The 62,655-nt window shown below is 48.2% G+C and overlaps 1 protein-coding gene and 1 pseudogene across 1 annotated transcript; both read right to left on the bottom strand.

Annotated features, from left to right (window-relative positions):
• Positions 1-20,945: 20,945 nt before the first annotated feature.
• LOC103246587 (translationally-controlled tumor protein-like) lies at positions 20,946-22,301 on the bottom strand (annotated as a pseudogene).
• Positions 22,302-33,256: 10,955 nt separating this feature from the next.
• Positions 33,257-47,381, bottom strand: KCTD7 (potassium channel tetramerization domain containing 7). The gene is made up of 5 exons (XM_008018267.3): positions 46,797-47,381; positions 42,852-43,021; positions 37,857-38,035; positions 37,060-37,432; positions 33,257-36,635 (listed from the first exon to the last, which is right to left on the bottom strand). Exons 1-5 carry the CDS (start codon positions 46,938-46,940, stop codon positions 36,623-36,625), a joined length of 879 nt encoding a protein of 292 aa, XP_008016458.1. The 5' UTR covers positions 46,941-47,381; the 3' UTR covers positions 33,257-36,622.
• Positions 47,382-62,655: the final 15,274 nt, after the last annotated feature.

Here is a 62,655-nt window from a genome sequence, read left to right as displayed (position 1 = left end):
CAGCCACGCCAGCTTTTCTCAGCACCTTCTCATTGGCATTTAAGCATTCCATGAGCAAAATAAAAGAACCCCTCCTTGAACCCTACGCCCACCTCTGGCTGCCTCCATCTCTCACCTCTCTGTCACAGCCAAACTGCAAAGAGCTGTCTGCACACGTGTTTCCATTTCTCACCTGCTGCTCACTCCTTGGCCGACTCCTGCCTGACTGTGGCCCCCACCCACCACCCAAACACTCTCACCCAGGTCAACAGTGACCTCCAGGAAAAGGAAGAGTGGGTTGGGGGTGCCAGGGATACCCCACCAGCAGGGAAGACGTTCACAGCATCATGGCACAGAGAGGTGCCTTTCCTTTGACAAAGAGAATCTGAGGCCCAGAGAGGGTTGGCAGCTTGCCCAGACACACACAGTGGCCGGGGTTAGAGCTGGACACTGGAACCAGGACCCCAACCTTGGGACATGGGCTCAGCATCACCAGGAGACTATGCCACTCTTGGCACTGAAACGACCTCCAGACAGATTATAAAGTTAAAACTTACATAAATAAGTAATAAAATTCTAGACTAGCTAGTAGGAAATAAATCTAATTCTTCTTACCCTCTGGAAAAGCATTTATAACTTTTCCTTAACTTCTTTAATGTTCCTGAAACTTCCTAAGGAGTTTTATAAATGTTCTAGCAAAAGAAGAAATCACATGGAAAAAGACAAACCTGTTTGGCCATGTGGTGAGTGGTGTTGTGGGGTGATGAGGGGGGTCCCCGGGAGCACCACTACAGCGGACATATGCAGGAGTGACCGACCATGCAGGAAGAAGCCACAGCAGCCAGCAGTGTCCATCATTTTTGAAGACCGAGAAGTGACACCAATATCATGTACCCATTGGTCTCCCACAAAAGTGCTCCTTTGGGGCCGGGCATGGTGGCTCACGCCTGTAAACCCAGCACTTTGGGAGGCGGAGGTGGATGGATCACTTGAGGTCAGGAGTTCGAGACCAACCTGGCCAACATGGTGAAATCCCATCTCTACTAAAAAAATTACAAAAATTAGCCAGGCATGGTGGCTCATGCCTGTAATCTCAGCACTTTGGGAGGCCGACATGGGCAGATCACTTGAGGTCAGGCATTCAAGACCAGCCTAGCCAACATAGCAAAACCCCATCTCTACTAAAAAAAAACAAACAAAAATCAGCCAGGCATGGTGGGACATGCTTGTAATCCTAGCTACTTGGGGGACTGAGGCAGGAGAATCGCTTGAACCTGGGGAGCAGAGGTTGCAGTGAGCTGGGATCGCATCACTGCACTCCAGTCTGGGCCACAGAGCTGAAAAAAAAAAAAAAGAAAGGAAAAAAAGTCATTGATTGTAAGGTGCATCCGTTGCAAGGTTTCCCATCCCTCTGCAGAGGCCCACACTGCAGCCATGCCAAGTACCTGCCCTTCTCCCTTGGCCCTTGCATCTCTTTGCCTGACCTGTAACCTACACACGACACCGTGTCCAGCTGCACACCCACAACAAGGCAGAGACCTCTGAAGAGTGGCCAGTGTCAGGAGACGATTCTACCCGACGCTGCTGCCCCTGATACCCGGCTGGGCTGCGTGTCCCCAAACCAGATGGCTAGGCTGCTCCCTCACCCAGGGTCCCCTGTGACCAGGGACAAAGCTTCAAGCCAGGTTCAGGCCTTTTCTGGGCTTCAAATGCACTGGCCCTTCCAGGGACTTCCCCTGCAAGACTCTGATTTCATGGGCGCTTTCCCCTGCTGGGACTGGACAAGGAGCCAGCCCTCGGGCACAGGCCTCATTGCCGCCCACCTCTAAGTCTTCGTGGAGGGCAGAACATGTTTTTTAAAGCACAAAAAACCCATCCTGTCTGAACCGAACATGTTTCCCTGCTTGTTGAACAACCCCATTTACATTCCTAGGCCGGTCGGTGGCCAAGATATTTATAGCCCCGCCCTGGCACTGCCTAATTGGTGTGGCCTGATGGGGCCCCTATCCGTCATGGTAAGTGGGCCTCTTACCAGCCTCCAGCAGGCCCTCTGCCAGCCCAGACGTTTCCGGGCCTGGGTGGGGTAGGTGGCCCTCACTCCGTCTGAGGCCCAGGCCTCTCTCCAGGGGGTTTGGTCATGCCAGGGAGGCGTCCAAGAACAAACAACTGGCCCAGGCCACCTGGACCGTCCGGTCTAAGGGTGGACAGGGATCACTGACGGCATCTACCCAGACATTCCCAGGCATCCATGCTGCCCTCAGCCTCCCTGTCACCCTCACTCCATCCCCCGAGCTTACAGAGGAAGCCCTCTCACTCCGCTGCCTGATGTCCTCACAATCCCCTGTCCTGCAGGATGCAGCCTCAGCTCCTTTGTGGGCTCTGGAAGGACCATCACTGTCAGTCTAGTGACAGCCCTGCCACTTCTCGCTCTCTGTCCCAACCACAAGGAGGGACATGATGTTTCCCAGCAAGGGAAGATGGGCTCCAGGCTTTTTTTTTTTTTTTTGGAGACAGAATCTCACTCTGTGGCCCAGGCTGGAGTACAGTGGCATGACCTCGACTTACTGCAATCTCTGCCTCCCAGGTTCAAGAGACTCTCCTGCCTCAGCCTCCTGAGTAGCTGGGATTACAGGTGCATGCCACTACACCGGGCTAATTTTTGTACTTTTAGTAGAGATGAGGTTTCACCATGTTGGCCAGGCTGGTCTCGAACTCCTGACCTCAAGTGATCCTGCCGCCCCCCACCCCGTCTTGGCCTCCCAAAGTGCTGGGAATATAGGTGTGAGCCACCACACCCGACCAGCCAACCCATCTTCTGAGGCTCAGTTTCCACATCTGAAAAATGGGAAGCACCAATACTCCCTGCCTCATAGGGTGGTTGAGTTAGATCCAGTAGGAGAAGCACTACATAAGTGCTAGCTGCTTGCAAAAATGTTTTTCATTTAGAGACACGGTCTAATGCTGTTATTATTACATTACCTCATTACGCTTTCACACTGATACTTCAGTTGCAAACTCATTTAGCAGATGTGAGTGCCTCCCGGGGGCACAGCAGTGAGTGAGACACATAAGGCTCCTGCCCTCATGGCTCTTATAGTTTGATGGCAGAGACAAAAGGTGAACATGACGTTATAAATTAAGGTAAATTCCCATGAAGAAGACACACAAGGGGCTCTCAGGGAAAAGACTGAGGGAAACCTAGTTTGGGTTGCTGAAGAAAGTAAGCTCTGGCTAGGTGCGGTGGCTCATGCCCATAATCCCAGCACTTTGGGAGGCCGAGATGGGCAGATCACTTGAGGTCAGGAGTTCGAGACCAGCCTGACCAACATGGTGAAACCCCGTCTCTGCTAAAAGTACAAAAATTAGCCGGATGTGGTGGTGGGCGACCGTAATCCCAGCTACTCGGGAGTCTGAGGCAAGAGAATCGCTTGAACCCGGGAGGCAGAGGTTGCAATGAGGCAAGGTCATGCCACTGCACTCCAGCCTGGGTGACAGAGCGAGACTCCGTCTCAAAAAAAAAAAAAAAAAGTAAGTAAGCTCCCAGCTGAGACCTAAAGTATGAGAAGGGACCAGTGGGGAAAGAATTGCAGGGAAGAGCATCCAGGCAGAGGGAACAGCATATGCAAACACACAGATTCCAGGGGAAAAGAATTGGGGGAAGTGAAATTGGGAGAGGTGAGGCAACATCAGGTCATGGTGAATCTGAGAGCCATTTGGGGTTGGGGGGGGTGTCAGTTTTGGTACAAATGCAATAGGAAGCCCTTGGGGAACGGGGCGGTTTAAGCAGGAGAATGAGATAGGGCCTGATTTACATTTTCCACAGGTTATTCTGGCTGGAGGGGGTGGAGAGGAGGCAGGGAGGCGGGGAGGAGGCTGTGCTGGCCTCCAGGGCCAAGATGGTGGTGGCTTAACACAGGGGTGTCAGCGAGAACAGAGGGAAGTGGATGTGGGATTTATTTTGGAGGTAGAATTGATGAGTCTTGGCGGTGGCCAGGGTGTGGGTGGTGAGGGCGGGACGATCCAAAGATGCCTCCCAGTTTTCTGGCCGAAACCACCAGGCAGATGATGATGGTGCCATTTCCCGAGATGTGGAAGTCACAGGGAGGGGCAGGCTGGGGAAGGAACCAAGAGTTGACTTTTGGACGCATTATGTTCTAGCTGTTATTTGTCCTGCCCGGTTAGTGACTGACAGAGCTCCGTGGGCCTCAGAGTTACAGAAGTCGCCCCTGTTCCCCTGTGTTCCTGCTCATGTGTGGCCCCATGAGGTGTTTCAAGGCACTGCAATTATTCGAGCATCCTCTAGCCCCACTTCTTGGGGCCACCACTACCTTCCCAGTGGCAGAAGACCTCTTCATTGCCCCAACCTCTTCATTCTCTTTTTTTTTTTTTTTTTTTTTTTTTTTGAGACAAAGTTTCACTCTTGTTGCCCAGGCTAGAGTGCAATGGCGCAATCTCGGCTCACCACAACTTCTGCCTCCTGGGTTTAAGCGATTCTCCTGCCTCAGCCTCCTGAGCAGCTGGAATTACAGGCATGCACCACCACCATGCCTGGCTAATTTTGCATTTTCAGTAGAGACGGGGTTTCTCCATGTTGGTCAGGCTGGTCTCAAACTCCCAACCTCAGGTGATCTGCCTGCCTCAGCCTCCCAAAATGCTGGGATTACAGGTGAGAGCTACTGCGCCTGGCCCCAATCACTTCATTCTGAAGCAATGAAAGACCTCAGCCTTGTCCCACAGGCTCAGTGGGAAGGTGTCCATGTCTCTGTTGGGATCCCCTGACTGCTGTGAGCTCCAGGCCTTGGGCCTGCCCCCTTCCGTGTCCCCTTAGTTCAGTCCCCACCCCCTGGATCCACTCTGCAAAAAAAAATGAAGAGATCCACTCTTCATTAGTTTTTTAGAGACAGGGTCTCTCTCACCTGGGCTGGAGTGCAGTGGTGGGATCACAGCTCTCGGCATCCTCGAACTTCTGGGCTCAAGCCATCCTCCAACTTCAGTCTTCTAAGTAGCTGGGATCACAGGCATACGCCACCATGCCTGGCTATTACATTTTTATAGACACAGGATCTTGCTATGTTGCCCAGGCTGGTGGTGAACTGGCCTCAAGCAGTCCTCCCACCTCAGCCTCCCAAAGCTGGGATTACAGGCACATGTTACCATGCCCAGCTAAGTTTTAAATTTGTATAGAGACGGGGTCTTGCTATGTTGCCTAGGCTGGTCTCCAACTCCTGGCCTCCAGCGATCCTCCAGCCCCAGCCTCCCAAAGTGTTGGGATTACAGGCATGAGCCACTACACCTAGCCCTGCAGAACTCTTTAGAACCACATAGACTCCAGTTTGAACCCCGCCTCTGCCATCCATATCTACTAGTTATGTGAGTGTTCTGCATCTGTGGAATGGGGTATCAAACGACGTTCCCTTAGGGGTGTGGTGGGTATTCATTGAGATAATGCTTATAAAGGTTTCATGCCAAAGCTACTGAAAAGCAAGTGTGAAATTTGTTGGTTTTATTATTTAGTATTGCCTGATCTCCCACCCAAGCCCACCATAAAGGTCTGATTATAAAATCCACAAGCCAGAGGCCCCGACCACCTTCTTGTCTTTTGCTGCCTCCCCCCTACCCATACCATAGCAACCTTACAAAGCTCTGATGGTGGGATTCCAGGCATCATCAACCAATGGGAAGCGGGGGGGCAGTGAGTCACCCCATATTGGCGCGTGGCAGCCTCTGGGGGCTGTGGGCAGGGCTGGCCTCGTCTGGTGACTGGGGAGGGAGCTGGCAGAAGGCTGGGGAAGGGGGACAATGGGCCTTTGACTTTGCCGAGGTTTCTCCATCCAAGATGCTCCAGCCCCTAGACAAACATGACCTCATTCCTCTTCCAGGCTCCAGGACCCAGAGCAGAGACAGGCTTGGAGTTGGACACACCTACCCCATTTCACAGACTGGAAAACCAAGTCGCACAAGGAAAGAAGACAAGAGGACACCGAGGCTCCAGCCCTTGGACACAGCCAGAAGTTATGCCCTCCTGGGTTGCTGAGCCCAGGGAGGGGACTCACAAGAGGACCTTCTAGGCAGCAAAGGTCTAGCTATTCCGCAAGCTCCTGGGACAGACAGGTTGCGCTTGGATCTGCTACTCACAGCTATGTGGCTATAAGCAGCTTACTCACCTTCTCTGGGCCCTGGTTTCTGCATTTGATGCAGGCCTGGCAGCCTCTTTCTTGCAAGGTTACGGTGCCCTTGGAGATCACTGCTAAGAATTCAGACAGGCCTGCTTTAAGCCGTAGCACCTGCGCCCACTGCTCTGCCTTTAATGGGGTGATCTTCCACGGAAGACAGTGGGGATTAAGGCCCATCCCACGCAAGCCTCCAGGGTCCACAAATGTCCCTCTCTTGCCAGGGGCTCTGCAGTGACAAGGCCTGGTAGGAGTCTGGCATATCTTTCTGGTAGCTTCCTAAGTGACATTCTCCCACACTGGCCCTGCTGGGCTTTCACCCCCTGCCCACAGCAGCCCTCACTTCCTATGCTGATCCCCCTTCCCCAGAGGGTCTTCTCCAGCCTGGTCTCCATCCCCACAGCCATCTGGGGACACCCCTGCACCTGAAACCTCAGCAATTCAAGTTGCAAGATGCCAGCTAAAGGGACTCCCAGCCATTCTCTCAGTCTCATGTCTAAAATGGGATAATGGAGCTGGGCATGGTGGCTCATAGCTGTAATCCCAATGCTTTGGGAGGCTGAGGGAGGATGGCTGGAGACCAGGAGTTTGAGATCAGACTGGGCAACATAGCCAGACCCCATTTCTACAAAAAAAATTTAAAAAATTAGCCAGGCATGGTGGTGTACGGTCCCAGCTACTCGGTTGGCTGAGGCAGGAGGATTGCTTAAGTCCAGGAGTTCAAGGCTGCAGTGAGTTATGTTTGCACCACTGTACTCCAGCCTGGGTGACAGAGCAAAACCCTGTCTCTAAAAATAAATAAGTAAAATGGGACCGGGTGCGGTGGCTCATGCCTGTAATCACAGCACTTTGGGAGGCCGAGGCGGGTGGAGAAGTTCGAGACCAGCCTGCCCAACATGGCAAAACCCCGTCTCTACTAAAAATACAAAAATTAGCCGGGCGTGGTGGCGGGTGCTTGTAATTCCAGCTACTAGGGAGGCTGAGGCAGGAGATCGCTTGAATCTCGTTCTGTTGCCCAGGCTGGAATGCAGTGGCACAATCACGGCTCACTGCAACCTCAACCTCCTGGGCTCAAGGAGTTTGAGGCTAATCCTCCCACCTCAGCCTCCAGAGTAGCTGGGACTACAGGCGCACTCCACTACCCCTGACTAATTAAAAACAAAAAAGAAACTTTTGTAGAGATGAGGTATTTCTATATTGCCCAGACTGGTCTTGAACCCCTGACCTCAAGTAATCTGCCAGCCTCGGCCTCCCGAAGTACTGGGATTACAGGTCACTGCACCCAGCCCAAAGTAATGTTAAGAGTTGCCTGTGTTCACTGTTTACACATTTCACTTACTACTTTCCTCCTTCATGCCCTCCAACCTGGTTTCTGTCACCCCTATTCCACCAAAACTCTTCAAGTTCACCAATGACCTTTCTGTGGATCAATCTTGTGAACTCTTTTCACTCCTTATTTTACTCAAAATTGCTGCAGCACTTCATCTTAGCTTTTTTTTTCTTTTTCTTTTTTCTTTTTGAGATGGAGTCTCACTCTGTTGCTCAGGCTCAAGTGCAGTAGCACAGTCTCGGCTCACTGCAACCTCCACCTCCCAGGTTCAGGCGATTCTCCCACCTCAGTCTCCTGAGTAGCTGGGACTACAGGTGTGCGCCACCACGCCTGGCTAATTTTTGTAGTTTTAGTAGAGATGGGGTTTCACCATGTTGCCCAGGCTGGTTTTGAAGTCCTGCCCTTAAGTGATCCACTTGCCGTAGCCTCCCAAAGTGCTGGGATTACAGGCGTGAGCGACCACGCCCGGCCATTCACACTAGTTTTATTTATTTATTTTTTGTGAAACGGAGTTTCGCTTTGTCGCCAGGCTGGAGTGCAGTGGCACGATCTCGGCTCACTTCAACCTCCACCTCCCAGGTTCAAGTGATTCTCCTGCCTCAGCCTCCCTAGTGGCAGGGATTACAGGCACCCGCCACCACGCCCAGCTAATTATTGTATTTTTAGTAGAGATGGGGTTTCACTGTGTTGGCCAGGCTGGTCTCGATCTCTTGACTGTGCATACACACTAGTTTTAACTTCTCCCTTCGTGAATCCACTTTCTCTTTTCCTCTGTGACCTGCATTTTGATTTTCCTCCCATCTTTTTCAGCTACTTCTTCCCCAGCTACTGCGATCTCTCGCTACTCTCCCTTTTCCAGCCCTTAAAGTTGGGGCTCTTCAAGGCTCAGTCCTGGGTCCTCCTCTCTTTTCACTCCCCACACCCTTCTCAGGGGTGCGGTTCACCTTGTTCCCTTTCTTCAATTACCAGCTATGGTCAGTATCAATTAGGCTACAGGCTGGAATCTCCTGGGGGAGTATTGAGAAAAGTCCAGTGCCAAGCAGAATCCTCGGCCGTTCTATTGGTCTGGGGGTGGAGCCCAGGCATCATTATTTTTTTTTATTTTTTATTTTTTTTGAGGCAGAGTCTTGCTCTGTCGCCCAGGCTGGAGTGCAGTGGCACTATCTCGGCTCACTGCAAGCTCCGCCTCCTGGGTTCACGCCATTCTCCTGCCTCAGCCTCCCGAGTAGCTGGGACTACAGGCACCTGCCACCACGCCCGGCTAATTTTTTTGTATTTTTAGTAGAGATGGGGTTTCACCGTGTTAGCCAGGATGGTCTCGATCTCCTGACCTCGTGATCCACCCACCTCGGCCTCCCAAAGTGCTGGGATTACAGGCTTGAGCCACCGCGCCCGGCGCATCATTATTTTTAAAACCTTTCCAGCTCTCATTCTAATCTCCAGCCAAAGTTGAGAACCACAAGAAGAGATGCTGCTAACTCCCAAATCCTTCACGCCTATCCCCAAAGGACCCCTGATGTGCTTTGCTGGCACTATAGATTAGCCTGCAATTTCCAGAATCTTACATACTTTCTTATTGCCTGGCTTTTTTCATTCACGATGATGATTTTGAGATGCATCCATGTTGCGGCATGTATCAATAGTTTTGTTTTTTGTTTTTGTGTGTGTGTGTGTGTTTTGTTTGTTTGTTTGTTTGTTTGTTTTTGAGACGGAGTCTTGTGCTGTCTCCCAGTCTGGAGTACAGTGGCGCGATCTCGGCTCACTGCAAGCTCCGCCTCCCAGGTTCATGCCATTCTCCTGCCTTAGCCTCCCGAATAGCTGGGACTACAGGCGCCAGCCACCATACCTGGCTAATTTTTTGTATTTTTTAGTGGAGACGGGGTTTCACCGTGTTAGCCAGGATGGTTTCGATCTCCTGACCTTGTGATCCGCCCACATCGGCCTCCCAAAGTGCTAGGATTATAGGCATGAGCCACCGCACCTGGCCAGTTTCGTTCTTTTTTTTTTTTTTTTAAATTGCTGTAGCATTTCATTGTATGCTTATAGCTGGATTTGTTTATCCTTTTACCCACTGATGGATATTTGGGTTGTTTTTAGTTTTTGGCTTTTGCAAATACACTGCTATGAATATTCATGTATAATATGTGCAAAAACGTCTTTATGTCGCTTGGGAAATATCTACAGGTGGAGTGGCTGGGTCTTATGGTAGGTGTGTTATTAGCATTTTAAGAAACTGCCAAAATGTTTCCAAAAGTGGCTGTGTTTTTTTCCACACCCACCAGTCCTGAACGAGAGTTCCAGGTTTTGCCCATTTTTAAATTGGGTTGTTTGTCTTCCTAACATTGAGTTGTCTAAATACAACTGAAAAAAAAATTTCAATCCGTGGCGCATATCTTTATCATTTCCTTCCTTCCTTCCTTCCTCCCTTCCTTCCTTCCTTTCTTCCTTCCTTCCTTCCTTCCCTCCCTCCTTCCTTTCTCCCTCCCTCCCTTCCTTCCCTTCCTCCCTCCCTCCCTCCTTCTTTTGTTCCTCTCTTCCTTCCTACCTCCCTCCCTCTTCCTTCCTGCCTTTCTACCTTCTTTAACTTCCTCCCTCCCTCGTTGGTCCTCCCTCACTCCCTTCCTTCTTCCTTTTCTTTCTCTTTCTTTCTCTCTCTCTCTTTCTTTCAACAAGGTCTCACTCTTGTCACCTAGGCTGGAGTACAGTGGTGCAATCACAGCTGACTGCAGCCTCGAACTCCTGGTCTCGAGTTATCCTCCTGCCTCAGCCTCCCAAGTAGTTGAGACTACAGGTGCATGCCACTGATTTAAATTAGCCATGCCTGGCTAATTTTTTTTTTTTTTTTTTTTTTTTTTTTGAGGCGGAGTCTTCACTCTGTCGCCCAGGCTGGAGTGCAGTGGCACCATCTCGGCTCACTGCAAGCTCCGCTCCCGGGTTCGTGCCATTCTCCTGCCTCAGCCTCCCGAGTAGCTGGGACTACAGGCGCCCGCCCCCGTGCCCGGCTAATTTTTTTGTATTTTAGTAGAGACGGGGTTTCACCGTGTTAGCCAGGATGGTCTCGATCTCCTGACCTCGTGATCCGCCCGCCTCGGCCTCCCAAAGTGCAGGGATTACAGGCGTGAGCCACCGGCGCCTGGCCTTGCCTGGCTAATTTAAAAAAAAAATTTTTTCTAGAGACAGGGTCTCATTAAGTTACCCAGACTGGTCTCAAACTCCTGGCCTCAAGTGATCCGCCCACCTTGGCCTCCCAAAGTGCTGGGATCCTAGGTGTGAGTCACGGCGCCTGGCCTTTACCATTTTCTTAATAGTGTCTTTGAAGAGCTAAAGTTTTTCATTTGAGTGAAGTTCAATTTATTGATTTGTTTTCTTGTATTCTTTGTCCTTTCTGTATTGTATTTCCGAAGTATTTACCAAGCCCAAGGTAACTAAAATTCTTTTTCCCCTCAGTTTTCTCCTAGAAATTTTTTTAAATCATTTTAGCTTTTACAAATAGTTACGTGACCTATTTAGAATTAATTTTGGTGTATGGTATGTGGTAGGGGAAAGCTTCTTCCCCAATCAGCTTTCCTCATTGAAAAATGGTTTTGCTATGACTCGAATCTTTTTTTTTTTTTCTTGAGATAGGGTCTTGCTCTGTTGCCCAGGCTGGAGTGCAGTGGTGCGATCGCAGCTCACTGAAACCTCCACCTCCTGGGTTCAAGTAATTCTCGTGCCTCAGCCTCCCAAGTAGCTGGGATTACAGGCATAAGCCACCATGCCCGGCTAATTTTTTTTTTTTTTTCTTTTTTTTGAGACGGAGTCTCGCTCTGTCGCCCAGGCTGGAGTGCAGTGGCTGGATCTCAGCTCACTGCAAGCTCCGCCTCCCGGGTTTACGCCATTCTCCTGCCTCAGCCTCCCGAGTAGCTGGGACTACAGGCGCCCGCCACCTCGCCCGGCTAGTTTTTTGTATTTTTAGTAGAGACGGGGTTTCACCGTGTTAGCCAGGATGGTCTCGATCTCCTGACCTCGTGATCCGCCCGCCTCGGCCTCCCAAAGTGCTGGGATTATAGGCTTGAGCCACCGCGCCCCGCCAACCCGGCTAATTTTTGTATTTTTAGTGGAGATGGGGTTTCACCATGTCGGACAGGCTAGTCTCAAACTCCTGACCTCAAGTGATCTACCCACTTTGGCCTCCCAAAGTGCTGGGATTATAGGCTGAGCCACCATGCCCAGCCTACAACTCGAATCTTATCATGTCACTCCCCTGCTTACACTATTGTCCCCAGGCAAACCTCAGCTCCTCTAGCCCAGCTCTGTAGATGACAACTGGCAGAAGTCCATGTCTCCAGTTTTCATCTCCCTGTTCTGTGGATGCTAAACCCATTTGTCAAACATATGAAATGTCTCTCTCTTGCCCGTGGGCTTTCTTATGCTGCTGGTTCTGTCTGGAAGTACCATGCATCATCCATCTCCTCTGTCACTACAACCTTTTTTTTTTTTTTTTTTTTGAGACGGAGTCTCGCTCTGTCACCCGGGATGGAGTGCAGTGGCGCAATCTCAGCTCACTGCAATCTCCACCTCCCACGCCCAAGCAATCCTCTTGTCTCAGCCTCCTGAGTAGTTGGGATTACAGGCACTCACCAAGACACCCGGCTTATTTTTGTATTTTTAGTAGAGACGAGGTTTCATCATGTTGACCAGGCTAGTCTCCAATTCCTGACTCAAGTGATCTGCCTGCCTCGGCCTCCCAAAGTCCTGGGATTACTACAGGTGAGCCACCACGCCCGCCATACAGCCTTTTGGGGTGTGTTATAGGTCTTTCAGGAGTTAACTTAGAAGCTGTCCCCTCATCCCACCCCAAGAGCCTTGGATAGGGCTGATGACTCCTCCAAGCCCCAAAGTCCTGCTGAACACTACTGAACACTGGAATTGATTGATCCATTCATTTATTTAATCTGGAGGCAAAGTCTTGCTCTGTCACCCAGGCTTGAGTGCAGTGGCACAATCCTGGCTCCCTGCAAACTCCCCCTCCTGGGCTTAAGTGATTCTCCTGCCTCAGCCTCCCAAGTAGCTGGGACTATAGGCAGGCACTACCACACCCAGCTAATTTTTTGTATTTTGAATAGAGATGGGGTCTCATCATGTTTCCCAGGCTGTTCTCAAACTCCTGAGCTCAGGCAATCCGCCCACCTCGGCTGCCCAAAGAGCTGGGATTACAGGCTTGCACCACGATGCCCCTTAACACTGGACTTAGAATGCTCTAGTATTGTCTGCCTGCTTCTGCCTCTTGACTGTGGGCTCCCTCCTGGCAAAGGCAGGTGTTCTTTCATTCTGAATGTCCATCAAGATATTTAACCACCTGTACCACCCTTCCAAGCCATACCAGCAATAACCAGTCCCACCACTTGGTGGCAGCATGCGGCCTGACACAGATGAGGCTGGGGCCTGGCAGTGGAGTGAACGACCCTGGGCATGACACCTTTGCACACTTTGCCCTGCATCAACCACATGGCTGTTTCCCTTGGGAGCTCTTAGTGGGAGGAGGAGCTAAGGCTGGCAAGGGAAGCAGAAGCTGAGGTTTTGGCAAAGTCGGGGAAAAATGAGCGCAGCAGCTCAGGATGGATGGGGTGCAGGGTGTGAGTTGGGACACAGAGGGGCAGCCCCAGGTCAGGGTTTGTGCCCCCCAAGGAGCTCCCACACGCATGCTTGCACCCACATGCCTGCACACGCACACCTGCACACGTACACCTGCACACACATGCCTGCACACGCACACCTGCACACACATGCCTGCACACACATGCCTGCACACATACACCTGCACACACATGCCTGCACACACACCTGTACATATACACCTGCACACGCACACCTGCACACGTACACCTGCACACACACGCCTGCACACTCAAACTCTTCCTGGCACCAGATTTTGCCACAGGGAGGAACAAGGAGCAGGGTTCTCTAGAATGATCCCTCCCTCCAGCCTGTCTCTTGAGGATCAGTTGATTTGTGGGGTCAGGGTCTCCTGACCCATTGGGAAGCCTCCCTGCCTGTCTCTAGCTTCCAGCACAGTCCGGGAGATCCGTGGGGTTGATGTCAGCTCCTCAGACGCCCTCAGCTGGTATGGGACAGGTGGAAGTTTCTCAGGGTCTGAAGCAGCCAGGTGAGGGGAACAGGGAGAGAGGATTATCCAGCCTGATCACCCCAGGCTCTGAAGGTCTCTCGGGGGAGCCCCCTGCCAGCTTAGGTCTGTGAAAAGGGGTTAGAAAGGGTCAGAAAGCGCCGGAGATGGGTGCCCCGTGTCCACATCCTGGGCACCATGTCCTTGGGGCAACACTTCTCCCTTTTCAGCCACAACTGTCCCATCTGTCATTTCTTCAGCCAGCCCCAGAGGGCTCCGGGCTGTTCTCCAGTGTGCAGATTCCAGGACCTGGTGCAAAGGGAGATGCCCTGGGGGGCCACAGAGGCTGCAGCTCTCAACAGGGCTGGGGGTACCCCGGGAATTCAGCCCCCGCCTGCACAGGGAGGAGTCCTGGGCAGGTGGCCCTGTGAATCCATGTCTTCCAGGAGTTTGCAAACCTTCTGGCCCCACTTTCAGGAGCCCCAGGAGGTAGTCATCTGACTGCCATGGCCAGTCTTTAGAACTCCAGTAGCAAGGGACAGAGATGGGCTTAGAAAGTGTTCTGCAGCTCTGCCTGGCTGTCAGCACACCATAAAGAATGAGTAAGCAGAGCCCTGCCATCTTGCACACGCACTGTGGGGGTGGAGGCGTCCTCCTGCACACAGTCCCCACGCTCCGCCCCTCAGCCCTAGAGTTCGAATCCCCTCCAACAGTGGTCTCTTCTCTATACCTCAAGCAGGGGACCAGGGTGGATGCCTCAGCCCAGGATTGCTCAGCAACAACATGACCACTCCAGTCCCAAATTTCTAGAGCTGGGTACCCTCCTTTTCCATCAAACCATCCAGGGTCAACGTGCGACCTCGGGTCACCCTCCCTGGCTAGGACTACCTAGCCCCTCCATGGCCTCTGGCTGAGAACCGCCTTTGACTTTGTTTCCTGGAGATGGTCCTGAGGGGCAGCCCTGGGTCTCTTGATTCTTGCTGGGAACATCAGGGCGAGTGCCACCCCTCTGCATTTGCTACAGAAGGTTCTGGGCCTCCTGAGGACTTTTCTGTCCAGCTCCATAAAGCGGGGTTTTGTTTTTGTTTTCTTGAGACAGGGTCTTGCTCTGTCACCCAGGCTGGAGTGCAGCGGTGCAATCTCAGCTCACTGCCGCCTCCACCTCCCAGGTTCAAGTGATTCTCCTGCCTCAGCCTCCCAAGTAGCTGGGATTACAGGCATGTGCCACTATGCCTGGCTAAGTTTTGTATTTTTAGTAAAGACGGGGTTTCACTATGTTGGCCGGGCTTGTCTCAAACTCTTGAGCGCAGGTGATCTGCCTGCCATGACCTCCCAAATTGTTGGGACTACAGGCGTGAGTCACTGCGCCTGTCCCATAAAGCAGGTTTTTAACTAGAAGATTCATGGAGGGACTTTGGGGAACTTACTGAATTTTGCATGTATCTGTACAGGTGTTTTTTTTTTTTTTTTTTTTTTTTTTTTTTTTTTTTTTTTTTTTTTTTTTTTTCTTATTTCCCTGGGAAGAGCCCTGAAAATCAGCAAACATAGCCGAAGGAAGGAGGGACAGAGGGGCCCTAGAACTGCAGCCAGGGCCTGGCACAGCCTTTCCATGTCCAAAGCTGTGTCTTAAGGCCGGGTTCAATGCAGCTTCCCTTTCACCCCAGGGGAAACTGAGACCCAGCGAGATGAGGATTTGGCTCAGGGCATACACCCGTGCAGGGGAGAGCCGGCCTGGAAGTTCGGCCTGGGCTGCAGTTCTCAGGAGGGCTGGCGGTACCCTGAGAATTCAGCCCCTTACTGCACAGGACTGCAGAACACTTCCCACCTGTGTCCTTAGCTCTCCTGGGAAGGTCTCAGCAGCAGGTTCTGGGGTGGAACCAGCCTCCTGTAAACCCTAATATGCACAGGTACACACACACATGCACATGTGCATATAGACATACACACACATGCACACTGATGCTCATATGCACACATCCATATAGACATATACACACATGCATACAGACATATACAGACATGCACACATATACACATGTGCACATGTGCATGCACACACATGCACATGCTCCCCCTCAGCCTGCAGCAGAAAAAGTGCAGTTTCCCCAGCCAGCTCGCCCACCGAGCCTTCTGTGGGTGTCTGGCCTCCCACCCCCACCGCAGCAAGGCTCCATGAAATGATGGATGAGAAGCCCAGGCAGGGACAGAGGCCGCAGCAGGATGGCATGGAGGCCGCCTCCACACTGGGGCATCACCCGGAAATAAATCAAGAGGGTATAAACACAGGCAAACAATAGGGGAGACGGGCCCTGGGGCTTCATAAAGAGCGTGTGGCCAGGACAGAGCTCAGGGCCCACTTGGCTCAGGGCAGCCAAAGGGACAGCAGAACGGGGGCTGCTCTGGGCTTGGCTGGGACAGATGTCTCGGACCACAGCTGACCCGTCCAGCTCAGAGTTGGCTGGGAGGCCTGGTCTCCATACAATAAACAATACAGGAAGATAAATTGAAAATGTGTCTGGAACTGGTAAGGAGTGGGGAGAGGTGGCGGGGGTCACCGGGAAGCCTGTCTCCTTCCCTGGCCACTGCCCCCTCTGGGAAGAGGGCCCAGAGTTCTGGTGTGGGGGCTCAATCTTGGAGCCCACAGGCCTGCTGGGGGCTGGAGGTGGACAACTACAAGATGTCTTGAACATGTAGAATCAGAGAGGGCCTTCGAGGAGAATTTCCACTTGGAAAATTCCAGGGATGTGTGAGGGCTCTGTGTGGAGTCAAAGTGCTGGAGGGCAGAGAGGGGGGCCTCAGGCCAGGGCAGGCAGGACTCAGGGAGCCCACAGGCCTAGGGACACATTCTTAGGACAGCCATGTCACAAACCACATGGTCTGGGGGCAGCAAGAAAGTAAAATTCCAAACAATTTTTTTGTTTTTGAGACAGACTGTCACTCTGTCCCCCAGGTTGGAGTGCCGTGGTGCGATCTCTGCGCGATCTCTGAACCACCACCTCTCAGGTTCAAGCGATTCTCCCACCTCAGCCTCCAGAGTAGTTGCTCTCCTCCTTATTTCACCTCTAGGTCGCCCTGACTCAGTCTCAGAATGTCCCGCCTCCCCAGGCGGCCTCACACACACAATGCTATCTGCACTGCCCCAACTTCTCAGCCTCTACCCCGGTGCATGCTTGCTCTTGCACCAGCACGCTGGACTTCTCGCCTTGCAGGTACAGGCCCTGAATAGCCCCCATCATCTCTCCTGCCAATGTGTCCTCCCAAGAACCCCTTCAGTTGCCTGGGCCAGAAGCCAGGGAGCTGAAGTTGACTCCCACATCCTCATGCCCTCTATTGCACCCAAGAAATTCTTCCTCTCCACCTGTTCCCCACGCAGTCCAGCACCCCAGGCAGTCCTAAAGCTGTCGCCTCCTCACAAGCCCCCAGCCTGCCCACCAGGCCATCACAACCAGGAGGATCTGTGGGAAACGCTGGGTTGCCCCCATCAGATGCCAATAACCCACGCCTCTCTTTGCCTCCCAGGTCTGCTCAGCTGCCCCCAGAGCGTGTGGTTTCGGACATGGCTGTCCCGCCTAAGAATGTGTTTAATCTTTAAGGAATACCTCAAAAGTATGGAATTTGGGCCAGGTGCAGTGGCTCACGCCTATAATCCCAACACTTTGGGGGGCCGAGGCGGCAGATCACCTGAGGTCAGGAGTTCCAGACCAGCCAGTCCAACGTGGTGAAAACCCATCTCTACTAAAAACACAAAAATTAGCCGGGCGTAGTGGTGTGCTCCTGTACTCCTGGCTATTCGGGAGGCTGAGGCAGGAGAATCGCTTGAACCCAGGAGGCGGGGGTTGTAGTAAGCCGAGATTGCGCCACTGCATTCCAGCCTGGGTGACAAAGCAAGACTCTGTCTCAAAAACAAACAAACAAAAGAAGTATGGAATTTTACTTTCTTGCTCCTTCCCCATCTTCTACAATCTTAAGGACCAAGGCTCAGTCTCCCGTCGTCATAGGCCCACCTGGTCTCTAGTTCCTCCTCCACCATTTTCTCTCCTCCACCCCTGGACTTCCCACCCATACAGCACCCGGTGGGGGCCTTGAATTCGCCATGTTTACCCCACAACCGGGAGCTTCTCATGCTAGTTCTTTCCCAAATGTTCTTGCACTCCCTTCCCTAGTCTGAGCAAGAGATGTGGACTGGCCCTCAAAAGTCAGTCAGTCAAGCCTGGGCAATATAGCAACACTCTATCTCTACAAAGAAAAAAAACAAAAAAAAGAGAGAAAAAAAATGCTCAGGTGTGGTGGTGTGCACCTGTAATCCCGGCACTTTGGGAGACTGAGGTGGGAAGATCACTTCAGGCCAGGCATTTGAGACCAGCCTGGACAACACAGCAAGACCCTGTTTCTACAAAAAATATTTTAAAAATTAGCCAGGCATGGTGTTGATGCATACCTATAGTGCCAGCTATTTAAGAGGCTGAGGGAGGAAAATCACTTGAGCCCAGGAGTTGGAGGATGCAATGAGCTATGACAGAGCCACTGCACTCCAGCCTGGGAGACAAAGTGAGATCCTGTCTTAAAAAAAAAAAAAAAATGGGCCAGGTGTGGTGGCTCATGCCTGTAATCCCAGCACTTTGGGAGGCCAAGGCAGGCGGATCTCTACCAAAAATATAAAAATATAAAAATTAGCCAGGTGTGGTGGCAGATGCCTCTAATCCCAGCTACTCGGGAGGCTGAGGCAGGAGAATTGCTTGAACTGGGAGGCGCAGGTTACAGTGAGCCGAGATTGTGCCGCTGCACTCCAGCCTGGATGACACAGTGAGACCCTGCCACCAAAAAAAAAAAAAAAGAGAGAAAGAAAAGAAAAAGAAACCAAGTGCTATATGCGAATGAATGAGCTCAGGTAATCTGCATAGACTACCCCTTAACTTAAGCCCAGGAGGCTGACGCTGCAGTGAGCTATGACTGCAACCCTGCACTCCAGCCTGGGCGACATATTTTTGTATATATCGTATGATATATATATTATCATTATTTAAAAATAACAACAATAACCGACCGTTTAAGATGCCCTTATGTGGTAGATTGAGTGGTGGAGCCTATTGTTTGTCCCCTGTTGGCAGACGAGGAAGCTGGTTCTCAGCAGAAATAGCAAGTGACTTCCTCAGGGTCTCAGGGCTGTTGAGAGGTGGAGGTTGGAAATGCTTCCAGGTGGTCTGAGACGGAAGCCCTGCTGGGAGGTCCTCCCTCAGGGGACAGGAGCCTGTGGACATGCCTTGCACCCTGTTGCACTCTCCTTGGACGTGAGGAAGTGCTGCTCTTTTCATCTTAGAGATGAGACAGGGAGGCCTGGAGAGGCGGCGGTGACTTTTGGAGGCCACCCTGAGTCTATGGCACGGCTGAAGCACTGACTTCTGCTTTCAGCTCTTCCCTCCTACTGGTATTTCCTGATTTCTTTGAGATCTGAAGTAAGGGCGACAAGGCTCCTGGGCCTCCATGAGCCAGGTGGCCCTGATGGTGAGCCACCCACAGATCCGCAGGCATTGGCTGCAGGTGCCAAGCCAGTCAGCATAGACCTCCACCATCTGCTATCACTACCATGCAAGGAAAGAGTCCCAGTTCACAGGCAGATATGCTCCACAAGGCAGCCAGGACCTGCAGCCTGGCCACACCCATCATCCAGGGTCAATATGTTGGCCAGGCTGGTCTCAAACTCCTGACCTCAAGTGACCCACCCTCCTCAGCCTCCCCAAGTCCTAGGTTTTCAGGGGTGAGGCACCGCACCTGGCCCTTTACAGTCCTTTTAATTACATTCTGCTAACTTCAATTTGGCAGTGTTTTCTCTTTTTTTAAATTTGATTTTTAAAAATATTTATTTATTTTTCTAAGATGCGGTCTTGCTCTGTCACCCAGGCTGGAATGCAGTGGTACAATCATGGCTCACTGCAGCTTCAACTTCCCAGATCCTTTCACCTCAGCCTCCCAAGTAGCTGCAACCACAGGCGTGTAACACAACACTCAGCTGATTTTTGTATTTTAGGTAGAGACGGGGTTTCACTATGTTGCCCAGGCTGATCTTGAACTCTTGAGCTCAAGTGATCCACCTGCCTTGGCCTCCCTAAGTGCTGAGATTACCAGCATGAGCCACTGCACCCAGCCAGTTTGGCAGTGTTTTCCTAAGAATTTTTTAAATCAATATTCATAAGCAATATTGGTCAGTTGTTTTCTTGTGCCTTTGTCTGGTCCTAGCATCAAGGTAAAGGTGGCCTCACAGAATGAGTTAGAAAGTATTTCCTCCTCTTCAAGTTTTTGAAAGCGTTTGCAAAGGACTGGCATTAATCTTCGTTAAATGTCTGGTAGAATTCACTGGTAAAGCCACCCAGTCAGGGGTATTTCTTTGTTGAAAAGATTTTAATTAGTAATTTAATGTTCTTACTAGTTATAGGTTTATCCCTACTTTCTTCTTTTTGAGAAGTCTCACTCTTGTTCCCCAGGCTGGAGTGCAATGGAGTGCACTCTGAAAGTGCTGGGATTACAGGCGGGAGCCACCGTGCCCGGCTGGTTTACTCATATTTTTTATTTATTTGTGATTCAGTCTTGGTAGATTTTGTGTTTCTAGAGATTTGCCGTTTCATTTGGTTATTCAATTAGCTGGTGTACCTATGTTTATAGTATTCTCTAATAATCACTTTAATTGCTGTAAAGTCACAGTAATGCCCTCGTTTTCCTTCTTTTTTTTTTTTTTTTTTTTGAGATGGAATCTCGCTTTCTCACCCAGGCTGGAGTGCAGTGGCAGGATCTTGGCTCATTGCAAGCTCTTCCTCCCTGGTTCACACCATTCTCCTGCCTCAGCCTCCCGAGTATCTGGGACTACAGGCGCCTGCCACCACACCCGACTAAAAATATTTTTTGTAATTTTAGTAGAGATGGGGTTTGACCATGTTAGTCAGGAGGGTCTTGATCTCCTGACCTTGTGATTCGCCCACCTCGGCCTCCCAAAGTGCTGGGATTACAGGTGTGAACCACCGTGCCCGGCTTAATGCCCTCATTTTCATTTCTGATTTTGGCTACTTGAGTCTTCTTTTTTTTTTTTTTTCCCTAGTCAATCTACTAAAAAGTTATCAATTTTGCTGACCTGTAAAAAACCTTTTAATTTTACCTATTCTCTTCTTTTCCAATTATTTATTTATTTTTACTCTAATCTTTGTTTCCTGTATTTATCTCTTCTTTTTCTAGATCCTTTAAACTGTATAGTTAGGTGACTGAATTGAGGTCTTTTATTTTTTATTTTTATTTATTTATTTATTTATTTATTATTTTTATTTTATTTTTTTCCACTGAATGAGCCTCTTTTTATTCTCTTGGTAATCTTTTCCAGTTAGTTACTACCGCTATAGGTGATGAAATGGGTAAGGCTCCACACTTCAGATGTTGGCACTGCTATGAGCATGGTCTTTCCCTTTATTGCAACTCACAATCAAAACCTTTGATTCTTTTTTATACTCCAGTCCCAGAAGTAGTCTCCACTGTAGAAGTTAATTGATGAGTAGTAGCCTATAACCAGGCTCTAGGTCCTCTAGGAACACTACAGGATGAATTTAACTATGCATTAAACTAAAAGGCATTCTCTCAAATATTTGAGTTAAAATGCATTTTATTTTTAGACAACCTACATGACATTTTTTCTTAAAAACAATGCCTCCAACTCCAAATAAATCACGGTCAAAATAAATGAAGAGCTCAAGATGACATCAGTCCCATTTGTCTTAAGTCCTGGTGTTGTGTGGATGACAAGCAGAAGCCAGTTATGATGACAGGTGATCCAAAGTAATTGCCAAATTTGTTAACATTTTTCCATTTCTAAACCATCCTTAAAGAAAAATCATACATGGGGTCACACCATCCTCGCGGTAGTCCAATAGAGCAGCCATGCCATCAGGATTCATGTTTTCACCAATAAAGAACTGGTAGTTTTTGAAATTAGCAAGGATGTTTGAAATTAGCTTGATTTGTTCTGCAGCCCCTGTCATAAAAGGTTTTACTCTGTTTTTCAAGTTTGCCTTTGATTGATTTCATGTAATCTTTTATGCACTTCTTATAGGTTTCTTTTGTGAAACTTGTTTCCTGCAGGTGATGGTTCATGACAATATCGACACCAGTGATTACTGTGCTTTCGGTACCTTCGCTCTCTGGGCCTTCAGCGGAGGCATTTCCACCAATGAGCGAGTCGTCAATGTTACCTTATGTCCTATTGACCATCTTCCCCTCCACCTCCAGGCACAGTCCGTCCGCTATCTCGCGGATCTTGTAGATGTCGGAGAACAACTCATCGTGGCTGATGTGGCTGATGAGGTCCCGGTAGATAATCATGATGGCGACTGAAGGGAGACGACGGAGCGAGCGCCGTGCAGCCGGAGCGGCGCTCGGGGGGAGGGGGGAGCGGGCGGAAAAGCTATTTATTTTTTTTGAGATGGAGTCTCACTATGTCGCGCAGGCTGGTATGCAGTGGTGCAATCTCGGCTCACTGCAGCCTCAACTTCCTGGTTCCAGTGACCCTCCCACCTCAGCCTCACAAGTAGCTGGAACCACAGGCGTGTAACACCATACCCAGATGATTTTTGTATTTTAGGTAGAGGTGGGGTTTCCCTATGTTGCCCAGACTGGTCTTGAACTCTTGAGCTCGAGTGATCCACCTGCCTTGGCCTCCCAAAGAGCTGGGATTACCCGCCTGAGCCACTGCTCCTAGCCAGTTTGGCAGTGTTTTCTTTTTTCTTTTTCTTTCTTTTCTTTTTTTTTTTTTTTTGAGATGGAGTCTCACTCTGTTGCCCAGGCTGGAGCGCAGTGGTGCAATCTCGGCTCACAGCCACCTCCGCCTCCCGGGTTCAAGCGATTTCCCTGTCTCAGCCTCCCGAGTAGCTGGAATTACAGACACCCACCACTATGCCGGGCTAATTTTCTTTATTTTTAGTAGAAACAGGGTTTCACCATCTTGACCAGACTGGTCTCGAACTCCTGACCTCGTGATCCACCCGCCTTGGCCTCCCAAAGTGCTGGTGTGAGCCACTGCACCTGGTCGGCAGTGTTTTCTTGAGGATTTTTTAAATCAATGTTCATAAGCAATATTGGTCAGCTGTCTCCTTGTCCTGCCTTTGTCTGGCCCTAGTATCAAGGCAATGCTGTTCTCATAGAATGAGTTAGAAAGTATTTCCTCCTCCGCTGGGGGCGGCAGCTCACGCCTGTAATCCCAGCACCTTGGGAGGCCAAGGTGGGTGGATCACGAGGTCAGGAGATCAAGACCATCCTGGCTAACACGGTGAAACCTTGTCTCTAGTAAAAATACAGCAAATTAGCTGGGCATTGTGGCGGGCACCTGTAGTCCCAGCTACTCGAGAGGCTGAGGCAGGAGAATGGCATGAACCCAGGAGGCGGAGCTTCCAGTGAGCTGAGATCCTGCCACTGCACACTCCAGCCTGGGAGACAGAGCGAGACTCCGTCCGAAAAAAAAAAAAAAAAAAGTATTTCCTCCTCTTCAAGTTTTTGAAAGAGTTTGCAAAGGACTGGCATTAATTTTTCCTTTAAATGTCTGGTAGCATTCACCGGTAAAGTCATACAGTCAAGGGTATTTCTTTGTTGGGAAGATTTTAATTAGTAATTTAATCTTCTTACTAGTTATAAGCTTACCCATATTTTCTTTTTCTTTTACTTTTTTTTTTTTTTTTTTTTGAGACGAAGTCCCACTCTGCTCCCCCCCTTCCCCCCGGTGGAGTGCAATGGTGCGATCCCAGCTCACTACAACTTCTGCCTCCCGGGTTCAAGTGATTCTCCTGCCTCAGCCTCCTGAGTTGCTGGGATTGTAGGCGCCTACCACCATGCCTAGCTCATTTTTGTATTTTTAGTAGAGATGGGGCTTCACCATGTTGGCCAGGCTAGTCTTGAACTCCTGACCTCGGGTGATCCGCCCACCTCAGCCTCCCAAAGTGCTGGGATTACAGGCGTGAGCCACCACGCCTGGCCAGTTTAGCCATATTTTTTATTTCTGTGTGATTCAGTCTTGGTAGGTTTGTGTTTCTAGAGATTTGCCATCTCATTTAGTTATTCAATTTGCTGGTGTACATATGTTTATAGTATTCTCTTATAATCACCTTAATTGCTGTGAAGTCACAGTAATGCCCTCATTTTAATGTCTGATTTTGGCTATTTGAGTCTTCCTTTGTTTCTTAGTCAAACTAGCTAAAAATTTGTCAATTTAGCTGATCTGTAAAAAAAATTTTAATTTTACCTATTCTCTTATTTTTCTTTGTTTATTTCCACTCTAATCTTTCGTTTCTTGTATTCTGCTAGGTTGGGGTTAGCTCTTCTTTTTCTAGATCCTTTAAAATGTATAGTTAGGTGACTGATTTGAGATCTTTCTTACTTTTATTTTTTATTTTTTATTTTTTGAGATGGAGTCTCACTCTGTCACCCAGGCTGGAATGCAGTGGTGCAATCTCGGCTCACTGCGACCTCCCTCTCCCAGGTTCAAGCGATTCTACTGCCCCAGTCTCCCAAGTAGCTGGGATTACAGGCCTGCACACCATGTCTGGTTAATTTTTGTATTTTAGTAGTGATGAACTTTTGCCATGTTGGTCACTGGTCTTGAACTCCTGACCTCAGGTGATCCTCCTGCTTTGGCATCCCAAAATGCTGGGATGTTGGCATGAGCCACCACTCCTGGCTTTCTTATTTTTAAATGTAGATGATTACAGCTATACACTTCCCTCTGAGTGCTGCTTTAACTGCATCCCATAAGTTCTGGTATGTCGTGTTTTCATTTTCATTCATCTCAAAGTGTTTTCTAATTTCCTGTATGATTTCATCTTCAACCACTGATTAAGAGTGTGTTCACTTTCCATATATTTGTGAGTTTTCAGGTTTTCCTTATTACTGATTTCTAGTTTCATGCATTGTGATTATAAAATATTTAGCACTTTGCATACTTTCAAACTTTTAAAACATTAATATTTGTTTTGCAGCCTAATACACTGTATACTCTGGACAATATCCCACATGCTCTTGAAAAGAATGTGTATTTTGCTGTTGTTGGGTGGGTGTCTGTAAATGTCCATTAGATCTAATTGGATTATCATGTTGCTCAAGTGCTCTCTTTCCTGTTGATCTGATCTCTGTATTATTAACACTGAGGTAGTGAGGTCTCCAATGATCATTGTAAAACTCTATTTCTCCCTTCAATTCTATCCTTTTTTGCTTCATAGGTTTTGGTGCTCTGTTGTTAGGTGCATATATGTTTTAAATTATTATATCTTCTTGTTGGATTAATCTTTTTATCAGTGTAGAATTCCCTTGTCTCTCATAACCATTTTTGGCTTAAAACCTATCTTGCCTAACATATGGCCACTCCTGGTCTCATTTGGTTACTTTTTTATTTTCTTTTTTTTGAGATGGAGTCTTGCTCTGTCGACCAGGCTGGAGCACAGTGGTGCAATCTCTGCTCACTGCAAGCTTCGCCTCCTGGGTTCATGCCATTCTCCTGCCTCAGCCTCCCAAGTAGCTGGGACTACAGGCGGACGCCACCACGCCCAACTAATTTTTTGTATTTTTAGTAGAGACGGGGTTTCACCGTGTTATCCAGGATGGTCTTGATCTCCTGACCTCCTGATCCACCCGCCTTGGCCTCCCAAAGTGCTGTGATTACAGCCGTGAGCCACCGCACCTGCTGCTTTTTTTTTTTTTTTTTGAGATAAGAGTTTTGCTCTTCTTGCCTAGGCTGGAGTGCAATGGCGTGATGTCAGCTTACCACAACTTCTGCCTCCCAGGTTCAAGCAATTCTCCTGCCTCAGCCTACCGAGTAGCTGGGATTACAGGCAGGCGCCACCATACTCAGCTAATTTTGTATTTTTAGTAGAGACAGGGTTCCTCCATGTGGTCAGGCTGGTCTCAAACTCCTGACCTCAGGTGATCCACCTGCCTCAGCATCCCAGGCATTAGCCACCAAGCCCGACCTCATTTGGTTACTTTTTGCATGGAATTTATTTTTTCATTCTTTTGTTTTTAATCTCTTTGTGTCTGTGTATCTAAAGTGAGTCTCTTATAGACGGTATATAGATGGATCATGTTGTATCTTATTTTACTTATTTTTTTACATTTCCAAAGGCTCTGTCATCCACCTTTTCATTAAATCATTCTACCAATCTCTCCTGGGCTTAAGTAATCCTCCCACCTCAACTGCCTGAGTAGCTTGGACTGCAGGCACATGCCACCACTCTATCTGGCTTTCTCTCTCTCCCATGCTGATCGCTGGGCCTTGTGAGACAAATGAAAAGCTGATTTATCTGAGTTACTACAACTCATCACAGCTGGTTTTCTCACCTCATCCAAGTCCTCAGAGCTGCTTGGCAGTTATTCTGTTTGTCCTCATACACAGTGTGCACTACCATGACCAGCTAATTTTTGACTTTTTTTTTTTTTTTTTTTGTATTTTTAGTAGAGACGGGGTTTCACCATGTTGGCCAGAGCTGGTCTCGAACTCCTGACCTCAGGTGATCCGTCCACCTCGGCCTTCCAAAGTGGTAGGATTACAGGCGTGAGCCACCCTGCCCAGCCCTGGTGCTGCATTTTTGCTTTGTCCTCTCTCTCCCCCACAATGGCTAGCCAAAAATGTCACCATTTTGCTCCAGCCCCTTTCTTGACCTGCCTGTTTCTTTATAGTTACCTTTATTTGTTGATCCCTCACTTCCCTAATTAAAGGTATAAATTATTCAAATTACTGTGATTTCTGATTTCTTTCTCCTAATACAAATGACCCTAAATACAATACAGGCCAGATGACCCAAGGAGACAATGACGGTGTAGACTTTTTTTTTTTTTTTTGAGACTGGGTCTCACTCTGTTGCCCAGGCTGGAGTGCAGTGGCCTGATTACAACTCACTGCAGTCTCGACCTCCTGGGCACAGGCAATCCTCCCACCTCAGCCTCCTGAGTAGCTGGGACTACAGGCATGTATCACCACACCCAGCCAAATTTTTTTTTTTTAATTGAAGAGACAGGATTTCACCATGTTCCTCAGGCTGGTCTGGAACTCCTGTGCTCAAGCAATCTGCCCATCTCAGCCTTCCAAAGTGCTAGGATTACAGGTATGAGCCCCTGCACCCAGCCCAATGTGTAGGCTCGTCTTACATGTCAGATATAAGGTTCCAATAATTCCATGTTATTTATTTTGAATGGGTGACATGTGAATGCACGTGGGATGGCATTTGGGCAGAGCAGCAGCGCCCGAGTTCATCTTCCTGTCTTGGGTGGGACATCAGGAATAGTCCCTGCTGGTGTCCACTTTGGGAAGCTCTGGGTTTCAGCTGACCTCTGCTTCTCATGGGTACCTAACTGCAACTTGCAGTGCCTTTCTCAGTCAGGCATAAGAGCTGGAACTTCTGTTAATCTCTCAATATTTGCATAGGTAATGAAGTGTCTTCTGAAGTCAAAATATTTGAAAAGAAATGGACCCCCTTATTGTGTGGGTCAAAATCTCAGGGTCACCTTGGCTGCTCCAGGCTGCTGTGGATAGACATCCCTGAAGTGGTTCTTTCAAATGGTGCTTCTAGACCTTGAAACTGTTGATTATATTGCAACTGTCACACCTACGAGGACTGCTGGCCTCAGCCAACCCCTCACTATGGAGCTGTAGAAACAAGGGAGAGGCTGCCCCTGCTCATGGCGCTCTGTATAGCCTTACTGAGGGGTTCAAGTGTGTCTTGGGTAAGGCAGGCTAGGAGAAAAGATATCCAGGGTTTTCAGCTATTGGAATGCTGTATCTTTAGCCAGGGATTGGGTAAACCATGTCCTAAAAAGACAGAATGATTAGGTAAAACACAGGTCACAAATGGCCAGTACTGCTTATAAACCTCAGAAATCCTGGGACACGGTGAGAGCCTTCCACTCTGGAAACATCACTTGATACCTTGGTTGGACTGTCTGGAAATTCTACCTTTGGATCTCAATCCACAAATCCAGGTTGTCCCAGGGGTGTTTTTGCCATAAAAGGGCCAGAATTGCCATGCAAACAGAGAACAGTGCTGACGGGTGTTCAAAATCAAGTCGTAAACTCCATCTCAATGGAATCCTCTAGCCCATGGAAGTGGTGGAATATTCCTGCAGGTAACTGGACAGGGGATTTCCTCTCATTGTTCTGCCTCTCTGGACCAATGGGAGTTTCCAGATGCAGCCGCCTTTGAAGAATAACATTAGATAATTGGGTGGAATATCCCCTGAATATGTCTAGAAGCGATTACATTCTGCCTTGACTCCTGGGAGTGCTGAGTGAATAATGCCACCTTCATTTCATCTAATAGCGATGTGGTCAGCTCATTAGTGAAGTTCATATTTTTGTTAAGAAACTCGTGGTGAACTCGGTTTCCAGGCAAAATATTTACTTATTTTATTTTTTATTTTAGAGACAGGGTCTTGCTCTGTCACTGAGGCTGGACTGCAGCGGTGCAATCATGGCTCATTGCAACCTCAACCTCATAAGCTCAAGTGAACTTCCCACCTCAGGCTCCCAAGTACCTGGGACTGCAGGTGCAGGCCTCCATGCCTGGCTTATGTTTTTGAATTTTGTTTTTTTAGACACAGGATCTTGCTATGTCGCCCAGGCTAGTCCTGGACTCCTGGCCTCAGGCAATCCTCTTGCCTCTGCCTCTCAAAGTGCTATAGGATTACAGGTGTGAACCACCATGCCTGACCAGGCAAAATAATTAGATTCTTTCTTTCTGGTACAGAAGGTGAAGCTAGTGTCTCTGCTCAGTGGGATCCTGCAGGATCCTCTGCAGCTGTTGTGGAGGTAGACACAGCGCTTCCAGGATGTGTATCCACCTTACCTTAACTTAGGTGGATATAGAGCCTGCAGGATCCTCTGCTGCTGCTGCTGCTGCTATGGAGACTGAAAATGCTCTCCAGTTCCTAGCAGGCCAGATGTAAAAGCTGACTTGGAAAACAAGGGACATCAGTGCTGAGAGCACCTACCTGCCTGAGAATAAGAAGCAGACAGTCCTGGGTATGGCATCACTGTCACGGTTGGCTAGCAGGTACCAGATAGGGCATGGCCAGAAGTGGCCAACCAACTTTTAAATGCCAAAGACAGGACAGTTACAGAGGGGAGAGGTGGAGAGGACATGGTGAGAGGGACGGTAAACACCTGCAACATGTGCACACACAGGTGGGCCCTTGGGGCAGTCAGCTGAGGTATGGTTGGTGATGAAGATGCTGTGTTGAGACACAGGATACCCAGGGCATTTATAAAAGTTCATACACATTGGAGGGACTTAAGCCTACTCATGATACCACCCGGACCTCTTTACAAAAATACTGAAGATATAAAGATTTCTTCAATTGGACTCTGAACTTGCAAGTCTCTTTTAATGAGGGTCAAGCTCCAAGTTTTGTGTTGCTATGTGATTCTATTTCTTGATTTTAATAATGACAGAGAAAAGTATGGATACCTCCATTCCAAAAATCTACAGGGGCTGGGCCATCTGAAAGGATCATATGATATGGGGAAGAAATGAGAGTCTGTATTATTAAGAGAATCCTGGCCAAGTGCGGTGGCTCATGCCTGTAATCCCAGCACTTTGGGTGGTTGAGGTGGGTGGATCACAAGGTCAGGAGTTCAAGACCAGCCTGGCCAAGATGGTGAAACTCCGTCTCTACTAAAAATACAAAAATTATCCGAGTGTGGTGGCGAGCGCCTGTAATCCCAGTTATTTGGGAGTCTGAGGCAGGGAATTGCTTGAACCCGGGATGCAGGGGTTGCAGTCAGCTGAGATTGCACCACTGCATTCCAGCCTGGGTGACAGAGCGAGACTCCATCTCAAAAAAAAAAGAGAGAATCCTCTGGAAGTCATGTTTGTTGAGGGGTGAATAAGGTTGACATAGAGGCCAGAAGTGGCTAGAAAAGGTACATCATAATCTGATGACAGACCCCTGTTATAGAGTGTTTCTGGATGGTTCAGTCTTTCCCACAGTTGACTGGATCTTCTCCTGGTGTACAATAGCTCTGTGTCCACCTGGTGTCAAGTGGTTGGAGAAGGGGGACACCTAGGATCTCCAGATCATGTCATTCCTCAGGAAAAACAAGTGTGTGAGGGAAGAAGTCCTTTGTAGTCCAGGAATTGAACTGCCCTCTTCCTAAGACTGCTCTGTTTATTTATTTGTGTGTGTGTGTGTGTGTGTGTGTGTGGTGTGGTGGAGGGTCGGGGGTGCATTTTGGAAGAAGACACAAAATTCTGTCCTTTAAATCTACCTAGATAATGCACATCTATGAATTCTATAGTAATACTGTCAGTCTTCCTTTGCATTTAGATATTAGAAGCAGGTATTCACCTGAGAAAAAATGAGGTACCTAAATTCACAGCTAATAAGATAGATCACTGTAGACATGACTGGGGAAGGGAAAAGAAAAGCACATAACTATCCTTGCTCAGAACAAAAACTACTAGGCTGGCATGGTGGCTCATGCCTGTACTCCCAGCACTTTGGGTGGTCAAGGCGGGCAGATCACCTGAGTTCAGGAGTTCGAGACCAATCTGGCCAATATGGTGAAACCGCATCTCTACTAAAAATACAAAAATTAGCTGGGCATGGTGGCGTGTCTGTAATCCCAGCTACTTGGGAGGCTGACGAAGGAGGATCGCTTGAACCCAGCTGGCGGAGGACGTAGTGAGCTGAGATTGCACCACTGCACTCCAGCCTGGGCAACAGAGCAAGACTGTCTCCAAAAAATAAATAAATAAATAAATAAATAAATAAATAAATAAATAAATAAATAAATATTTAAATTATGTTTAAAAAACAGGGAAATTAAGCTAAAGTACGTGATGGGAAAAACAAAATGGTAAGGAATTAAAAGAAAGCTAAAGGTAAGTAAATAAAAGCTACGGGAACATGCTGTAAGTTCAACAAACCAAAATTAAGTAAAGCTAGTAAAGAGGTCATCTACACAAGAATGATGAAGGGACACTTGGTAGTATAGAGATCTGAGTCCAAGGGCCACGAGTCCCAAGCCATGCACACGGCATCCCCTGAACTACACTAAGGAGCCTCCCATTCTGTTACGCTTCTGATTTCGGAAGTAGGCTATACAGCTTGTCTATGCAGGGACACCTGCAGGGCTTCAGGAGTCTCATTAATTCAGATGGTTCCAGATCATCCCACTCCTGGGGTCCAGCCAAGGAGCCATGACTCACCTACTCTGTCATACTCCATTCATCACCCTGTGAGCAGGGCCTCCTTCACCTAGTGGATATGTGTCCCTCACTCAGGTCAGTAAATTGGGAGCCCCATCTACCCCCTTAACACAGGGGCTACTTAAGGGCTACACATTTGATATGGTTTGGCTCTGTGTCCCTACCCAAATCTCATGTTGAACTATAATCCCCACTTGTCAGGGGAGGGCCCTGGAGGGAGGTGATTAGATCATGGAGGTAGATTTTCCCTATGCTGTTCTTGTGATAGTGAGTTTTCATGAGCTCTGATGGCTTAAAAGTGCATTTCCCCAATCTCTTTTTTTTTTTTTTTTTTTGAGATGGAGTCTTACTCTGTTTCCAGGTTGGAGTGCAGTAGTGTGATCTCGGCTCATTGCAACCTCCACCTCCTGAGTTCAAGCAAGTCTCCTGCCTCAGCCTCCCGAGTAGCTGGGACTACAGGTGCATGCCACCATGCCCAGCTAATTTTTTTGTATTTTGTTTTTTAGTAGAGATGGGGTTTCACCATGTTGGCCAGGATGGTCTCAATCTCTTGACCTTGTGATCTGCCTGCCTCGGCCTCCCAAAGTACTGGGATTATACAGGCATCAGCCACCACACCTGGCCTCCCCACTTTCTCTCTCTCCTGCCACCATGTAAGACGTGCCTTGCTTCTCCTTCGCCTTCTGCCATGATTATAAGTTTCCCAAGGCCTCCCAGCCATGCAAACTGTGGGTCAATTAAACCTCTTTTCTTTATAAATTATGCAGTCTCAGGTAGTTCTTTACTGCAGTGTGAAAATGGACTAATACAACATCTATGGCAGATTTTTTTTCTTTTCTTCCTAGAATCCTTTCCTAAAGTATGAAGACTTTTTTTTTTTTTTTTTTTTTTTTAGACGGAGTCTTGCTCTGTCGCCCAGGCTGGAGTGCAGTGGCCGGATCTCAGCTCACTGCAAGTTCCGCCTCCCGAGTTTACGCCATTCTCCTGCCTCAGCCGCCCAAGTAGCTGGGACTACAGGCGCCCGCCACCTCGCCCGGCTAGTTTTTTCGTGTTTTTTAGTGGAGACGGGGTTTCACCATGTTAGCCAGGATGGTCTCGCTCTCCTGACCTCGTGATCCGCCCATCTCGGCCTCCCAAAGTGCTGGGATTACAGGCTTGAGCTACCGCACCCGGCCGAAGACTTTCTGATACTTGTCCTAGATATGTGCTTTCCAAATCTTCACAGGTCAGGCAGAGTCAAGCCCTGAACCTCAGAAGGAGGATACTTAGCTTTCAAGAGGAAGGGAGGATCATGCTGTTGAACAACCCTGAGGATTTCACAAAGGGGCTCTGGGTTTGAATGCTGACTCTTCCACTTACTAGCTCTGCACTCTCGGGGAAACTATACCTCTATGAGCTTCAGTTTCCAGCCTGTATTGTTAGTGTACTATTACTATGTGACTGCACTCAGTAATTAGGTCAGGGAATATATTTGGCACAGATGATGCAGTGTTTTTGTTTAAAACCCAGAATAATCAGATTTCAGGGAAGCAATTGGAGGGTATGAAGCTACTCGGAGCTTCAGGACTCACCTCTCTGAATTAATCCATGATGTGACTCCAAGGGGCATCTTGATGAGGGCGCTCATTAGCCAGGAAGGTGTCAAGCTCCACTTTCAAAGGAAGGGCGACTTACGTCCATTTTCCTTAAGGAAGGGTTTTTTTTGTTTTTTTGTTTTTTTGTTTTTTTTTGAGACGGAGTCTCGCTCTGTCGCCCAGGCTGGAGTGTAGTGGCGCGATCTCGGCTCACTGCAAGCTCCGCCTCCTGGGTTCACACCATTCTCCTGCCTCAGTCTCCCAAGTAGCCAGGATTACAGGGGCCTGCCACCACGCCCGGCTAATTTTTTGTATTTTTTTTAGTAGAGACGGGGTTTCACTGTGTTAGCCAGGATGGTCTCAATCTCCTGACCCTGTGATCCGCCCACCTCAGCCTCCCAAAGTGCTGGGATCACAGGCATGAGCCACCGCGCCCAGCCAAGGAAGGGTCTTAACCACTAAGGCTCACATAAATTTAGAGCACTTATTTCCCTGTTGAAAAGGAAGTGGTGATATGACGGGAGGAATTTATTTTAGAACTACCTGACATGGTTGTGAGCCACATACGTGACTGCACCTGTAGTCTCTTCTTTCCTTGGAGAACTCCCAACAGAAGAGGACAGATTTTGCCTAGGCTGGGGTGGGCACCTGCCTACCTGAAACAGAGACAAGTCTAGAGTAACTCCAGAAGGGTCCTCAAGAGGCCCACCTCCCTTTCAGGGCAGAAGTTCAGCTGCTGGTCTCAGGGAAAAGCCTGTCTTGTTGTGTGGAGCATCCCCAAACATACCACATTTTAAGCAGAAATAAAAAATATTTGCTGACAAAGTGGGTGTCAGAGAAGGGATGAGCACACATCTCTAAAAAAGAAAGGCGCAGCACGCAGGTTCTAGTTCTTGACTTTAATGCCCTTGGAGTGTACTGAGGCTCCATACACCAAAGCACTCACAGACAGGTACATGAACTCACACAGGAAGTGTTATACTGTGTACATAAACCCAATACCGTACAGAAGGACGACGACGGACCCAGGTGACTCGAGGTGACTGCCTGTTCCCATACCCACTGTTTGTTCCCACCTCCCTCAACCCCTGCCAACCCCCATCCTTCCCCACTCAATACGTATATACACAGATATGATTCTCTCAGAATTCCAAAAAGTGCCTCTCCCACCCCAGTTCCCAACACTCCAGCTTTGGATGAAAAAAGCCTCTCTCTTTTAAGATCATGAGACAGGCACCACCTTCATGCAAGAGCCCCAGAAAAATAGTACCCAAGAAAGCTTAATAATGTATATTGGAATCAAATATGGATAGAACATATGCAGAAGGACAATATTTGAAATATTACTGGGATCAAAATGCTCAGTGTGGGTAGTTTTTGTTTTGTTATTGCTGTTTGCTTTAACCTGTTCAAGAGCTGGTTTAGACCAAGACCACACATGGGTGCTCACGCCGCCTGTGTCTTGTAAATGTCACCTCCTAGTCCTCCAGCAAGCAACCCAGAACAGGAAGATTATATCACCTGATAAGCCTGAAGCACAAGGCTCAGACAGCTCCCAGAATATCCTAAGCCCCAGGAAAGAACAGAAACTTCCAGAGTACAGCTGACTGCTTTCTGCATGGTAAGCACTGGGCAGCCTGGTGAACAAGGCAGAGGTAGGATAAGGAAGGTGGTGATTCCTTCCTTTGATTTAGGGTGTTACGCAAAGAATTCCTCCCCTGGAATGGGATGTGTTTCAGTGTGGTTTTGCTTCAGTCTTTTTCATTGCTATAACATTAGCTTTTTTATCTTTAAGGAATTTTATTATGGCGAGCATTTCACCATGTGGTCCCATCTCCTGAAACTTTCACTTTGGTTTGACTCACTGATAACTACCGGCCTGCCTCAAGGCAAGATGAATCCAGTCCCTTGTCAAGCGAGAGGGATTTACTGACATTACACACAACAATTCTATAAAGATGCACTTCCTTCTGATCAGGGAGAAGCTTTCAACCTTTGGAGCCTTCCTTCCAGACCCAACCCTTCTTCTGCTCTGGGCCTGGCCACTCAGAGTTGAAAAGGGATCAAATGGGGAGAAATCACTTCCACAGGGATAACCCCTTTATTTGGAGGCCATTAGCACAATCCACCACATCTAATTCACTTTTTCGCCTGGCCTCGGTTTCTCATCAGAGAATGGAGAAACTAGACCACTGAAGGCGTTCACTCTATTTAGAAAGAGCTCTCAGCTTGCTGCCCAGTGTCACCTCTCTGTCTTCTCTACTGGCCAGAGCCTTGTGTCCTACAGTGGCACAGAAGACATTACTGTGAGGATCACATAGGGAGTCAGAGAAACAGGGGTTTCTCCAGCGAGAGACACAAGAACAGTGTTCTTACCCAGCATCCCTGTAACCCTAAGCCAGCCTTCAGGACCTGTTTTTGAGCAAACTTGCATTTGAGCAAACAAGTTTCTCCCTGGCTTGCATGTATGGACTCTAAATAACCAAGCCCTGCGATGCTCCGTGGGATGGCGGGTAGCAGAAGGGGTCAAGGCCACATTACTGAAAGCATTGGGCTTAATGAACTGCTCTCTGTTCACACAGACTTTTTCAATAGTCTGCCTCTCTGTCAAAAAATGAACACATATTAGGCAGTAGGTAACACCAATCAGAAGAACCAAAATCAAAGACTTTTGTCTTAGAACAATGCAAGAGCCATGTTTTTGGGCTAACCTCCAAGCAGGGACATCAGCTCCAAAAAAGAGACTATCCCTTTGTATATGAGAACAATAGAGAGAGCCCATATCTCAGAACATGAATGACTGTTCTTTCCTCTTAGATCTCAGTATTCACCTCTTTTCCACCTCTAAAAGAGTACAACAGGAGTGCACAACCATGCCCTGGAATCTCTGCTTACACAGAGGGAACAGGAGGTCACTGCCTTCCAGCCCCACGGAGGAATTCAACCAAAGTCCCAGGGCTTGGTCTTCTCTTCCTCATATGAACACAGACTTCAGCTCCCCCTATACCCATCTCATCTATCTGGTCCTGTAAGTCTGAGACCAGTGAGGTGGTCCTCCCCAATTCCTTTATTTATTTATTTTAACGGTGGTGTTGCCCAGGCTGGAGTACAGTGGCTAGCCATAGGCATGATCATAGTACACTACAGTCTTCATCTCCTGGGCTCAAGTGATCCTCCTGCCTCAGCCTCCGGAGTAGCTGGTACTACAGGTGTGTGCCTGAGTAGCCTGGGCTACAGGCGTGTGCCCAAGTAGCTGGGTCTACAGACATGTTCCTGGCTCACATCAATTCTTCACACATTAAAAAAAAATATCTCCCTTCAAGAATACCCAGGAAGAGACAGGTACGGTCATGATTACAGAGAGACGCCCTTAATGCAGCACGGAAATGTTACATTGTGATCAGTGGTGCTACACAGTTCTTCCTTTAGGAGATGCATGTCCAGACCCTGACTAGTTGGCCCAGGCTGTGGACAGAGCAAGAAAGAAATGCAGTAGTAACAGATCCTTGGGGATCTTTTTCAATTTCTGAAATAGAGGAGTAAGTAAAACAAAATATAGAGGAGTGAGGAGTGAGGAGTAAAACAAAATATAGAGAAGACAAAAATAGAGGAGTGAGGAATAAAACAAAAGGGAAGTCTTCTCTGTCTTCCTACGGCTCCTAGGATAGCTGTGTGTCTCACCCAGCCCTTCCTTTACCTTCTCAGAAGACATGCTCTCCTAGGAGAATGTTACCAGGACAGAGCAACAGGGTTTAAAGAGGGGGCCCCTTCCAAAGAGGTTCACCACAAATTGGATTCTAACACATGAGATAGCAGCCAAGGAGGTGTTCTGAGCCTCTAAAAAGGATGTTACATGTCAAACATAACAGAAGATCTAGGCATCTTGCCTGCTTGACTTGGGGAATCTTCAAAAGAAGCCTCTGAAATTTGCATTCCAGGCCTGTGAGAAGACAACCCTGCAAGCAAGGAGGGTGGTGGAAGATAGAAGAAGCTGTGGCCCTAAGACAGGGCTGTAAACACTGTGGTTTTCTAAGGCCAACTGGGTGCATAGCTTTGGCAGCTATGGTTAAATCTCCAAAAGGTGGTGAAGAACATGTTCCGGAAGGAAAAGAGAAGTCTTTCCACATTTTAGGAAGGTGGGCAACTATTCTTGGAGGAGAAGGGGTGCAGTGGGACAGAAGATGCTCTTTCTTCTTCAGCCAGGGGCTATGGGGTGGCTGGTCAGGTAAATCCCCCATCATGTTCCGTGTTCACACCAATACACTAAACACAAGGGAGGGACGCTTGAACAGGGTCGAGGAAGTGATTAGGCCTCATCAATTTGATAACGTGGCTCTAAAATGGGCAGAAACTCTCTTGCAAGGTCAAGAAGGTGACAAAACTTCTCGGGACTTCCTGCTCAAGCCCTAGCTATCAGCCTCAAGGAAAGACTACCATGCCTTGAGGAAAGGCCAGGTGAGCGCTGGCCGGAGTGCCTGCAGGCCGCAAGCCCTGAGCTCAACCCTGAGGTGCAGTCAGGGAGAGTGGGGCTACACCTCTGTCCCCTGGGAGCTGTGCCTCAGGACTCGGTCCTCACCTCGGCAGATTCTGGGGCAGTCAGCAGCCCCTTCAGGGATCTTACTCCCACAGCCACCAAGTGTGGTGGACATCCTCCCTGATGGGACTCTTGCCTACCAAGGCTACTCACCACCATGTGATCTTGAACTCATAGATGGGGCGCTTGCAGTAGTAGTGGTTCACAAGGTGCTTGTCACACACCCCGATGCACTGGTGGTCCACGGTGAGGCCCTGGGCCGAGAGGTCCGTGACCAGGCAGTGCAACAGGTCATAAACATCAGCCACAGCCTCCCAGGGCCCAAAAGACACATCCACTTCACAGTGGTGCTCAAAAAGCTGCCCGTCACTCTCACTCCGCTCAAAGCGCAGGGAGTTGAGGAGCGGACACTCATACGGGGTGATGGGCATCTCCTCCTTGAAGACACAGACCTTGAGCTTGGCAAAGCGGGCCTTCCGCTGGACCGCACGCAGCCGGGCGATCTCCACAATCCGCTCCAAGTGGTCTATGAGGATGAACACAACACCTATCACTGGGGTGAAGGGGCAGGACGCGGTGGCAGAGATGCACAGAAAAATAGTCCTGAAGATGGCAGGATGCAGGAGGGGAAAGACAGATTTCTCGGGGAAAGGATTCAGGGGGCCAACGAAGGGCACAAACTGAAACAAGGGTCATGGTTCTCTACAGTAATGGAGAGCCAATGGGACGAGGGTTGTCCTTCTGAAACACAATTTGCTGACTGTCACAGGCCAGGTAGGACCACCTTAACTGGAATCTCCCCAGTGTGACTGGGAGGTGACGACACTCCCTCCCATCTTGAGTAATCTGGATGAATGCTGCCCCTGGTGTTGTGATGGAGACCTAAACACTCACAGATGCCTTGCAGACCGCCTCCCACATACCCACCATCCTGGGCAGCTGACCCTCACCTTTGTAATAGGGCATGAGTCCCAGAAACGCTTGGCGCACCTTCTCGCCCTTCAGTGGCTGCATGTTCTCCAGCTGCTCCAGGAGGGGCCCGATGGCATAGTACTGGGCCTCTTTGTACACAGCTCGAACACGCTCCCTGGGTGGGAGGTCCCCTGAGCGCAGGAAATTCAGCACATCTCTGAGCAGGAAGGAAAGAGGGTCGGTGACAAGGAGCTCATGCTCCTGGGCAGTGCCATACAGTGCATTGGACAAAATCTAAAACTAGACTGCCAGCTGTGTTACACTGGGTAAATGAACCTAACCTCTCCATGCTTCAGTTTCTCTGTCTGTAAAAGTGGAGAAAATAAAACCTCATGATGTATTAGGAATTAAGTGATTAGAAAATCCCTGGCACAGAGTAGAGCCTCAATAAGTGTTACCAGTTGTTGTTATCAGTAAGCAACTATAATTACTATCATTAGGTATAATATTAGGTATTATTAGGCATATGTAAGTAAAATGGAAAGATATGACATCTAGCCCTTTATATACATTTGTTTTAGAATTGAGGTGAAATATTCAATAAATGTACAAATATTAACTGTACAGTTCAATTTTTTTTAAGTATGAATATACCCATCCAACCACACCTAGATCAAGATGAAACATTTCCATTCCTTAAGGTTTCTCATGCCACTTCCCAGTTAATCCCTACGGAAGGAACCACTCTAACTTCTCCTTCGATCAGTAAAGATGAGTTTTGCCTTTTCTTGAAATACATATAAATAGAATTATACAGTATGTTCTCTTTTGTACCTGGCTTCTTTCCTTTAACATAATGTTTTTGAAATTTATCCACCAAATAAATAAAAACAAACCAGTAGTTTGTTATTATTATTATTTATTATGTAAGTATACCCTTGCATGAATATGGTATAATTTATTTACCCTGTTGTCTCTTTGATGGACATTTGGGTTGTTTCCAGTTTTTGGCTATTATGAGTAAAGCTGGGATGAGCAATGTTATTATTATTATTTATTATGTAAGTATACCCTTGCATGAATATGGTATAATTTATTTACCCTGTTGTCTCTTTGATGGACATTTGGGTTGTTTCCAGTTTTTGGCTATTATGAGTAAAGCTGGGATGAGCATTCCTATATTAGACCTTTAGGCCAGGCATGGTGGCTCACACCTGTGATCCCAGCACTTTGGGAGGCCGAGGTGGGTGGATCACCTGAGCTCAGGAGTTTGAGACCAGCCTGGCCAAAATGGTGAAACTCCATCTCTACTAAAAATACAAAAATTAGCCAGGTATGGTGGTGGGCGTCTGTAATCCCAGCTACTCAGGAGGCTGAGGCAGGGGAACTGCTTGAACCTGGGAAGCGGAGGTTGCAGTGAGCTGAGATCATGCTACCGCACTCCAGTCTGGGTTACAGAGTGAGACTCTATCTCAAAATAAAAAAAACCTTTAGTGGACACAAGCACAAATTTCTTTTGAGTAAGTATCAGGAGTAGAATTGTTCGGTCATAGGGTAAGCACGTGGCTAACAAAGTGGTTGCAGCATTTTACATTCCCACCAGCAATGCAGAAGAGTTCTAGGTGTTCCCCATCCTTGCCACTAGTATTATTCTGTAGCTATGCAGAGCAGGTAAAATGCCTAACCATAATGTCTGAAAGAACAGTTCCAGGGCTGAATAAAATCACATATTGTATTTTCTTAAAATAAAAATTCAGTCCTTCCAATTCACTTTTCAGATTTTCTTTTCTTCTTTTTTAAGAGATAGGGTCTTGTTGTGTCACCCAGGCTGGAGGGCAGTGGTGCAATCGTAGCTCAAGGCAGCCTCTAACTCCTAGGCTCAAGCAGTCCTCCTGCCTCAGTCTCCCGAATAGCTGGGACCATAGGTGCAAGCCACCAGCTTTTCAGATTATTTAGTGCTGAGTAATCAGATACATCACTGGTACGTGTAGAAGAGAGTGAGTAAATCCCAAGATTATGCTGCTACCTCAATAATAGCTTAGTCTATGACCTAATACAACACCAGCTAACACTCGCTAAGTATTACTCGGTGCCAGCCACTATTCATGGGTTATCCCATGTAATCCTCTCAATGACATTGGGGGGGTGTGCTATCTTATCTCTATGTCATAAATGAGGCTCAAGTGGGGCCCAGCCAGGTTCAGGAACATGCTTGCTCAAGTAGCCACCACTGCCAGAGGCTCAGATCCAGCCAGGGCTGACTCTACACCCACATCCACCATGGTCCAGCTTCAGCAGAAGCATTTGGACCAGAGTGTGGCAAGCTGATGACAACGGGGAACAACCCCAGGCGGAGGCCCAAGCGGCCTTCATGGTGGGTGCTGGAGGTGCATAAGCTGTATAGCAAGAAATGCACCCTACGAAATGCCCTGAACCCCCTATTTTATCTGAGTCATTCAACAACTTCATCTGCTGCTGATGAATCATAGGTCACAGGAACTCATCAGCCAAAGTATGAATGTCGCCATCCATCTCCTGCTTTCTGCCATGCCCTTGCCTGGCGCTGTCACTCTCTAACTGTGGCCACCTGGGCGTGGGCACATCCACCTCAAGTCAAACCCGGACCCTCCTCCCCAAAATCCCTTCTAAATCTTCAGCAAACCTTGGTGAGCTCTGAAAAACAAAACCCTGGGGCAAGGCCCAGCTAAGGGTGTTGTGGGAGCTGCCAGCTGGAGCCGGCACTTTCCTTCCCCAAACAGCCTGCAAACAAATATCTTTTTATAGTTCTGCAGAGCGATGTGACACTGTTTTCTCAGCATTGGAGGCAGCTGATAGCCCACTGGGGAAACCCAGATGCTTCCAAGCAAGTTATCTGACCAAGGGCTCCTTTCTGAGAATAAAAATAATCTTTCCCACAGTGTGGGCAATCCTACTTGGAAGCCAGCACAGAGATGCAGTGGTTGGAGAGTTTCTGCCTCCCAGACACTTGGTTCAAGGTCTCTAGTCATCTCCAATGTCAGACTGAAAGAGCTAAGAGTTCCAGTCACGTACTCTGAAAAGGACATGGCTAGGGGTCATACCAAGGCTCTTTATATAATCCTCATTGACAAGCCTGTGCAGCAGCTATAATTATTTCTCATTTCACAAACATGGAACCTGAGATATAAAGTCTTTAAATTGTTTATGTGTAAGACTGTCAGAAGTCCTTTCTTGGGAAAGGTTTTGTTTTCTTTTTTCAGAGACAGAGTCTCGGCCGGGCACAGCCTGTAATCCCAGCACTTTGGGAGTCTGAGGCAGGAGGATCACTTGAGTTCAGGAGTTTGAGAACATCCTGGCCAACATAGTGAAACCTCATCTATACAAAAAATCAAAATCAGCCAGGCGTGGTGGTGTGCACCTCTAGTCCCAGCTACTTAGAAAACTGAGACAGGAGAACTGCTTGCACCTAGGAGGTCAAGGCTGTAGTGAGCCATGCTCACGCCACTGCACTCAGCTAGGGCAACAGAGCAAGACGCTGACTCAAAAAAAAAAAAAAAGACAGTCTCACTCTATTGCCCTGGCTGGAGCACAGTGGTAGGATCACGACTCGCTGCAGCCTCCAACTCCTGGGCTCAACCAACCCTCCCAACTCCGCCTCACAAGTAGCTGTGACTACAGGCAAGTGCCACCGTGCCTGGCTGCTATTTTGCTGCTGTTGAGATTGTGTTTTGCCACGTTTTAGTGTTACCTCACAGGAACAACAGAGGTTTTTTCTTTTTTTTTTTAAAGACTTTCCTTGTCAAAATTAAAGAACAACACTATGTCAGTCTTTCATCTTTTTTTTACTGTTTTAAACTACTGAAGAAGTCTGGTAACCATTGCTACACACGTTTCCTTCCCATGGCAAGGCTGAGCCCCAAAATCCAGATCTAAAGGTACTCTCCAAGTTGTTTTAGACTACCCCCCGACATGGGATTACACTTATTCCTCTCCACACAGATGACAACTTCCTGGTCTCATATTGCGTGGGATAGCCAGGTGTGGTGGCGCATGCCTGTAGTCCCAGCTGTTCAGGAGGCTGAGGTGAGAAGACTGCTTGAGCCAGGAGTTGAAGGATGCAGTGAGCTATGATGGCACTGGTGAACAGCCGCTACATTCCACCCTGGGCAATAGAGCAAGACCCTATCTCAAAAAAACCCCCCCAAAAAACAAAAACCACCTAAAATTAAATAAATACTGTAATACCAGCATTTTGGGGGGCCAAAGTAGGAGGATTGTCTAAGGCCAGGAGCTTGAGACCACTCTGGGCAACACAGCAAGATCCCACCTCTATTTATATATATATATAAAATGATGATAGTATCACACACATTAAGACCAGTGGAAGCCCCAGTGCATCAGAGCACATATATATATACATATATGTGTGTGTGTATGTGTATGTCTGTGTGTGCATGTGTATATAATTAAATAAATAAAAATGAAATTTTGTTTTGTTTTGTTTTTTTGAGATGGAATCTCGGTCTGTCGCCCAGGCTGGAGTGCAAAGGTGGGATCTTGGGTCACTGCAACCTCTGCCTCCTGGGTTCAAGTGATTCTTCTACCTCAGCTTCCTAAGTAGCTGGGATTACAGGTATGAGCCACCACACCCAGCTAATTTTTGTATTTTTAGTAGAGATGGGGTTTCACCATGCTGTAGTGAACTGGTCTCGAACTCCTGGCCTCAAGTGATCCACCTACCTCAGCCTCCCAAAGTGCTGGGATTACAGGCAAGAGCCACCACGCCCAGCTGAAAATAAAAATTGTTTAACTGTCTAGGATGGAAGCAATTTCATCCAGCCAGTGTGTGTTATTTGGAATTTCGCTGGCTGTCTTTGTCTCCTTTGACAAAAAAAAAAAAAAAATTTGATCTCTTTCAATAAGCCAATTTATTAAATTCCATCAATATGTTATCTCCTCTTCTAGGTACTATGGAAGATACCAAAGTCCCATACTCAAGCCCAGGCTAATCACTTGCTAGCACTACAAAGTTGACTGTACAGGGAGAGACATACCCAAAGTGTGTGCCATCTCGGTCGATGAAGTAGCGGCCCTCGGAGTCCGTGGGGATGTAGTGCCGCCCACTGAACATGGCTGCCAACATGGTGTCTTCGTAGCACCGCAGTGTGGACAGGCGTGTAGTGAAGTGAGCCCCTCCGATGTTAAGGGGAACAACCTCAGGAAACTGGAAAGAAATCACCAGGGCTCTCAGGCAGGCAGCGGGGAATGAGAGCTGGGGCTGCTCCATCTTCACTCCCTCGGGTCTGATTGGTGCCACACCATTCATTCAGTCACTCAAGCCCAGGGGTCCATCTGAATACTTACTTTTCTCTCTTCCCACTGCCCCACCCTCATCACCTGCCAAGTCTTACCCATTCAAACCCTGATAGCTCTTTTGTTTTTTTTATTTGAGATGGAGTTTCGCTCTCATCTCCCAGGCTGGAGTGCAGTGGCGCGATCTCGGCTCACTGCAAGCTCTACCTCCCGGGTTCACGCCATTCTCCTGCCTCAGCCTCCCCAAGTAGCTGGGACTACAGGCTCCTGCCACCATGTTAATTTTTTGTGTATATATATATATTTTTAAATTTTTTGTACTTTTTTTTAGTACAGACGGGGTTTCACGGTGTTAGCTAGGATAGTCTCGATCTGCTGACCTCATGATCCACCCTCCTTGGCCTCCCAAAGTGCTGGGATTACAGGCGTGAGTCACTGCACCCGGCCCCCTGATAGCTCTTAAATCAGGTCTCTTCACCTCAACTCCATTATCACTGCTCTAGAGCTCAAGACTTCAGTGTCCTCTCACTTCCTGAATTTACCATCTTAGTGCTCTTGCTCACAGTGTCTTCTGTGCCCAAAACGCTCTTACCACTCTCCTTCTTCTGTCTATATGGCAAGTTAAATGGTGCCATATAGTGTTACAGGTTGTTCACTGCATAAAAGCTGGATGAGAGTGATCTGCTATGTGCCCTTTTTCTAATTCACACCAACGTACCATACAGGTTAGTGGCATCTACTCATTCCAGAAATTTCTATTCAAGTTCCCCTCATCTGTGAGCATTTCTGGTCTACTGTCCCTCACCTGCCCCCAGGACAGAGTTGACACATTCTTCGACTATGCTTTCATCGTGTGCCGCATTCTCCTCTATAATGGCACCTAGCACAATACATTGCCAATTATTTTCCTCTGTCAATTCACTCCACTAGACCTCAAGCTTCCCAAAGACAGGGAAAGCATCTTGGTCACCAGCCACGGGCTGCCCACAGCAGAGCTCAGTAGCTGTGTGTTGAATACTTCCAGGCACCTACTCCTCTCCTAATCTGTTAAGTGAGACGGTCTCCAGTCCAGCTAAGGTTCTGGAGGCAAGGGCTGAGTGAGGAACATGAAAATGATGGCATAAATGTACCCTAAGAAGCTCAAGGTTTCCCTTAACATGCAAGGTTTTTTTTTTTTTTTTCCCCCTGTTTTGCACTGCTTGTGGTTTCTACCAAACTGCATTTGAAAGAAATGAGGTCATTTTAAGTTCTCTTTAATCTTCCCAGAAACTTCCTCCAGATCAATTCAAATTTTATACCTATGCATCTTTTTTTTTGAAACGGAATCTCACTGCAATGCCCAGGCTGGAGTGCAATGGCACGATCTCGGTTCCCTGCAACCTCTGCCTCCTGAGTTCAAGAGATTCTGCTGCCCCAGCCTCCAAAGTAGCTGGGACTACAGGTGGGCATGGCCACACCCAACTAATTTTTGTATTTGTGGTAGAGATGGGGTTTCACCATGTTGGCCAAGCTGGTCTCAAACTCCTAACCTCAAGTGATCTGCCTGCCTTGGCCTCCCAAAGTGCTGGGATTATAGCCATGCGTCCTTTTCAATATTACGTCTCTCCTGCTCCAGTGAAAGTCTGCTTGTCTACACAGTCCCCTTCCCAGCTTTCAAATCCTTTGTGAAATAAAATAGGGTACAAATACATGAAATAAAGCTGACCCAGGGCCTTGTGCAGTGCCTGGCTCATGTAAAGACCCAAAATTCACTGAATGAACGAACAAAATAGACAGGGAGTTACACCTCTGTGTGTGTATGCACTGTTACTCTTCTGCACCCGTAGGACATGAAAATGCCTTGTGCTTACTCTGTAGGTCCTCTAAAACCATTTTATGTGTATATCAAGGGCTCAGATAACATTTTGGAATAATAATACTGAACATTTCTGGAGCTCTTTAAACCTTTTCCAAAGATACTTCATACCAATCCAAGTGTTTGCTCCATATTAGAGACGAGAGGATTGAAGCAGAGAGGACAAAAGCCATCGGAAACAGTTTTGGAGCTCACATGGGGCAATGTCATCAGCGGGGGGAGCTGGCAGTGGGGCCCTGGTCTGCAGTCTGTGGTCTTGTGCTCTTTCCCTCAAACCACATCATTTTCCCAACGACAGTGAACAAAAAAATAGCACCACTGTGACTAATGACTTTTTTCCAATTGCAGAGATTACTTCCAGATTTTTGCTCATTTTCCCATGACATTGTGTGTATGGGGCTTGCAATCCCAGCACAACACTATCTGCTTCCCAAGAGCATCATCACCTAGCCCAGCCTGTTGAGGGCCTCTATCCATTGTCCTGGGACTCCACATACCACATGCTCCTGGATCTGGCACTATCTTAGTCCCTGCCTCCTAGAAGCCATCTTCGGTGTCCAGTAACACTTCACCTTCCCTCCTCTTTATTTTTTATTTGTAGAGATGGAGTCTGTGTTGCCCAAGCTGGTCCCAGACTCCTGGCCTCAAGCAATCCTCCTGCCTTGGCCTCCCAAAATGCTGGGATTACAAGTGTAAGCCACCACACCTGGCATCGTTTCCCTTCTCTTGCTTTTTTTGTTTTTGCTTGTAGGTAGGGTCTTACTGTGTCACACCCAGGCTGGACTACAGCGGCACAATCACGGCTCACTGCAGCCTCAACCACCAGGGCTTGAGCGATTCTCCCAACTCACCTTCCTAAGCACCTGGGACTATAGGCACACACCACCAAGCCTGGCTAATTTTTATTTTTGTAGGGGCATGATCTCACTGTTGCCCTGGCTAGTCTCTAACTCCTGGGCTCAAGCAATCCTCCCACCTCAGCATCCCAAAGTGCTGAGATTACAGATGTGAGCCACCATGCCTGGTATATATTCCTGTCTCGAGTGTCATTTCAGGTGCTGACATGATAGTATCACACCCATTAAGACCCGTGGAAGCCCCAGTGCATCAGAGCACACAGCGGCCTGTGAGTGCAAGCCATGGGATGCCAGGTGACTGTAGCTACATCTATGAACTGGCCTGCTCCTTATCTGCAGACAGCCCCTTGCCTTGTTCCTTGGGCAGCTGGAGACTAGGTGCGGGCAACCACTACAGCATCCTGTTGGATTCTCTAGAAGACATCTTTTTCTTTTCTTTTCTAAAATTCATCCAACCCAAAATGCCTTTTTTTGTTTTTCTAGTCGTAGTCGGGCCGGGGCCCCCGCTATGTTGCCCAGGCTGGCCTCCAACTCCTGCCCTCAAGCGATCCTCCCTCCCAATGTGTTGGGATTACAGGCTTGAGCCACCGTGCCTGGTCAGACACCATCGGCTCTCGGGGCTCCAGGGTCCCCCTCCCACGGCCCACCCTCCCTCCTATCTTCAGTAAACGTGGGACATGGGGATGGGAGTAAATCACCCCAGAGAGTACTGGGCGGAGGGGGTAGGGAATGGGGAAGCACATCTAGCGGGTGCAATTGACGGGTTGAACGTGGGTGGGGAGTGGTGCAGGTGGTCGGGGGAGGGGCGTAGGTGGGCGGGGGAGGTGCAGGTGGGTGGGGGAAGGGGGGCGCAGGTCCGCGGGCCCCGCCCCCAACCCCGGCACCGCCCACCTGCCAAGGTCAGCTATGCCCGGCGCCCGCTTCTCCCCCGCGCCCCTCCCCACGCCCCCCCGGCCCGCCGCCCGCCCGGGTACCTCCTGGGGCAGCAGGGGCAATGCGTGCCCCGCCTGCGTGGCCGTCGGCGTGGCAGGCTCCAGAAAGTCGTCTTCGGCGTCGGAGCTGGACATGGCACCGTCCTGGCGACGGCTGTCTGGCTCCCGCCCCGTGACTACCACCATCCCTCTGGCTCTGGGCAGTGGGCGCGGCTTCGGGCGGGCGGAGGCGGCGGCCCCAGGCACTCCCTACCGCCTAGCAGCGCCTGGCATGACGCGGCCGGCTGCGGGCGGGCCTGAGGGGGCCGAGAGGCAGTGCGCAGGCGGGAGGGCGGCGGCTCAGTCAACGCCGACCCGCTTGCGCCCAGCCGCTGGCCTGACGCCACCGCCTCCAGCTACTGGCCGACGCCGCTCTGATTCCGCCATGACTGGCAGGAAGCTCGCCCAGTCGAAGAGCAGGCAGCGCCAGCGGCCTGCGCCTGAGTGGTCCCTGGGGGGCGGCCTGCGAGCCTGCCGTGCTCTGATTGGTCCTCTGGCCAGCGGGCGCGCCCTCTCCGGGAGACCCGGCGGTGGTGGGCCGCTACGCTCTCATAACTGGGCCTCCGCTTGTTCGGTGAGAACGGTTCCCGCCGACGTCAGGGTAGACCCCTGATCTCTTCACACAAGGGCTCACGACTTACTCGAGTGTCTGTCCCCAGGGCAGCGGGTCCTTGTCTCCTCAATGGAAGGCCTGAGCACCCTTTCCTGGAGGATGTGGCGGGAGGAGGGCTGAGGTGGCTGCGCCCCGCGACCGCGGCTGGCTCCGCCCGGAGCCGCAGGGCACCGCCCAGTGTCCAGTCCTTCCCCACTCACTGACGCAGGAATCCGAACGAGAAGACCCCAAATCGGAGCACTTGAGTTCAGTGAATGACAGTGACTCCCCACCGTTACCGTTTTTCCACCGTGACATAGAGATGGAGACAGGCCCTTCCGCAAGATGCTCCTGGACTGGGAGGCGGAGTCCAGCCCCAGAGGTTCGGTCAGCGCAGGGACTCTCCTGGGGATCAAGGTTCTTAGCCCGTTCAAGCCATTTTCTCTTTTTTTTTAAAGACAGCGTCTCGCTCTTGCCCGGGCTGAAGTGCAGTGGCGCCACCATAGCTCATTGCAAACCCTGGGCTCAAGTGATCCTCCCGCCCCAGCCTCCCGAGTACCTGGGACCACAGACTCGCTCCACCACACTCAGCTGATTTTTTTACATTTTGGCTGGCCCAGTGGCTCACGCCTGTAATCCCGGCTCTTTGGTAGGCGATGCTGGTGGATCACCTCTGGTCAGGAGGCTGAGACCAGCCTGGCCAACATGGTGAAACCTCATCTCTACTAAAAATACAAAATTAGCCAGGCGTGGTGACACACTTGTAATCCCAGCTAGTGGGGAGGCTGAGGCAGGAGAATCGCTTGAACCCAGGAGATGGAGATTGCAGTGAGTCAAGATCACGGCCACTGCACTCCAGCCTGAGCAGCAAGAACAAAATTCCGTCTCAAAAAAAATTTTTTTTTTTTCTTCTAAGAAATGGGGTCTTGTCATGTTGCCCAGGCTGGTCTCAAACTCCTTGCTTCAAGCTATCCTCCCTCATCAGCCTCCCAAAGTTCTGGGATCACAGGCGTGCACAACCATGCTTCTCCTTTTCAAACCGTTTTCACACCCAGTTCCTCATCTCCTTCTCACTGTGTAGTGGCAGAAAAGAAAACTGAGTCGTAGATTAGACAGCTCCAGGATGGCAAAGATGAGCTGGTGGCACAGCACTTCCTCTCTTAGACCATCACACTCCCAGCTGTAGGAGTGTCCTAGGTCTGTGTTTTCTCCAACTTTAGTTGCATCAAAATCCCTGGAGGGAGACCTTGTTTAAGCACAGATGAAAAGGAATGAAATCACGTCATTTGCCGCAACGTTGATGGACGTCATTATGTTAAGTGAAATAAGCCAGGCACAGAAAGACATAAATATGGCATGTTCTCATCTGTGGCAGCTAAAAAACAATCGATCTCATAAATTTAGAGAATAGAAAGAAACCAGAGCCTGGGAATGGTTGGGTGAGAAATGAAGAGATTTAGGTTAATGAAGGACATACAGTTAGATAAAAAGGTTTATGTTCTATAGTTCAAAAGCAGAGTAGTGACTATAATTAACAACAATGGACTGTATATTTCAAAATAGCTGGAAGGCACTTTGCGAAGCCAAGGTAGGAGGATAACTTGAGCCCAGGAGTTCGAGACCAGCCTGGATAACATAGTTAGACCTTACCTCTACAAAAAGTAAAAAATATATATATAGCAGAGTGTGGTGGTTCACATCTGTGGTCCCAGCTACTCGAAGGCTAAAGCAAGGAGGATCGCTGGAGCCACAGAGGTCGAAGCTGCAGTGAGCTGTGATTGCATCACTGCATTCCAGAGCCTAGGTGACAGAGACCCTGTTTCAACAACAACAATAACAAAAATCTAGAAGAGAATTGAATTGTTTCCAAAACATGGGTAAATTCCCAAAGTGATGGATACCACTAATGCTCTGACTTGATCATTACACATCCTGTGCATGTAACAAAATATCACAGATACCCCATAAATATGTAAAATACTATGTAACCTTAAAAAGTAAAAATAAAAAAACAAACAGAGTCCCAGTCCCACCGCCAGAGAATCTGAGCTGACCAGTCTAGGGTGAAGCCCTTGGTAATTTGCATTCCTAACAAATACCAGGATAATTATGATGCTGCCGGTCCATGAACCACACTTTGAGTAACACTGCCCTAAAGGAGGCCCCGTGAGGCCCTCTCTTGTCTTCCATTGTACTCTCGTCTTTCTCGAAAATACCTGTAACAAAATTTCCTCTTTCAATCCTTATGCCAGTTGGGATGTTTCACCTATACCAAGAAACTGCAACCAAAAGTAGTTTAAGCAGTCAGGGAATTTTATTTTAATTTTATTTTTTTATTTATTTCTGAGACAGAGTCTCGCTGTGTCACCCTGGCTGGAGTGCAGTGGCGTGATCTCGGCTCACTGCAACCTTCACCTCCTGGGTTCACGCCATTCTCCTGCCTCAGCCTCCCGAGTAGCTGGGACAACAGGCGCCCACCACCACGCTCGGCTAATTTCTTTTTGTATTTTTATTAGAGACAGGGTTTCACCGTGTTAGCCAGGATGGTCTCGATCTCCTGACCTCATGATCCACCCGCCTTGGCCTCCCAAAGTGCTGGGATTACAGGCGTGAACCACTGAGCCCGGCCAAGGAATTTTATTATCTTACGTAACAGGAAGTCTGAGCAGACCTAGGGTTGGTTTATTAAGTAACCCAACAAGGGGCCGGGCACAGTGGCTCATGTCTATAATCCCAGCACTATGGGAGGCCGAAGCGGTCAATCACCTGAGGTCAGGAGTTTGAAACCAACCTGGCCAAGATGGTGAAACTCCATCTCTACTAAAAATACAAAAATTAGCTGGGTGTGGTGGCAGGCGCCTGTTATCTCAGCTACTAGGGAGGCTGAGGCATGAGAATCACTTGAACCTGGGAGGCGGAGGTTACAGAGAGCCAAGGTCATGCCACTGCACTCCAGCCTGCACAGCAGGAGCAAAACTCTGTCTAAAACAAAACAAAACAAAACAAAACACAATTACCAGGACTCAAATTTTTGATTTATTACTGCAGTCTGGGCAACATAGTGAGACCACATCTCTAGAGAAAGAGAAAAAAAGATAAATTAGCCATGTGTTGTGGGGAGTGGCTGTACTCCTAGCCATTCAGGAGGCTGAGGCAGTAGGATCTCTGAGCCCAGGAGATGAAGACTGCAGTGAATTATGATCGGTTATGCCACTGCACTTCAGCCTCAGTGACAGAGAAAGGCCCTACCTCTAAAAAACCAAAAACAAAAAACAAGAAAAACGAAAGTTGGGCATAGTGGCAGTGGCCCACACCTGTAGTCCCAACTATATAGGAGGCTGAGGCAAGAGGATTGCTTGAGCCCAGCCTGGACAACATAGCAAGACCCTGTCTTTAAAAACAAATTTTTTTTTTTGAGACAGAGTCTCACTCATTCTGTTGCCCAGGTTGGAGTGCAGTGGCGTGATCTCAGCTCACTGCAACCTCCACCTTCCGGGTTCAAGCTGTTCTCCTCCCTCAGCCTCCTGAGTAGCTGGGATTATAGGTGCATCCCACAATGCCTGACTAATTTTTGTAATTTTAGTAGAGACAGGGTTTCACCATGTTGCCCAGGCTGGTCTCAAACTCCTGACCTCAGGTGATCCACCTGCCTCAGCCTCCCAGAGTGCTGGGATTACAGGAATGAGCCACCACACCTGGCTTACACAGCAACTTTTATTGAAGCAGCAGTGTACAGCAGCAGCAGAGATACTGCTCCTTACAGAGCAGGGCTACCCCATAAGCAGTGTGCCCAGAGTAGCAGCTCAGAGGCAGTTCTGCATTCATATTTATACCAACTTTTAATTATATGCAAATGGAGGGGCAGTTTATATATAAATTTCTAGGATGAGGGTGGTAACTTGCGGGTCATTGGGTCGCTGCTGTGGAAAGGGGCAGTGTTGCCATGGCAATGGTAAACTGACAATGCCCACTTGTGGGTGTATCTTATGGCAAGCTGCTTCCACCCCAGACCTGTTTTAGCTAGTCTACACTTTTTTGTGGTGTCTGAGTTCCACCTCCAGAGTCCAATCCTGCCTCCTATCTCACTCCTTTGTTTTTTTATGTTGTTGTTGGTTTTTATTTTTTGAGATGGGGTCTCACTCTGTTGCCCAGGCTGGAGTGCAGTGGCGTGACCTTGGCTCACTGCAACTCCACCCCCTGAGTTCAAGGGATCCTCCATCCTCAGCCTCCCAAGTAGCTGGACCACCAATGTGTGCCACAATGCCTGGCTAAGTTTTTGTAGTTTTGGAAGAGATGGGGTTTCACCATGTTGTCCAGGCTGGTCTTGAACTCTTGACCTCCGGTGATCTGCCCTCCTCAGCCTCCCAAAGTTCTGGGATTACAGGCATGAGCCACCTCACCTAGCCCTACTTCACTTCACTCCTTTGAATTTCACAACCCTCTTCTGGCTCTCCTCTGATCTCCATCTCTTTTCCATCTTTTTTGCAGGTCCCTTTCTCCCCTCTCATCAATTTTTTTTTTTTTTTTTTTTTGAGACAGGGTCTCACTCTGTCACCCAGGCTAGAGTGCAGTGGTATAGTCTCAGCTCACTGCAACCTCTGCCTGATGGGCTCAAGGAATCCTACCACCTCAGCCCCCAGGTAGCTGGGAGTACAGTCACCTGCCTAGGCCTCCCAAAGTGCTGGGATTACAGGCATGAGCCACCTTGCCTGGCCAAACAAACTTTAAGGATGCCAGAGCAAGGGAAGGCCAACCTTCTGACTCCACCCTCTCAACTGATATTTCTCCCTTCATTCCCCATGGATAAGGGACAAAGAATTGAAAGAATTGAGGGAACTAGCCAAGCATGGTGGCTCACGCCTGTAATCCCAGCACTTTGGGAGGCCAAGGCAGGTGGATCACCTGAGGTCAGGAGTTTGAGACTACCCTGGCCAACATGGTGAAACCCCCGTCTCCACTAAAATACAAAAATTAGCCAGGCGTAGTGGCAGGCACCTGTAATCCTAGCTACTCAGGAGGCTGGGGCATGAGAATCAGTTGAACCCGGGAGGCGGAGGTTGCAGTGAGCCAAGATCACACCACTGCACTCCAGGCTGGGTGACAGAGTGAGACTTTGTAAAAAAAATAAATAAATAAATAAAAAAGGAATTGAGGGAAATAAAGACAGATGAAAATATTTGGTGGGAAGATGATGTTAGATTTGAACATAGTAAGTTTGAGGTACCGCTGGGGACATCCGTGGGAGCTGTTGGTTTTACATAGGATAAAAATTTGAAGTTCAAGAGAAAACTCTGGGTTGGAAATTTATATTTAGGAATCTTTACTATATACAGGTGGTAGTTGAAACCAAGAAAGCAGATGAAATCATTTTGAGAGAATATGCAGAATGGGAAAGGAAGCAAGTCAGTGACTAATTCTAGAATCCAACACTACAGAATCCATGAGAAGGGGCTAAGCGTGGTGCCTCACGCCTGTAATCCCAGCACTTTGGGAGGCAGAGGCGGGTGGATCACCTGAGGTCAGAAGTTAGAGATGAACCTGGCCAACATGGTGAAACCTGGTCTCTACTAAAAATACAAAAATCAAAAATTAGCCAGGTGTGGTGGCAAGTGCTGTAGTTCCAGCTACTCAAGAGGCTGAGGCAGGAGAGTCACTTGAACCAGGAAGGTGGCGGTTGCAGTGAGCTGAGATCATGCCATTGCACTCCAGACTGGGGGACTGAGCGAGACCCTGTCTCAAGAAAAAAAAAGAAAAGAAATTTTTTTTTTTTTTTTTTTTTTTTTTTTGCCAGCAGCCTCCCCTGGCATAAAAGCTTGGCTAAGGGCCCACTGCTTTCAATTCCCCTTCAGTCTCTGATACACCCCCATTCATTACCCACTGTTATTCCTTAGCTTGGACTTTTCTTCCCATGGTCCACGTAGTATATGTGGCTAATAGTTCAGACTGGCTTTCTCATGGGTTATTTTTTTTATTTTTTGAGACAGAGTGTCACTTTGTTGCCCATGCTGGAGTGCAGTGTGGTAATCTCAGCTCACTGCAACCTCCGCATCCCTGGTTCAGGGGATTCTCCTGCCTCAACCTCCCAAATAGCTGGAATTACATGCACACCACCACACCCAGCTAAATTTTTTTTTTTTTTTTTTTTTAAATGGAGACGGAGTTTTACCATGTTGGCTGGGCTGGTCTCAAACTCCTGATCTCAAGTGATCCACCTGCCTTGGCCTCCCAAAGTACTGGGATTACAGGTGTGAGCCACCTCTCCCAGCCCGCTCATCTCTTTTCTGGACTCCCTGAAGTGTGTCTCACTTGAATGCTGGAAGCTTGAAATCTAAAATTACTTTTTCCCAGAGAACCTTGTGTCCTGGGTTCTGCAGGTGACTTAGCCTTCACCAAGCGGATCAATGTCCTGGAGATTTGGGGGGCAAATGTGAACACCGGATTGAAGACCACATACTTTTTGCTCTCTCTGCAGGCAAGCTTGGACACGAATATGTTAAGACTTTTCTTTTTTGCTGTGGCTGTAGCAGAGGTCCCAGTGTTGGTCTCCAGCTTTCTGGATGTCAAAAGACTGGATGGATGGATGGGTGCTGTGTGGCTCATGTCTGTAACCCCAGCACCTTGGGAGGCCGAGACGGGCGGATCACCTGAGGTCAGGAGTTCGAGACCAGTCTGGCCAACTTGGCGAAACCTTGTCCCTACTAAAAATACAAAAATTACCAGAGCGTGGTGGTGGGTGCCTGTAATCCTAACTACTCAGGAGGCTGAGGCTGGAGAATTGCTTGAACCTGAGAGGCAGAGGTTGCAGTGAGCAGAGATCGAACCACTGCACTTCCTGGGTGACAAAGCAAGACTCTGTCTCAAAAAAAAAAAAAAAAAAAAAAAAAAGACAGGATGGAAGCATCCATTTTGCTGTTCTATTCATCTCTGTCATATCTCTGAGTTCTAGTACAATGCCTGGCACATAGTAGAAACTCAATAAATTGATATGTGAAAGAAGTTTGTGCTATGATCAAGCTCAAATAATTACCACTGACCATAGACTTTTTTCTCACCTATTTCATTAGTGTTATTAGCATACAGAGGAATAAATTCTGTTATTAATATCATAGAGGTAGGGAATCCCAGGATACTATAATGCTGGGCTGGTGGGAAGGGGCTTCCCCCAAGTAGTGACAGTCCCTGGGAGTATTAACCAGAGCAAAGCATTCAGGGAGGGCTCTTTGGTTTGGGATGCACGTTAGTCACCATAGGTATCTTCACTGTGCACGATGACACAGGTCCTGAAGTGCTCTCATCCCAAGCTCTTTACACGTAGGCTTCTTTTTCTTTTTGTTGTTGTTTTTTTTTAAAACAGAGTCTCACTCTGTTGCCCAGGCTAGAGTGCAGTGGTGTGATCATAGCTCGCTGCAGCCTCAAACTCCTGGGCTCAAGTGATCCTCCCATTTTAGCCTCCCGAGGAGTTAGGTCTACAGGTATGCACCACCATGCCCAGACAATTTTTAAAGTTTGAAAATTTTGTGTAGAGACAGAGTCCCACTATGTTGCTGAGGCTGGTCTCGAACTTCTGGCCTCAAGTGATCCTTTCATCCTAACCTTCCAAAGTGCTGGGATACAGGCATAAGCCACCGTGCCCAGCCTACATGTAAGCTTTTGATGAATTCTGTTTTACATTTTTATTTATTTATTTAATATAATTATTAACATAATTATATTGCGGTGGCTCACGCCTGTAATCCCAACACTTTGGGAGGCCGAGGCAGGCAGATCATGAGGTCACTAGTTCGAGACCAGCCTGGCCAATATAGTGAAACCCCGTCTCTACTAAAAAAACCACAAAAATTTAGCCAGGCATGGTGGCATGCACCTGTAGTCCCAGGTACTCAGGAGGCTGAAGCAGGAGAATCACTTGAACCCAGGAGACGGAGGTTGCAATGAGCTGAGATTGCACCACTGCACTCTGGCCTGGGTGACAGAGTAAGACTTCATAATAAAAAATAAAAATAAAAATAAAAATAAGTAAAAAAGAAAATAGTGTTCCTTGAAGTTAATTTGAGAATCCATAGTTGTCTTACATAATATTGCATGTTACTTTTTAATCATTATGTTTCTTTCTCATTTATTTATTTATTTATTTATTTATTTTTGGAGACTGGATCTCTCGCTATCCCCCAGACTGGAGTACAGTGGCACCATCATAGCTCACTGCAGCCTCAAACTCCTGGGCTCAAGGGATCCTCCCACCTCAGCCTTCCAAGTAGCTGGAACTAAGGCATGAGCCACTCCGCACGGGGAGTTTTTAAAATTTTTTGTAGAGATGAGGGTCTTGCTAGGTTGCCCAGGCTTGTCCTGAGCTTCTGGCTTCAAGCCATCCTCCTGCGTCAGCTTCCCAAAGTGCTAAGATTATAGGTGTGAGCCACTGGACCTAGCTTAGTCCTTACGTCTCTAAGTGAGCTCTTGTTCTAGCCACCTCTGTGCTCACATCCCACTGGTGGGTATAAGTATATTGGAGCCACTTCTTCAGTTCTTCAGTTCTCTTCCCACCCTATGGCCAATTTCTGTGTCATTTCCACTGGTTCATCATTTCAGATTTAAGCACCACACAGCTTCAATATCTGTTACCTCAGTATGATTCCATTAAGTGGGAAAAGAATTTCGCTGGAAATATAATCCCCGACACCCAGATAAAATGAATCCTGTCTCCTAATGTCCCCATCTTCTAGGGCTTCTCCACTCTGCAGGCTTCCTTCTCCCAGCCCTCCCCACCCTCTTATGAACAGCTTTGGATTTGAGGCTGGGATGTACCTGCTTCTCGCAGAGGCAGGAGTAGAGTACCAGGGAAAAACAATTTGCCGTTTGGTGGCTTCTAGCTCTGGAGTTCTGACATTTGTTGGGAACTGCCAGCTGAGAGTTCTTTTGGTTGGCTAGAAACATTAAGGCATAGTGAAATATTAAAATATCCCAAGGCAGTATAGGATTTAAATAATTTATAAGAGCAGGGGGGAGGGGCACGGTGGCTCACGCCTGTAATCCCGACGCTTTGGGAGGCTGAGGTGGGTGGATCACTTGAGTTCAGGAGTTTGAGACCAGCCTGGCCAACATGGTGAAACCTCGTCTCTACTAAAAAAACAAAAATTAGCTGGGTGTGGTGGTAGGTTCCTGTAATCCCAGCTACTTGGGAGCTGAGGCAGGAGAATCACTGGAACCATGGAGGCAGAGGTTACAATGAGCCGAGATTGCACCACTGCACTCCAGCCTGGGCGATAGAGTGAGACTCCGTCTCAAAAAAAAAAGGAGCAGGGGTCTCCAAAACTTTTCTTTTTTTAAGAGACAGGGTCTGAAAGTGCAGTAGTGCGATCACAGCTCACTGCAGCCCCGAATTCTCGGGTTCAAGCTATTCTCCCGCCTTAGCCTCCCAAGTAGCTGGAACTACAGGCATGCACCACCATGGTCAGCTAAGTTTTAAATTTTTTGTAGGGACAAGGTCTTGCTACCTTGCCCAGGCTAGTCTCTAACTGCTGGGCTCAAGCAATGCTCCCACATCGGCCTCCCAAAGCATTGGGATTAGAGGCGTGAGTTACCATGTTCAGCCTGCAAACTTTTTCCGTAAAGAACCTGGTAGTATTTTCAGTTTACCAGGCCATATGGTTTCTGTCTCAGCTACTCAACTCTGCCCTTGTTGTGGGAAAGGAGCCATGGACAGACAAGACATGGATGAACAGACATGACAAGACTGGGCTCACTCACTGTAGTTGCCAATCCCTGCACAAGAGAACGAAATAAATCCTAACCGCACTGTGATCTTTTCAAGTGTACCCAGTCTAATATCCTAATAGCTGATACCCTGCTTCATTTCTGATTCAAGTTTCAGTATTCAGGTCAGGCATGGTGGTTCACACCTATAATTCCAGCACTTTGGGAGGCCGAGGTGGGTGGATCACTTGAGGTCAGGAGTTCAAGACCAGCCTGGCCAACATGGTGAAAGTCCCTCTCTACTAAAAATATAAAAATTAGCCAGGCATGGTGGCACATGCCTGTACTTGGGAGGCTGAGGCAGGAGAATCATTTGAACCCAGAGGCAGAGGTTGCAGTGAGCCGAGATCGTGCCACTACACTCCAGCCTGAACGACAGAGCAAGACTTCATATCAAAGAAAAACAAAAAAAACTTTCATTGTTTTTGTATTTTTTTTAACAAAAGTAATTAATATTCATCATAGCACATTTAGAAAACAGCGTTAGGGTGAGGTGTGGTGGCTCATGCCTGTTATTCCAGCACTTTGGGAGGCCAAGACGAGAGGATTACTTGAGCCTAAGAGATTGAGGCAAGCCTGACCAACATAGCAAGACCCCTGCCTCTATTTAAAGAAAAGAGAGAAGAAGAATAGAAAACAGAGTTAATTCGTTAACAGCTATCTATCAGGGTCTGTTAATTTATGATCAACAAGGTTAATCAAAAATCCTCACAGCAGGCTGGGCACAGTGGCTCACACCTGTAATCCCAGCACTTTGGGAGGCCGATTTATAAATTTTTCATAGAGTTGAAGTCTCACTATGTTGCCCAGGTTGGTCTTTTTTTCTTTGAGACAGGGTCTCACTCTGTCACCCAGGCTGGAGTGCAGTGGTGTGATCTCGGTTCACTGCAGTCTCGACCTCCCCAAGCTCAGGTGATCCTCCTGCTTCAGTTTTTGTATTTTTAGTAGAGATGGGGTTTCACCATGTTTCCCAGGCTGGTCTAGAACTCCTGGGCTCAAACAATCCTCCTGCCTTGGCCTCTGAAAGTACTGGGATTGCAGGTGTGAGCTACTGTGCTTAGCTTCTATTTACCTTTCTATCTATCCTTTACATAATAAAAATGGAGAGCCAGGAACAGTGGCTTGCATCTGTAATCTCAGCGATGCTTGAGACCAGAAGTTTGAGACCAGCCTGGGCAACAGAGTGAGATCCCATTTCTACCAAAAAAAAAGTCATGCAGGTGTCATGGAGCACCTATAGTACCAGCTACTCAGGAGGCTGAGGTGGGAGGATCTCTTCAATCCAGGAGTTCCGGGCTGCAGGGAGCTATGATTGCACCACTGTGCTCCAGCCTGGGTGACAGAGTAAGAACCTGCCTCTAAAAATGAAAATAATTATAATTATAATAATAATAGAATCATACTAAACAGCTTTGTGACTTCAAATTTTCACTTAATATAATATGAATATTTTTGTGTTAGTAAATATTTTTTTACATCTTATTTCTGAGGGTTTGTTTTTTGAGATGGAGTCTTGCTCTGTCACTCAGGCTGGAGTGCAGTGGCATGATCTCAACTCACTGCAATCTCTGCCATCCGGTTCAAGCAATTCTCCTTGCCTCAGCCTCTTGAGTAGCTGGGACTACAGGTATCCGCCACCATGCCCGGCTAATTTTTGTATTTTTTAGTAGAGGTGGGGTTTCACCATGTTGGGCAGGCTGGTCTTGAACTCCAGCCTCGGCCTCCCAAAGTGCTGGGACTACAGGTAGCCTTGAGTAGTATTTTATGATGTGAACGTGTCATTATTCATTTAACCAATCCCTCTATTACTAGATTGTTTCAGATGTTTTGTTTTTATAAACTGCATTGCCATGGACACGTTTGTAGAGAAAGTTTTCAAGACGTTCATGATCTATTTCCTTATTTCTTTTAACTTTTAAACTTTTTCATAGGTTTAGCAGTCATTTCAGATATGGCCATCAGACGGTATCTTAGGCTTTCCTTCGCACGACAGGGCCATGGTATATAATTTCTTTTTTTTTTTTTTTTCTTTGAGACGGAGTCTGGCTCTGTCCCCCAGGCTGGAGTGCAGTGGCCGAATCTCAGCTCACTGCAAGCTCCACCTCCCGGGTTTACGCCATTCTCCTGCCTCAGCCTCCCGAGTAGCTGGGACTACAGGCGCCCACCACTTCGCCCGGCTAGTTTTTTGTATTTTTTAGTAGAGACGGGGTTTCACCGTGTTAGCCAGGATGGTCTCGATCTCCTGACCTAGTGATCTGCCCGTCTCGGCCTCCCAAAGTGCTGGGATTACAGGCTTGAGCCACCGCGCCCCGCATGGTATATAATTTTTAAAAGTGGGCGGGCGCGGTGGTTCACGCCTCTAATCCCAGCCCTTTGGAAGGCTGAAGCGGGCGGATCACCTGAGGTCGGGAGTTCTTGACCAGCCTAACCAACATGGAGAAACTCTGTCTCTATTAAATATACAAAATTAGCGGGGGGTCGGCTGGGCACGGTGGCTCACGCTTGTAATCCCAGCACTTGGGAGGCTGAGGCGGGTGGATCAGGAAGTCAGGAGCTCGAGACCAGCCTGGCCAAGGTGGTGAAACCCCCTCTCTACTAAAAATACAAAAATTAGCTGGGCATGGTGGCGGGTGCCTGTAATCCCAGCTACTCGGGAGGCTGAGGCAGGAGAATCACTTGAACCTGGGAGGCAGGCGGAGGTTGCAGTGAGCCGAGATGGCGCCACGGTACTCAAGCCTAGGTGACAGAGTGAGACTCCATCTCAAAAAAAAAAAAAAAAAAATTAGCCGGGGGTGGTGGCTCATGCCTGTCTGTAATCCCAGCAACTCGTGAAGGCTAAGGCAGGAGAATCGCTTGAACCCGGGAGGCAGAGGTTGCGGTGAGCTGAGATTGCACCATTGCACTGGAGCCTGAGTGACAAGAACGAAACTCTGTCTCAAACAAACAAAAAGAAAATAAAAAGTGGTTTCATTATGGAACTTATTCAATTTTAGATTTTCAGTTATTATTATTATTGTTATTATTATTATTATTTTATTATTTTGAGACAGAGTCTCGCTCTGTCGCCAGGCTGGAGTGCAGTGGCCTGATCTCCGCTCAGTGAAACCCCCGCCTCCCGGGTTCAAGAGATTCTCCTGCCTCAGCCTCTCCAGTAGCTGGGACTACAGACACGTGCCACTAACCCCAGCTAATTTTTGTATTTTTAGTAGACACGGGGTTTCACCATATTGCCCAGACTGGTCTTCAACTCCTCACTTCAAGTGATCTGCCCACCTCGGCCTCCCAAAGTGCTGGGATTACAGGTGTGAGCCAACAAGCTCCCCGATTTTCAGCAATTACTAACTCACTCCGAGGGGAGAACAACAGTAATTTATTTGTCTAACAAGATTAAACACCCCCTCCCCAATACTCAAAAAAATAATGAGCTGCTTTGTTAGACCTTAACCCCCGCCCCCCACAAAATAAAGATGACTTTGTTTTGAGACAGAGTCTCCTTCTGTCACCCAGGCTGGAGTGCAGTGGTGTGATCTCGGTTCACTGCAAACTCTGCCTCCAGGGTTCAAATGATTCTTCTGCCCTAGTCTTCCATGTAGCTGGGATTACAGGCACGCACCACCATGCCTGGTTAATTTTTGTATTTTTAGTAGAGCTGGGGTTTCACCATGTTGGCCAGGCTAGTCTTGAACTCCTGGGCTAAAGTGATTCACCTGCCTTGGCCTCCCAAAGTGCTGGGATTACAGGTGTGATCCACTGCACCCAGCCAAAAATGACGTCTTTTGCTTATTTCGGAATTACTAAAGGAGCATTCTGGTTTATGAAAAGACATGAGGTCTCTGTAGAAGACTGTGGTTAATACTGACTGGCAGTAAATGCAACTCAATCCTGAAAATTCCTCCCTCCTTCCCTTCCTTCCTTCTTCCCCAAAATACTGAATTTGCCAAAGAAAAACCCAAAGATCCCAAGATTTTTAGTTCCGTAGAAATACAGATTTGGGGTTAACATTGAATTGAGTCTTACCTACACCATTTCTTACCCATTACTTACCAGACAGTTTTCACTAGGTAATACTACACATTTGTTAGATAGAGCTTGAAATAAAGGTTTTATTTATATTTTTCTTGATTTTCACCAAAATCATAAAGTCCTAAGGGCAGCAATCTGCCTTGGCACACACAATTATACCTATCAATTTACTAAGTACATGGCAGTTACTTAAAAGTTGTCACCCAGTGGTCGGGCGCAGTGGCTCACACCTATAATTCCAGCACTTTGGAAGGCTGAGGCAGGTGGATCACCTGAGGTCAGGAGTTTGAGACCAGCCTGGCCAAGATGGTGAAACCCCATCTCTCCTAAAAATACAAAAAAATTAGCCGGGCATGGTGGTGGGTGCCTGTAATCCCAGTTACTCAGGAGGCTGAGGCCGGGAGAATCACTTGAACACTGGAGGCAGAGGTTGCAGTGAGCCGAGATCGCACCATTGCACTCCAGCCTGGGTGACAAGAGTGAAACTCCATCTCAAAAATAAAATAAAATAAAAAAATTAAAAAGTTAAAAAAAAATACAAAAATTAGTTGGGCATAGTGGTGCATGCCTGTAATCCCAGCTACTTGGGAGGCTGAGGCAGGAGAATCTCTTGAACCCAGGAGGTGGAGGTTGCAGTGAGCTGAGGTCATACCATTGCACTCCAGCCTGTGCAACAAGAGGGAAATTCTGTCTCGAAAAAAAAAACAAAAAAGAGCAAAAGCGTAAGTTTACCTTTACTTGATGAGCCAAGTCTCTACTCAGTGTGTGAAAAATAAATGCTTTTTTTTCCTGCCACCCCAGACTTCCGGGAAAGGAGCCTGGAGTGGTGCCCAAGCATCCCAGCCTTTGCCCTCAATTGCAAACAGAGTGGAGTGTCTCTTAGCTCAGGAGTTTGTGCTGCTCAAGTGTTTGCATAAACACAAAGTTGAGAAATACTCCTTGCTGAAAGGAGTGTCAAAGGCAAAAGATAAACCGGTTGTCCTCTGAAGTGGAGACATTTCTATCCTATGTTGGGATATGATCTTGGAAAATGCAGGCAGGGGACGAGTTTTGCTGGGTTTTCAATGAGAGACCCCTTGTGGTAAGACAGGCTCTTCTCTCTCTACCTGGTGAGTCTCTTTGGTACCCAGTTCCCTCATGTTTAAATTTAGGAAGTGAAACTACACATCCGCTAAGATCCTTTTCTCTTAGCCATCTATGAGTTAATTAATGAGATTTGTTTTCCCGTTAGCATACATCCAAAAAGGTACTAAAGCTAGGTTTTCCATGTTTCCTGGAATCTTGTAATTGCCCCAAATGAAGTGGGAGTATTTGGAAGAGAAGCCCTTCCTTGTTTCCTTTATTTCCTTTTTGGAGACAAAATCTCTCCCTGTCACCCAGACTGGAGAGCAGTGGCGCAATTCTGGCTCACTGCAACCTCCAATTCCTAGCTTCAAGTGATCCTCCCATCCCAGCCTCTGGAGTAGCTGGGACAACAGGCTCACACCACCATGCCCA

Source organism: Chlorocebus sabaeus, chromosome 28, assembly GCF_047675955.1.
Source record: "Chlorocebus sabaeus isolate Y175 chromosome 28, mChlSab1.0.hap1, whole genome shotgun sequence".
Taxonomy (NCBI): Eukaryota; Metazoa; Chordata; class Mammalia; order Primates; family Cercopithecidae; genus Chlorocebus; species Chlorocebus sabaeus.
Note: the sequence above shows the minus strand (reverse complement) of the source record. Positions and strands in the feature narration are given on the sequence as shown.

Coding starts and splice junctions, on each gene's coding strand:
- KCTD7 (XM_008018267.3), bottom strand. CDS start 46,940: ATGGTGGTAGTCACGGGGCGGGAGCCAGACAGCCGTCGCCAGGACGGT. Junction 38,036..42,851: donor CGAGATGGCACACACTTTGG/GTATGTCTCTCC, acceptor CTTCCTGCTCAG/AGATGTGCTGAATTTCCTGC. Junction 37,433..37,856: donor ACTCATGCCCTATTACAAAG/GTGAGGGTCAGC, acceptor TCATCCTCATAG/ACCACTTGGAGCGGATTGTG.